Below are 72089 nucleotides of genomic sequence, written 5' to 3' on the forward strand. Positions count from 1 at the left end.
TCAGGGACTTGCAACCTCCCTTCTCCTACCCCCCTTTCTCTTCATAGGGGAGACCAAAAGCCAAACTGTGGGGGTTCGTGCTCACTCCAAGCTTAGAGCTTGTAGAGTCCTCCAAACTTAGAGTTTGTTGAGAAGAAAACGATCGACCACATACATCGTCGTTTCAATCTAATCCAAAACCCCTCTTGGAATCGGATTTTCTTGGAAGTGACTACGCTCAGAAAATCCCTAATTTCTTGGAAGCGACTACACTCAGAAATTATATAGTTTTCGTGGTAGCCTTCTTCGCTCCGAAACTAACCCTAATTTCTTGTTCTCTTTCAGGATGAGTAACCTGAACAAATTGGACTTCGCTCCATTGAGAACAATTGGCTCTGGATATCACAGGTGGGTTCGTGATATCCGCCAACATCTCAAGGCTGATGGAATCCTGGATATGATTCTAGAGCCTAGCCAGGACATGCTAACTGTTGAGCAAGCTCAAGCTTTGGAAGCAAATAGAGCAGCCTTAGAGGCAAATAAGGCAAAAGCCATCATCCTAATGACTCATCATATGGATGTGACGCGCTAAAAAGCAAGCGCGCAATTTAACCCTGAAATATCGTTAGTAGTATAAGCAAATAGGGATCGTTCTATTCCGGGGATTGAGGGTACACTTATAATTGTGAAACAAATAAAGAAAAGTATTATTTACAAAAATAAAATAAAGAATAGAAATATATACAAGTGAACAAAAATAAGGGGGGTTTAGGATTCTTAAAATTAAAATTAAAATAAATAAAATAAAGAAAACGTAAAAACATATATACAAGGGTGGAACGCAAGGAACAAAGATCAAAATCAATTCCATGTAATCAAATTCGATTCAAACCCTATAATTGTTCTTCCAAGTCATGAGAGAGGAGTTGATCATGTGAAACATTCGAAAGCAAATGATTTCCCATATTTTACTTTTCAATGCTAATTAACCTAAGCGAAAGCACCTAGATTAATTCTATCAAACATGCAATCAAGCCCTAGAAAGCTAGTCAATCATGACATGTTCAATGCATTAGACATAGAGAAAGGCTATCAACTCAAGTGTACAACTTAGTTATGGAAAAGTCCACCTAATTGCAATCCTCTTCAATTAAATTCGATTCTTGTCCAGAACCTTTACTACTTTTGATTCAAGTTACACAAAACGAAAAGTCGATTTCATGTTCTTAAACCTAGCACCAATTACATGCAAATCCTATAAGTGTCGACCCAAATAAGATAAACATATAAAAGTTTTCTGTAAAGCAAATTTAATCGAACAAACTCACATAAGCAACTTAGAATCACAATTATAGAATTCGAAAACTTTATTTAAACATAGAAATTGGGCTTAAACTTTTCCCTAAACATTATTGTTAACTAGAAACAAGTTCATATGAATTCAAACAAGGAAAACAAAAGATCATTACAAGGAAAAAGAATGAATTACACCGTGAGGGGAGATGGAGATGGAGAGCTAGATGGTTGGATCTTGAATCTTGGAAGCAAGCCTTCAAGGTGGATGATGGAGGATATGATCTTCACGACTCCTTCTTCTTCTTCCTCTCCTTGCTTGAAAACGCAGAACTTTGCAACTAGAGAATGGAGAAGGAAAATGGAAAGGAAATGGAGAGACAAAGAAGATGGAATGGATGAAGGAATTTGTGACTATGGAAAATGGAAAGGAAATGGAGAGACAAGGAGATGAAATGGATGAAGGAATTGGTGACTAAGGAAAATGGAGAGGAAATGGTGAGACAAAGAAGATGAGATGGATGAAGGAATTGGTGTTATGAAATGGTGAATTGGTCTCTATTTATAGGCTTCCAAGCAACACTATTTGGCCTTTAAACAAATCATAATGGGTTAGGTTTGAGCATTTAAACACTTGGTGGATTTGTTAGGTGAGAGCACTTAAACACTTGGTGGATTTGTTGGGTGAGAGCACTTTCTCTTCCTTTATTCCTTTAATTTTTATCTCCACTAAGAACTCAGTTTTAGCCTTTGACTTCTTCATATGAAATGTTCCACTATGAGTGTAGATCATTGTGGTAAAATTTCAGAATGTATTGCCATGTGGTTGGGCCGGAAATGCTACTGGACCTCTTACAGGTCCAGTTTTCCGGTTTTGCTTCTGTAGAAAATTGGGCTGATTGTTTGAAGGCCTTCCACTCATAGTTTGCTCTAGCACTCTTCATAAGAAATGTTCCTTTGGGTGTCTAGAATGGATCTGGAAGGTTTCAGCTCATTTGAAGTTCATTTAGTCAGGCGGCCGCTCCTACTTCTTTGCTTGGCTTGGTTTCTCCTAGCCGGAGTAGGAATATGTGTAAAATTGATCTTTTAGTACATTTCCATTTTTCTCCATCATTTCCAGGTAATTATGGACCTAACGCTCATTTCACCTTCATCTACTCCAATGTACCTAAAAATAGAAATTGAATTAAAAATCGATTCAGTTAAGGAATTAACTAAGCAAAATGTGAGAAATTAACTATTAAAATACCGCATTAAAATGCTCCTATCAAATTCCCCCACACTTAGCTTTTGCTAGTCCCTTAGCAAAACAAAACAAAAAAAATCCAAAACAGAACAAAGACTTGACAAAAAGCAAGAAAATGACTCTATTGCTCCTAACTGTTGTCTCAGAGACCCCAAACTCATGGCTTTCACGTTAAACACTTAATCAAAATCACAAAGATAATTCCATGGTTAGTAAATGTGTGACATTCATATGACTAAGCAAGATATGGAGAACTTAAGTTATACAGTGAATGATAGCATGTTTCGAACAAGTCCAATCCAAACTCACAGGGCATACTCTCGATTTTTCTCTCAGAAATGGCTATGCTTAAAAGCTTCACACTCAAGTATATGCAAGATAACAAATTGTAAGGCAACAAACAGCTTGCATATTTCATCAATAAACACATTTTGTGAAGAATTTTTAAAGACCTCATGAAATGACTAAGTGCACAAATGGACCTAAACCATAAGCTCGACTGCGTAACTGACTCCACTAACCAAAGACTGCCCATCTCAAGGATCAAGTCAGCACTTAAAACAGGTTGTAATGGGGCTAAGCTAGGGTTTTCGAAATGAAGATTAAGGATACAAAAAATCCTAAGGACCTAGCAGAGCATATAAGGACCACCTTATGTCATCATTTTTGTAGACCAAATATCATTGTTTTGGGCCAAAACTTCACTCTAACCAACATGGGAATGGACAAAGGCATAATTTTCAACTTTGAGCCTTCTACAAATTTGCAAGTCCAAAACCACACTTCAACATTTTCCCAAGAGTTTTCTTTTCAATTTTTTTTCTCTTTTGCCGCTTTTCTTTCTTTCTTTCTTTCTTTTTTTTTTTTCAAGGCAAAAATTTTTTTTTTTTTGGATTTTTCCCACCCCATACTTGTCTTTCATCGTCACCCCTACATACTATGTCATGCTCTACTAAGTCCTTAAGACAAGGGTAGAGATATCCTGTACTAAGCTCATGGTAGGGTAGTGAGGGTGATGAAACAAAGGTTTTCAACGTAGGCTCAAAGGGGTTCATTCTAAGGAGTCCCACGACGGGCACAATTGGGGACACATGCTTGTTTGGCTTTGGTGGTTACCCTAATGCCTTCTATCCTATCCAGGATCAGTGCATATTATGGCATACAAGTTTTGACAGTCACAACAGCCGAGTTCTAGTACTCTCTAGTCCATTAAAATCTATGGCACATGATCATTGGATTTTCAAAGAAAGATGAGGTTTTGCAAATACAGCCACGAAATTCTAGAATTATCAGTATGCACTCAAAAAGAAAGTATTTTAGCTCAACAGCTCACTTGGGTCAAATGAATCAGACTTAATCCTAGCATGCTTAATGAACCAAGTTACAATCCTATCTCAAATCTTCATACAAGCATCACAATGTCGATTAACCACAGAATTCAATTAAGTCCTATTTTGATTGTAAAAACCTTCAGCCATGAATTCGGAGACATGTTCATCCTAGACGGTAGGAGCATCCTAAGACTCAAACAAACAAAAACACTCTAAAACCAACAATTTTTTTTTTTTTTTTTTAAATTAATTTAATTTCAACACTTAGGTACGGGAACAGGGAGTCTCGATGTGCAATGGGACTGAAACAGCTACCCTTTTTCAAGACTATGTTTAATCCAATATACCTTAGTGTATCACAACATCAACTAAAAACACAATAAAAACACAATCCAACATCAACTATTTTTCAATTTTTTTTTTTTTATATACTAACTACTAAAAACACAATAAAGCAATAATCCTTCCCCCATACTTAATTCATGCATTGTCCTCAATGTATAAACAAATATAAATCATGCAAAGCATAAATCAAGCATAGAAGAGAAAGTTAACACAACGAAACTTAAAACAACTTAAAATTCATGAAAATAAAATAGAAGGAAGAGTTCAAGAAAGCAAATCTGCGTTTGAAGTCTCCTCCACAGATACGGTTGAAATGGGTTGCCTCCCATGCAGCGCTTAATGTTTAAAGTCTCTCAGCCTAGACTTGTACCTCCATTTACTCCTTTGGAGGAGCGGTATGCGGGCGAGTGGCAGCCCTCTTGCTGGTTTCAGCCTTCGGAGGCGGGTCCTCATGTTGTGATGCAGTAATGTCCTTGCGAGGAAACCCAGGAGGATAACTTTGCAAGTTATTGACTTCCTGAGCAAGCTTGTTTATTGCAGTGTGACAGCGGATCAAAGAGCAGTTCATCTCAGAGATGTAATCGATCATGCAATTGACTCTCCAATCTGTCACCATAATACCATCGCGGAGAGAGGAACGCAAATCATCAATCGAATCCGTCAAGCTTTCCAGGGTGGCCATAGGGCGAGGAGCACGAGCAGCTGGTGAGGAAGAAGACTCTCCGGGATGCAGTCTGGGAGAGCGACGAGGCAGAGGAGGGGGACTGCGGGTACGCTCACGGATAGGACGATGGTCCCATGGACGAGTAAGCCCAGCTCTAGTGGCCGCTTGACGACCTTCTTCTTCCAAAGAGAGAACATGGCGTTGATTGACGCCCCTGCGAGGGGTAACCTTGGTTCGAGCCATGAGGAAGTAGAAGGAATTTGAAACTGCACGCTTAGACAAACCTTAGTAAAATCTGGAGGAGACAAAAAAGGATGTATATGTAAAGCACAAAATAGGGTAGAAATCTCAACAGGCACACGGTTTTAACAAAGCTTCTCCGGGAAGGAGAAGAGTTATGACAGTTCACGGCCCAAGAAACACGTATGCACATGAAAAACTCCCCCACGCGTAAATATTCCTTTCTTTTCCTGGATTTATGGCAATTAGACCTGCTTTCGGCTGTAGCTTGTCTGTCACAGCTCCTCGAGATTCGTTTGGTTCCCCCACGTGTCCTTTCTTTTCCTGGATTTATGGCATGCTTTCGGCTATAGTTTGTCTGTCACAGCTCCTCGTGTCCTCCACGCGTCAACAGCTTTTCCGTGTTTTTGGGTGACTTTAATCCAACGCGTAGATTTAATTTCAGAGATCGTCCATCCAACGGTGGAGATATGCTTACTCGTTCTATAAATAGGTGCATTCTGAGGGACTGTTCACTCCAAAAGAAAATTCTTCCGAGTTCCAGTCTTTCTCTCTCAACCCTTCAGCCTTTCTTTCGAAACTCAAATCCTTTCTTCATCAACATGGAACCACAAACTCTGCAACTAATGGAGCAACAGACCCAGCAACAAATCGAGGATGGAGGAAACAACCAAGCAGCCGGGACTAATAACCGGTGGGCTCCCACACCACCTCAACTAAGAATCCTCAAGGGCCTTTACTATGATAAGGGTTTTAAGTACCCAACTGCAGAGCAGATTCAAGAGATCTGCCTCCATCTGAAACAGTATGGGCAGATCGAGGACAAAAACGTCTTCTTTTGGTTCCAGAACCTCAAGGCTCGTGAGAGGCAGAAGTTGAAGGAATTTCGGAACGTTCCGGTTGGTGGATCTCTCGATCTCAATTTTGGATCCACTAATTCTACTGATGATGGTAGATCCATTGATCTAAACTTTGGGTCACGTGTCGGCTATGGTGTTGACCCATATTCCTCCTCACCCTTCAACACTAATACCAGTACTGCCTCCTTTGGCACAACAGGAGGACAATCTTTCATGGAACAACGAGGAGGAGATCACCAGGAGATTGAAACCCTTCCACTATTCCCCATGCATGGTGAGGACATCTTTGGCAACATGAAGACTACTTCCGAGGGAGGTAGCGGCTATGGCGGTGACTCTCGCATTTCCCTTGAGCTCAGCCTCAACTCCTACGGAAATGCAGACATAGCTTAGTATAGTGTATAAAGTTTTTTTTTTTTTTTTTTTTAAATAACTGAATTTAATAAGACAGAATGAATGCAGTTTTTTTTTTTTTTAATTTATTTATTTATTTATTTTTTATATAAAGGACTCAAAAATAAAAGACAAATATAAATATATATTGGACTCAAAATGAAAAACAAAAATATAAATCTCTTCCCCCACACTTAAATATTGCATTATCTTCAATGTAATCAATTAAAAGCATGCAATGAAATAAGTAAGCATAGATAGAAGACATTTACGAAAACAAATCCTAAAATAAAAACAATAGAGAAAAAATGAAAAATAAAAAGAAATAGGGAAAGAGAAAGCAAATCTGATTATATTCTGAATTGGGTTGCCTCCCAAGTAGCGCTTGTATTTTACGTCTTGCAGCCAGACGGTACCTACATTAAATAAAGTTAGTAACTATAATTAACAAAGAAATACAAAATAAAAACAAGTATAACTATTAATTACAAACTACAAGTATAATTAACAAGTATATTGTACATAAGACACAAGTTAAGTATACTAGTGAATCTAAAACGTGAAAAGTATTTTTACAAGTTTAAAGTGTGAAACAACAAAATAATTTACACGTATAGAGTATTCACAAGTATTTCTTTTGTTATAAACATTATTGATATCGAATCAAATTCCAAGCGGTAAATCAAGTGGACGTGCGGCCCAAGTATAGTCGCCTAGACACAAACTCCCTTTCAAATCGTTTGGGCAACCTTAGTGAAATGGCCAGGTGGGGGAGGACGAACACGAGAGGAAAAATCCATTTTGGCATGAGCTACTCCCACATTGTGGTTTAGGCCCATTTGCAAGCACTTCTGGATTCAAAAACCCGTCATGAACGTTGTCCCCTTCCTAGACACCATTTCACATAGGCTTTCTTACTAAGATGAAAAAGTTCATAAGTGTGAAGACAGTTCAACAAGTGTTAATAAAGGCCGCCCTCAACCTGAAGGGACCTGAGCTAGGTACCAATAAGGGGTTTAGGCCAATATTAATAAAAGAGACTTCACCTATTCCTCTCAATTTACAACCTACAATTAAAATTCATGTTCAATAATATAAATAGCATCCTAGTTAATTTAAACTAAGTTTCAAACAATTTTTAAACAACAAATATATACAATAAATGACACAATTTAGCAAGTGATTTTTCAATCCCCGGCAACGGCGCCAAAAATTGACGCGCTCAAAGCGAGCGCATAATTTAACCCTGAAATATCGTTAGTAGTATAAGCAAATAGGGATCGTTCTATTCCGGGGATTGAGGGTACACCTGTAATTGTGAAACAAATAAAGAAAAGTATTATTTACAAAAATAAAATAAAGAATAGAAATATATACAAGTGAACAAAAATAAAGGGGGGGTTTAGGATTCTTAAAATTAAAATTAAAATAAATAAAATAAAGAAAACGTAAAAACATATATACAAGGGTGGAACGCAAGGAACAAAGATCAAAATCAATTCCATGTAATCAAATTCGATTCAAACCCTATAATTGTTCTTCCAAGTCATGAGAGAGGAGTTGATCATGTGAAACATTCGAAAGCAAATGATTTCCCATATTTTACTTTTCAATGCTAATTAACCTAAGCGAAAGCACCTAGATTAATTCTATCAAACATGCAATCAAGCCCTAGAAAGCTAGTCAATCATGACATGTTCAATGCATTAGACATAGAGAAAGGCTATCAACTCAAGTGTACAACTTAGTTATGGAAAAGTCCACCTAATTGCAATCCTCTTCAATTAAATTCGATTCTTGTCCAGAACCTTTACTACTTTTGATTCAAGTTACACAAAACGAAAAGTCGATTTCATGTTCTTAAACCTAGCACCAATTACATGCAAATCCTATAAGTGTCGACCCAAATAAGATAAACATATAAAAGTTTTCTGTAAAGCAAATTTAATCGAACAAACTCACATAAGCAACTTAGAATCACAATTATAGAATTCGAAAACTTTATTTAAACATAGAAATTGGGCTTAAACTTTTCCCTAAACATTATTGTTAACTAGAAACAAGTTCATATGAATTCAAACAAGGAAAACAAAAGATCATTACAAGGAAAAAGAATGAATTACACCGTGAGGGGAGATGGAGATGGAGAGCTAGATGGTTGGATCTTGAATCTTGGAAGCAAGCCTTCAAGGTGGATGATGGAGGATATGATCTTCACGACTCCTTCTTCTTCTTCCTCTCCTTGCTTGAAAACGCAGAACTTTGCAACTAGAGAATGGAGAAGGAAAATGGAAAGGAAATGGAGAGACAAAGAAGATGGAATGGATGAAGGAATTTGTGACTATGGAAAATGGAAAGGAAATGGAGAGACAAGGAGATGAAATGGATGAAGGAATTGGTGACTAAGGAAAAAGGAGAGGAAATGGTGAGACAAAGAAGATGAGATGGATGAAGGAATTGGTGTTATGAAATGGTGAATTGGTCTCTATTTATAGGCTTCCAAGCAACACTATTTGGCCTTTAAACAAATCATAATGGGTTAGGTTTGAGCATTTAAACACTTGGTGGATTTGTTAGGTGAGAGCACTTAAACACTTGGTGGATTTGTTAGGTGAGAGCACTTTCTCTTCCTTTATTCCTTTAATTTTTATCTCCACTAAGAACTCAGTTTTAGCCTTTGACTTCTTCATATGAAATGTTCCACTATGAGTGTAGATCATTGTGGTAAAATTTCAGAATGTATTGCCATGTGGTTGGGCCGGAAATGCTGCTGGACCTCTTACAGGTCCAGTTTTCCGGTTTTGCTTCTGTAGAAAATTGGGCTGATTGTTTGAAGGCCTTCCACTCATAGTTTGCTCTGGCACTCTTCATAAGAAATGTTCCTTTGGGTGTCTAGAATGGATCTGGAAGGTTTCAGCTCATTTGAAGTTCATTTAGTCAGGCGGCCGCTCCTACTTCTTTGCTTGGCTTGGTTTCTCCTAGCCGAAGTAGGAATATGTGTAAAATTGATCTTTTAGTACATTTCCATTTTTCTCCATCATTTCCAGGTAATTATGGACCTAACGCTCATTTCACCTTCATCTACTCCAATGTACCTAAAAATAGAAATTGAATTAAAAATCGATTCAGTTAAGGAATTAACTAAGCAAAATGTGAGGAATTAACTATTAAAATACCGCATTAAAATGCTCCTATCAGGATGATTCGGTCCAGTATGAGTATATGAATGAAGAAGACCCCAGAAGGCTGTGGGTCTCACTCGAAGAAAGATTTGACAACGTCCGTGACTCCTTGCTTCCTGACCTAGAAGTGAGATGGCATAGCCTCCGCTTCTGTGATTTCAAGTCAGTTCTTGACTATAACTCGGAAGCACTTCGCATTAAATCCTTAATGGAATTCTGTGGTAAAAAGATCACAGATGCGATGTTGATTGAGAAGACTCTCTCTACCTTCCCCGTCTCTGCATTGATGGTTGCTAAGAACTATCGAATCAATGTAAATGCAAGACGGATCACAAGGTTTCATGAGCTCATTGGAGCTATGACTGTCGCTGAAAAGCATGACAATATCCTTGTGAAGAACTATCATTCGAGATCCGTGGAAATAGAACATATTCCGGAATCCAATTATAGTCGCACCTCTAAGAGAGGGCCCCAAGAGAGAAACCCTAATCTTAGGTATACTTCTGGACATTTTGATCCATATAATCGCTCTACTTGGGAAGGTAACCGCTAAAATAGGCGAACACGGAACCGAAAAGGTAAACGTGGAAAGAGAGAGGGAGGCAACGCCTCTGGCCATGTTGGTGGCGCCACCAACACTAAGAGCCATCTAAATGACGCTTTCAAAGCACCTCAATCAATGGAGTTCGAGCAAAGAGATGTATGTTCTCGATGTGGAGTGTCTGATCATTGGGCACACATTTGTAGAGCTCGTGAAGAACTTGTCACCGCCTACAAAGCATATTGTGAAGCAAGAGAAGCTCACTATGTGGAACAAGAAGATCAAGAAGATGATCTAGAGTGCAGGGTTGAAGACTACAAATCTGGCTGGGATCAATATGTCGCCAATTCTGTTTAAGTCTTTATTTTCCAAGAGATGTAGGCGATTGCCATATTACTTTTTATTGGATTAGATTTTCTTTGATCATAGAAACAATGATGTATTCCGTTGGCTTATGAATAAAATTTTGAGTTCTTTTCATTATGACTCGATTTTGATTATGAGCATATGACTTTGTGACTACGATGGCTAGACCATCAGTATTAATTCAAGGACATGGAATAGCCCAAGTTCCACTTGCCAAATGGCACCTTGATTACAGTTGTCACAGAAACTCTCTACGCTCTTAGGGCAAATAGTACCCTATGAATAGCCAACGAATTCCATGCGAAAATGCATGTAGAGAACGGAAATGAGTTCCTTTGCATTACCTCTAATGATTGCGAACAAAGACGCATCTTAGAGAATTTTATGTGTCTCTAGTGGACTTTATGTCACTATTCGAGCTATTAAATCCAATAAAGTTATGAGAGAAGATCTCTTGGATTTAGACACATATTGGCTTTGTCACGCCAGGTTAGATCATCCTAGTCTTGATATGATGATCCGTCTACAAAAAGACTTCACACGGATATCTTTTCTCTCTAGCGAAATGAAGCATGAATCAAAAGTTGATTCTTAGACTAAGTGTGACCGACGCTGCTGCCTAGGGCACCGCCTCCATCCACCACCAGCCTAGGGCTGGCGTAGTCCCTATCCATGACTCCATGGATGGCGTCCATCATGGTGATGGCGCCCTAGGTGATGCTACAATCACCAACTTGCTTCAAAATAGCGTTTCAGACGCTCAGGCCTAACCAAAATTCTCATTGGTTGCTTCTAAAGCCTCTCGCTCGTTTTACTAAGCCCGTTCCTTAGGGAAATTAGGACTGAGACCGTCCTATGCAAAGGATGTGACAATACTCATTCTGTTCTTACAAAGAATCCGTAGGGATCTTGTGGATTGATTCAACCAACTTGCGGACGCTTAAATATCTCATGATGTTGGTTGACACGCAAACACACTGGTCACGTGTTATGCCATTGTCCACTTGTAATGCTGCTTACTCTACACTCCTAGCACATATCATATGACAACGGGCTCACTCCCCGAATCATCCTATTTAGTCAATTGGATTTGACTATGCTAGAGAGTTTACATCGAAAGACTTTCGATGGATATTGCAATGGGCTTGATGTTGGACATCACATTCCCATGTACACACCTAATTGGTCTCACAGAAATGACTACGATGGTAGTCCGAACATTGGTAATGCGCACCAATCTTCTTACATCCGCTTGGGGTGATGCAATATCTCATGCAGCTATGCTAATTCATCTACGACCTACCGCCACTCGATGTACCTATGCGTTACAGCTAGTGACTGGGTACACGTATTTTGTACTTACGCACATTTGAGTGAGCCATTTATGTGCCAATTGCGCCGCCACAGCGCCCTATGATAGGTCCTTACAGACGAATGAACAACTACGTTGGATTTGAGACTCCAACAATCGTCTGCCACTTAATGCCCTTGCAAGGCGATCTCTTTACCGCTAGATTTGTGGATTATCACTTTGATGAGACAGTCTTCCCGTCGTTCAGGGGAGATAAGAACACGAATGTTCAACAGGAACGACGGGAATTGTCGTAGTCTGTCCCCACTATGTCTCATCTTGATCCCTATTAAAGCGACGAGATCACACAAATATGCTGCAAACATGCCTGCAAGGAAGGACGTCCCTACGAGAGGACGTAAGAGCCACCACACACAGAGGTAGGCATGGCGCCAATGCCAAAGAGAGTGGCACTCTGGCGTTACAGGCCATGGCCCCAGCTAGGATGCGTGGGAGGCCCGTGGGTTCGAAGGATACATTAGCACAAACCAATCCCATCGACACTAAAAAATCCGTCTCATGAGTATCTTCCGGGTTAGGATTATCGTTGGGGGATGCCTCAACGTCAGAACCTATTCCTGAGAATATAGAGCTCTATGAAACTTACACTAGTATACATGAGACGTGGGATAGAAACTCCATCAGAATTGATGATGTAGTTGCGTATTTTGTTGTGCATGAGTCTTTGTGTTAGATGATATCGAACCACACTCCGTTGATGAATGAATGCCAACGTAGAGAGTTTTTGGCCTAAATGGAAAGATGCGATCCAGGTTAAGATGGATTCTCTAACGAAGAGGAAGGTTTTCGAGCTAGAGATGCCAACACCTCCTAACATAAAACCTATTGACCAATGGGTCTTCGTTAGAAAGCGTAATGAGAAAAAGATATGGTAATCTCGCCTTATGGCGCAAGGCTTCTCACAAAACGCCCTGGAATCGACTACTATGAGACATATTCTCTCGTAATGGATGTCATTGCACTCCACTACCCTGTCAGTTTGGTAGTTTCCGAATAATTGAACATGCAGCTTACAAATATGATCACTACGTATCTCTATAGGGATCTAGATACGGAATATACATGAAGGTTCATGGTGAACTTCATTAACCCAAGTCAAGTGGCTCTAGACCATGGAGCGCGTTTACAAAGAGGTTGAAACGCTCACTAAAGTGACTACTGGATTGGGAAGGGATATGCCCACCCGTTTCTATAACAAGTTTCGGATTCTATCACGGTTCATGTAGGACATGATCTTCATTAGAAGCCCTTAAAGAGTTAAGGGAAACCGCTGAACACTTGAAATTCGAGTTTGAGATGAAGGATTTTGGGAGAACACGATTATGTCTCGGTTTGGAAATTGAGCATCGTGTCGATAGATGCTTAGGCATTTTTGACAAGGTCAAGCCTTCAAGCACCCCCATGATTGTCCGTAGTCTTGATCCTGAAAAGGATCATCTTCGTCAAAAGGATGATGACGAAGATGTGCTAGAGGCTGAAGCGCCTTACTTAGTACAATAGGTGCATTATTGTACTAATCTAAATGCACAAGACCGGACATCTCATATGTTGTGAACTTGTTAGCTAGATATAGCTCTGCGCCAACGCAACGCCATTGGATTGGTGTAAAAGATATCTTTCGATACTTGTGATGTATGAATGATATGGGCTTGTTCTATCCCTACAAAGAGATGATGGATTCGGACCTATCACACACCAGGTACGCCGCCAACACTGGCCTGCGTCCATCATCCCCATCCCAAAACGACATGTGTTTTGGACGGTTTTGCTGATGTTGGGTATCTCTCTGACCCACACAATGGTCATTCCCAATCCGGTTAAGTGTTCACCATGGGAAAAGACCGTGACATCTTGGAGGTCTACATAATAGACTCTAGTCGCTATATCTTCGAACAATGCAGAGATCATTGCTCTTCACGAAGTGGTTCGTGAATGTATATGGATTGGATCCATAATTACGCATGTTCGAACAATTGTGGTTTGAAGTCTACCACAGATGAGCCTACGAGCATTTAGGATAATGCTACTTGTTTTGAACAAATGAGGTAAGGCTACATCAAAAGCGACAACACCAGGCATAATCAGCAACAACAGACACTCCTAGAGATCAAGGTGAACTAGTTTCGATCTGAGGACAGTGAGGCAGACTTGTTTACTAAGTCATTGCCCAATTCCACGTTCGAGAAACATGTGGCGAGAATTGGCTTGCCAAAATTAACTGAACTCCCATGATCGTAGTCATCAGGGGGAGGTGCAGATATCAGGGGGAGATGTCTACATGTTCGTCTCGAATCATGAAGGGTGTGTTGTGCTCTTTTTCCCCTTCGACCGAGGTTATTTTTGTCCCACTGGGTTTTTGTTACTCGGCAAGGTTTTTAATGAGGCAACGAGAGAAGCACCGCGTTTGGGCAACACAAGGGGGAGTGTTGAAGGAAAACCTAATTTATGTTTAGCCCAAACTCTAGGTTACTTGACCTAGTGGTAATAGGATTTAATTAGAAAGATCTAGAATCCTAATCAATGTAGAATTACTTTCCTTGTATGATTGAGATTCTATGCATTGTAATCCTCTATATAAAGAGGCCCATATTATCAATGAGAATACACAGCAAATTCCTCTCAAATTCAGTTTCTCTAAAACAATTTTATACTTAAATTCATTTTTTTTACCTGTGAGCCGTAGCCCTATGAACCGTAGTCGATCAAGTTCATATTATTTCAAACAAATCTTTATTTTCGAAAATGATTTATAATTATCAAACAATTCTGACAATTAAATAACTCGGTTCGTAAATTAACCACTTGAGATTTACTCACCTCAAATCCAACTGCTTCTTCTTAACAGCTCAAAATCACAATCACAACCGTCCGCCCAAAACAAATCGGTCAGTCACCTAATCAAATACAATCTTAACTTAGCGCACGATTCATAAAACATAATTATACGAAGATCCAGCGATCGAATCTTCACCTATGACCACACAAGGTCATCGGGACAGTCCTACGATCATTATATCAAAACTATAAGTCGATCAGACTAGCCCGATCCTCAAGGATCACAAACTGAACAATCGAAATCGTAAAATTCATAACTAAATCAAACGATCTCCAAAAATTAAGTATTGTATGTCGAAATGATCATATTGATATATAGAACATAAAAATGGGCAGAAACGGCCCTTGGCTTGGCCGGAAACCACCACCACAGACGGTGGCAAAGCCACCGTCAACCACCATGGATGACGGTGAAACCAGGCTGCAACTTTTCATCTCAACATGGTGAACAACTTTCATAACTAGCATGAACCATGAAAACGAAAGGAAGTGTTCGAAAAGTACCTTGGAAGCTTCGGGTTTGCAGGAATTTTCCCAGTTTCCGGCGAGTTTGAGTTTTCCAGTCAAAGCTTCACTTCAGGTCTGATCCTTCTTGGAGCTTGTTCACCGTCTTCAGGAGGTTCCAGAAGCCAAGTGACTCGAGCTATGGTGGCCGGAGATGGAAGATATCGACGTTGACTCAAATCGAGTTCTTGGATTGGGTCCGCCATGCACCGCTGCATAGAGATGTTACAACGAGGAGGTACAGGAGGAAGAGGCGACTCCAGCATCGGTGGTATCTCGTCCAGAGGTGGCCGGACGGTGGAGATATCACAGAAAAATGAAAATCGGACGGGGATAGAGAAAAGGGGTCTGACTTTCTAATTTTGGAAAGTTAGGGTTTTCTGAAAATTTTCCCAAATTTTTCTATTTAATCCAAAATGGAAACTTTTTCCGAATGCCATAGCTTCTTCATACGAACTTTGATTTTCGCGTTCCATATGTCCACGAACTCGTATCAACACATTCTACAACTTTCATGAAGGAAGTTTCCATAGAATCCTAACATATAAAAAGTCAACCCTCAAATTGAAGCATTTTCGAGCGAATAGTTGTTCGAAATAATTTCCGCTCCACCCTCGAACCATTAAGTCGCACAAACGAAAACTTTATTAATTCCAGAAAACCATTAGAAATTTGTAACGAATTTATGAGGTATGACATAAACTCCCCAGCATTATCAAGTCGAATTGACTTAATAAGATGGTCCGAGTAGTGAGCCCGTAGACTGATAAACTGGGATAGGAATTTAGCATAAACAGCATTCCGAGTGGACAACTGCGTGACATGTGACCAGCATGTCGATACAACAACCAATACCATAAAGTATTTAAAAGATCCGTAAGATGGTTGAATTGGTCCATAGATATCCCAATGAATTCTCTTTAAGAACGGAATGAGTATTTTGGGATCCTTTGGGTAGGACGGTCTCGGTCCTAATTTCCCTAAAGAACAGGCTTTGCAAAATGAGCGAGGGGCCTTAGAAGCAACAATGAGGATTTTGGTTGGGCCTAAGCGTCTGAAGTGCTATTGGAAGCAAAATTTGTGACTACATCACCCATCATGGCGTCGGAACCATGGGAAGTGGCATCCATGGCGCCATGGCAAGGGTGACGCCATCTATGGCATTGTCAAGGGGGACATTGAAGACCGTAGGCTGGTGGTGGATGGCAGCGGTGCTAGAGTTGGTCACACTAAGTTCGGGAATCAATTTTTGATTATTGCTTCTTTTGCTCGAAAGAATGGATGTCCATGTGAAGGTTGTAGTATATGGATCATCATATCACCACCAGGATGTCGTAGTTGGTCATGCCAAAGCCAAAATGTGTTAGAATCCAAGAGATCTTCTCTCATTATGTTATTGGATTCAATAGGTCAAATGGTAGTGACATAAAGTCCACTAGATTGACACATAAGCTTCTCTAAGATGCGTTTTCGTCCGCAATCATTAAAGGTAATGCAAAGGAACTCTTTTCCGTTCTCATTATGCGTTTATGCATGGAATCCATTGGCTCGGATATCTTTAAAGCTCAATAAGGTTCGATTTACCTTAAGAGCGTAGAGAGCTTCTGCGACATTAATCATGGTGCCATTTGGCAAGAGGAATTGGGCCATTCCATGTCCTTGAACTAATCCTGATGGCCCAACCATCGTAGTCACAGATGTAGGCAATATCTCCAAGAATAATTGCCTATGGCCGAGAATGGTGTGCGTAGTCACACTATCTGCAAGACATTGCAGTTCCCAGAATCCATTCCTAAAAGAAAAGGCTCGTAATTAAAAATGAGTCATAATGAAAAGAACTCAACTTTTATTAATAAGCCAACGGAATTACATCATTGTCTCTTTAACTAGAAAGAATCTAATCGAAAAACTAGCTAATGCAAAATAATGGTAGTCGTTTAACTTCTTTTGGTAACTCTAAAGCAAATGTGACCAGGTAAGTAGAGAGATGTTGGTGGAGCAAGGCTCGCTTAAGTATCATTTATCTCAAAACATTCCTTTACTTTTGGGTGAGCCTAGTTTGAAGAAAGATTAAACCATTTGCATTTACTACAAAAATAGTATGGCAATTGCCTACATCTCTTGAAAAATATAAAAGACTCGATCAAAATCGCCAGTCTTTGAATCTTGGCCTTTGAAGTCTTCCACCCTCAAATCTAGATCACCATCTTGATCTTCTTGTTCCATGTAATGTGCTTCTTTTGCTTCACGATACATTTTGTATGCGTTTGCAACATTCTGGGATGCTTTACACTCCTTGGCCCAATGTCCGGATGTTCCACACCTAAGACAAGTATCTTTATGGTCAAGCTTCCTTGATCTAGGATCTTTAGGAGCGCGTTGGGGATGGCTTCTTTCCTTGGTGGCGTCACCACCATAGTCGGAGGCTTGGCCACACTCTCTCTCTCTTCACGCGTTGACCCCCACGATTCCGGTACACCTATCTTGGTGGTTTCCTTCCTCTTTGAGGAAAGAATATGGACAAGACATCCAGAATTATCCCTTACCTTAGGGTTTCGCTCCTTGCTCCATCCCTTAGGGGCATAACTATAATTAGACTCCGGAATAGACTTGGTTCCCACGCGTCTAGAGTTATAGTTCATTACAAGTATGTTGTTGTGCTTTTCAACTACGTTCATAGCTCTACTAAGCTCATGAAATCTTGTGATGCGTTCGGCATTAACATCAATCCGATAGTTCTTGGCTATCATCAATGCAGAGAAGGGGAAGGTAGAGAGAGTCTTCTCGATCAACATTGTATCAATGATTTTCTGCCCATAGAATTCCATCAAAGACTTGATACGAAGTGCTTCTGAGTTGTAGTCAAGTATAGACTTGTAATCATAGAAGCGGAGGCTATACTATCTCACTTCTAAATGAGGAAACAGGGAGTCACGAACGTTGCCAAATCGCTGCTCAAGTTCTACCCATAGCTTTCTAGGGGAGGACTTCATTGAAGTATTCATTTTGGAGTGCGTCATTTATGTGCCTTGTCATGAGAATAATGGCCTTTGCTTCATTTGCCTCCACATTAGCTCTATTAGCTTCCAAAGAGGCCGCTTGTTGAGGAGTAAGCATGTTGTGACTTGGCTCAAGGATTGTACTCGGAATCCCTTCAGCCTTAAGATGCTGGCGCACATCACGGACCCATTTATGGTATCCTGCGCCTGTTGTCTCTAGTGGATCAAAGCTCAACTTGTTTAGATTACTCATCCTTGAAAGAGGTCGCCGGAAAAATTTTCCAGAATTTGATCGTCGGAGGTGGCCAGAGAAATCGCCGGAAAAAGTAAGGAAAAAGTCGCTAGAGGTCTCAGAAAAATGTTGCTAGAAAAGTGGCCAAAAAAATCGTCGGCGGTTAGAGCGAGGCTAACTTGAGCTATGGGTGCGTGGGGGCTGTCGCTGAAGAGGCTAACCTGCTTAGCAGGTGTGTGAGGGGGTCTCTAGGTGCTGCGCTGCAGGGGATGCTGAGGTCTTTCTAGGGGCTATGCTGCGAGGCTGCCAAGATCTGTCGAAGTGCTGCGCTACGTGGCTGCCGAGATCTATCGAAGACTGTCGACAGGGGTCGCAGGCAGGCGAGGCTAATATGTCAGTAGATGGGCACAGGGGCATGCAGAGGGGGAGCAAAGGCTGCGCGGAGGTTGTGCGCAAGGTTGGAGCGAGGCTAACCCGACCAGTTCAGAAACTTCTAGTGGCCGGTTCAGTTGGTTTCCGGCTGGTTCTGGACTCCTGGAATAGAGGGATTCGATATGTGTGGCGGTGGTTGCTAGGGTTTGAAGGCTTCGAAATTAGGGTTTTAAGGATAAGACTTCGTGCTGATAACGTGTTTTAAAGAATCGATATTTGAGAAAGAATTTGTTGTGTTTTCATTGTTAATATGAGCCTATTTATATAGAGGATTACAAGCACAGAGATAGAGTTGTACATTGATTGGAAGTAACACCCCACACCCGGAAATACTTTCCCTTAATTTATTTGCATTGCATTTAGATATTTCAATTCATCGTATCATTAAATTAATCTTCTTAATAGGAAATTATTTTTATGGAGTTTCAAAAATTATTTTTTAGAATGGAAAAATAGAGCATGACAATACGAGAGTGTAGGTGCAAACGGTTCGTTAAACGGAGTTATAACGAGAAAGTTATGAGCATTTTAGTGTGAGGGGTATTTTGGTCTCTTCGCCTTACCCTAGCTTAATTAGATCAGATCCTTTCCCTCCCCAACCCATTTTTCACGTGAGAACCAGATCAAGGAGAGAGTTTCACGTGAGAACCAGATCAAGGGGAGAGAGAACCAGATCAAGGAGAGAGTTTCACGTGAGAACCAGATCAAGGGGAGAGAGAGAGAGAGAGAGAGAGAGAGAGAGAGAGAGAGAGAGAGAGAGAGAGAGAGAGAGAGAGAGAGAGAGAGAGAGAGAGAGAGAGAGAGAGAGTGAGTGAAGGAACGAGCTCTGGCCACCACCGTTCACCTTTTCCGTAGCCGGCTCCTATTCCGGCCAAATCCGGCCAAAATTTTTACACCATCCTCTTCCTCTCCTCATGGGCTTTCTATCCATATAAGCTTCATAATTTAATTTCACTTATGTGAAACGAATCGAAGGAGAGAAGGTTTGATCATTCTCGGCTAATTTCCCGATTTTCGGCCAAACCGTCGACTTTTTGGAGAAACCCCAAGGTATAAAGTGGTTCAAAATCTCATGGGCTTTCTTTTGAGTATAATCTTGCATATATATTTGAAGATTTTGGAAGTTGGGATTCTAGCCACCATGAGCCACCGCGGCTCCGCCATCTCCGGCGGCCTTTCATGGCCATTTTGAGTGTTTTTTAGCATTATTATGTTTCCTAGGATGTGTTATTACTAGTCCAAGTATAAGTTGTTGAATTTTGGATGAGAAATTAGAATTTGGTGTTGGGAATAAATTGGGAAAAATGGTTTTTGGAGGTGTTGGAGTTGGAGAGAAGCTAGTGGAAGAGACTTAAGATGATTATTTGATGATAGGAAGACTTGGGTGACATTATGTCAAAGAGAGGATACGATTTGTTAGGATGCATTCACATTTCTTTACTTAGTTTATCGGAATTGAGCTTAATTTATTTATAAATTATTATTAGCTAGGATTAATTATTATTAGCTAGGTAATCCAGTTGAGCAAGCTTCCAAGGACATTCCCAAGACGGGACTCACCTAGTCACCTTTCATTGTGAGTTGGACCTTGTTTTAAAGAAATGGATGCAATTACTTCAATTCTTTATATTTGATTTCTTTAATTATCTATTTAATATTCAAGAAGTTTATTGTGATTTCTAGTAAATTAATTGTTGTGGTCATGAAGCAATTTTATAATTTATGTTTGAAGTAAATTGCTTATTTTTGGGAAAGAAAGAACCTTTTCAAATGGTGTTTTAGATATGAAGTTTTAAGTGTTGTTACGTATACAAAAAGAAAGAACCTTATATTTTGGCAAAGTGAATTGGATTTCAACTCACCTTACGAGTACCCAACCCCAGCAATAAACAGCGATACTTCATCAGTTTTTCGGTTACGTGCACATATACCCTCATGCTCTGCTTGTGTACTGGCGGACGCACAAGTGTATGACCAGCTCCCTCGCTCTACCTGATGCGCAAAGGTGTATGACCAGTTCTTCCCCCTCCCCCGCTCTGCTCATGTTGAGTTCGCTCAACATGAGTGCATGACCAGTTGTTTGCCATGCTCTGCCTATTTTGATTTAGATCATTGTAGGTGTATGACTAGTTTTTGGGTACAAGTTTGGTAATGCTTTACAGTTTTGGAAGTTATGCAAGATGCTCTGGACTAAGTTACCCTTGCAAGCAAGTATCGAGTTACTCCCCAGTTATTACCTTCAATTTTCTTGAGACCTTACTAAAGCAAAGTGTTTATCTTGTTACAAGTTTATCTTATAAATTGGTATTTGAAAGTATTCGTGACTTATAACTTTTGAACTTGTCTTTTTACTATAAGTGATTAATTGCATGCCAAAGGTTTACGAAAGAAAAATGGTTTTAAGGAAAATAAGATTTTTGGAAAGTATTTTTTTTTCTATTCAATTATTTTTGTCTTCTCGCTGAGCTTGTCTCACGTTTTCTATGATTTTCTCGGGGCTCTTTGGTTTTCTATTTTGCCCAGGTTAGCGTTGCAGAGGTCGGATCAATATCCACGTCAAAGGCATGCATCCACTTGATCTTCTGACATCAGTCGTATAGCTTACTTAGTAGTAGTTCTTATATTAATTAGAGGAGCTTTGAGATACCATAAGTAAATTGAGGTCTATTGAAATTGCATGTAAATATTAGACGAGACACTTTGTTTTATCTATTCATTGATGGTTAGTGACAATTGATATTGTGAGAGACAAGGGGTCATATTTGGGAGTTATTGGAGATTTATGATAGTAGAAGTGTATTGTTGATTTACAGGTTTTTGGATAGTCTATTTTTAGGGGAGGTTATGTCGAATTTTCGAATAAACCTTTCTCTAACTTGGTCTATATGGATCCACCTCGGATTCCACCTTGGAATTCGGGAGCGGGTCTGACATTGGATATATACTAAGATTCTTCGAGATTCTCTCTAATACAAACCTTACTACAATTAGAGCAAGTAACTTAGAGTTTGGTCCAAACACAATCTAGATTTACTTAAATAGTTTTTGGTTTTTTGTAATTTTCTTTTTGTTCTTCTTTATAAAAAGAGGTAAAAATGTATTAAAAAAAGTTACAAAAAATTGAGGTGTGCATTAAGTAATTTGGTATGTGTGAATAAAATTCTGAGGTCTCCGTAAAATCTTCACAATTAACGAGAACAAGTGCACAACCAACCTTGATCTTAAGCTTGAACTCAGGGTTCTCTACATCTCTTCTCCTCTCTTTCCCAAATTGCCCTCCTCCACCACTCCCAATCCCCCGTCAGCTTGATAACGACTTGAAGAAAAAAAAGATGACCGCTACTAGTCCGATTTGAACCCCCACTAAAGTGACTAAACTAAACAAGTGAATGAATGGTGGGCTTACCCGATTGAGGCTTCGGTCCAGCAAAGAAACCAATGGCCTCGTCGAAGTTTCTTCCGGGGAAATTGGGTCAAGGTCACTGTTGTTTTCTTGGGCCTTTTCAGTTCTGACCTAAAACAGAAAAAGGCTTCTATTTTTTTGCTGCCGTTGCTCTGCTTCACAGGTATACAATCCTTTATGATTTTTCAGTTAATTATGATATCAAGCTGATGTCTTTGTGCTTTTTGGGTTATTGTTATGATGAAATAGCTAGCTGTATTGCTATAATATCAAGCTAGCTATGATATAACAATATATAATATGCACTGGATGATGCAAAGAAAAATTTGGAATTTTGAATCCATTTCTTTTCTTCATTTTTTCTTCTAATTTTCAAATATTGACTTGTATAAATTGCATGTAGTAGTCTAACCAAAGCGTTTGTTATAGGCGGTAATGCTTCCTTTCTACCATCAGAACCGATTTTTTTGTTCTTCCTCTTTGGTAGGAAGAGGAGGATTAGCAAGCTTAGTCGATTAATATTGTCTTCTCTTTATGAGAGTGTGACTGTATTTAAGTTCTTATGTGCAGCTTTAAGTTGAGTAATAAGTTTCAGTTTTCACCAGTTAGTAAACTCAATCTTTATTTTGTTCATGTGTTCAATCTTTGAGGATATGCAGAGCTAACCAGAAATGAACAAGTTTGATAAAACATTAAGCTAAAAAATGTGCTTTTGCCAACTTTTGAAGTGGGTAGGTAATTGAGGTTGACCCTAGCGTTGGTGTAGCTGACTCATGCCATGAAAAAAAGGAAAAGAGAGAAGCAAGAGAAATTGGTGTGGTTGAATGTTGATGACTTGAGGACTGAGGCGTCTCTTAAACTTTGTGGCTGTAGGTGCATGTTTTTCAAAATTTCATCAATTTACTTGAAGATAACTGAAACTACTTGAGATAGGTGAGATTTTATGGAATTACTTCTGCTAATTGTTACAGTCTCTGTTCTTATGTTTATAAAAGAAAGGGAAAAAGATGTTTACTAGTTACTACAATGCTCAAGGGAAAAAGACAAACCAGCAGCATCGTGCAGGTGAGTTGCCTAGTTGAAATGATAACTGATATTACTTCTTCCAACCCCTAAATCATTCATCCGTTCACACTTGAAATACTTGAATCTCAGAGAGGAGTTTTATGTATGATTAGTAAAGACATTCAAGTCTGCAGTGGTCTAATATTGTTTCTTTCAAGTCTTTGGGGCTATGGACAAAATAAATTTGCTTGCATGAGATAGTTATGGAGATGATAATATTGGTTATGGAAATAGCAGAAAGGCTTGCAAGCACTCTTCTGTGGAGGAAATTGGGAGGTCAGGTCTTTTAAGTTATGATGATCGCAGTCCTCCGACAAGATGATTCCTGGCCCTCTGGTACTCTTTATGCTGTGCAGAATTTCTGGATACAAATTTCCACTACCCTTAGGTTGTGCGGTACAGGGTACAGACTGTCTTCATGTAATTCAGCTTATAGACTATATACAAGTTATTTAATTATGTATTCATTTGTACAGGAAAATTGCATCAGCTCCCACATTCACTGCTCAGATTTAAGCTAAAAGCAGCATCGACAATGTCATTGGAATTCAAGCTGATGGGTTGAAACATACTCTGGTAAGCTACACAGATCTAATAATAACTTGAAGTTTCTTGGTTTATAATTTTGATTATCACATGAATGAAGGAGTGTAAGTATAGTCTCTGAGTTAAATTTGAAATTGCAAGCAGCTTTTTTTTTTTTTTTGGAAGATTCATTGAAGTCTATTTCTTTTATCCATTATCTCTTTTACCATTATGGATAATGGCTTTTTCATATTCTGTTTGAACAGTGGGTTTATATTGTATTCAGATCATTAACTTTCACATACTTTATGCATAATCAGACGGTGAAGAAAAAAATACATATATTGAGATACACATTTCATATTTTGCAATTGCAAATATTGGTAGTTTGAACTGTGTTCTACCATTCTGTATGTTTTGATCAATATATGCCATCCTTGTCAAGGTGTTTTAAGTCATTGCATGTTGCCATCACAATCCAATTGATTTCAGGTGCGGTTATCAAAATATCATTCTACTCAAGTCCAGCTAGAGAAATTGAACCATCTGCAAAACAGCACTCTATGTCAGAGGTTATCAGGCAATGATAATGCACCATGCATCAAGAAAAATATAGCACCTGTTGATTACTCTTCACCTATCTCAAGTAGTTTCTCATCAGTGGTTCTTTGTTATCTTTTAGAGGGATGTGTTTATTCACTTGCTGGTTTGCCAAATTATAATTTTACTAGACGGAGGATATAAGATCCCTGCTGGCATGAACTACTTTAATTTTAATTACTAAATCTTTTCGAGGTATGACATAGAATTTAAGAGTGGATGCAATCCTGAATTCCATTCAATGCAGACACTCTGGGGATGATTCTAAATGGCTTGTAAACATCAATCAGGTAACTTTTGACATAAGGAAAACAATGAAGATTAGCAGTTAGTTGAATGCTCCATAGTAGATTGCTTTTAAGTTTTTGGTTTGTTGAATGTACTGAGGTAAAGCAGCCGAGGATCTCTTTGAGTGTCTGCACTTAAATTTATTTCAGGAAGCTATGGGAGGTTGTGACCATGAGCTGTCTGTGAGCTAGTTTTACAATAGAATTTTCTTTGTACCTAGGTTGTGCTTTTGTCGGTTCAACTTCTGTCTTCATTGTTTATATATATCACTGTTTGTTTGATCTCTTTTTATAGGAATGTTACTAATTACTATTCACTTGAAGTGATTAATTGGTTATGAAATTGATACTGGAATCATTCATCATGTGGATTGCGATATTGCTTGTGGCTTGTCCCCAGATAGTACTGCACTACTGCTATGCCATCTAGAAAGTAAGAATGAATCTTTTTGTGACCATGATTTACTTTAAACCTATCAGACTCCAACTTAATTATTCTAGTTAGAACATTACTTCCATTTCTTTTGGAAGTCAAAAGTACTTGATATTTAACATTAAGAATTTGTTGCATAGCTTCATGGTTGCACCTATTACAGTGTCACTGATGTTTTCGCTGTTTTACATGGACATAAAATTTGCAGTGCCTGCACTTGCCGTTGAACAAATTCAGTGCAAGTGCAGTGGTCTTCACAGACACTTGAAATCTTTTCTTTTTGTGGTTTATGTTTCTGTCTCTGCTGGATCCTCTTCCACTCTTCTACCCCCAAAGTTCACTTGAGTGCTCTTGGTGAGTCTTAACTGAACCTGTAGAACTTTTGGCTTGTTTTATTGGAGATATATATTTGCATGTCGAAAGGCAGCCATCATCTGTTTCACAGAAATCTTGCATTGCTGCAAAATACCTTGGATGGATGGAAATTGTAAAGGTATGCCAGTTAACATGGTCAAAGTTGTGTCGATCAGTTCAGTATGCAAGTTAACATCATATTTATTTGTGGTCATATTCTTTTCGCTCTCTTTTATTTTAGACTTCACTCTGTTGGTAAACGTCATGTTGGAGGAAAAGCCATGTGTAGCCTGGACAGCTCTAGTTGTAAAATCATATTTCTGACATGCATGGTAAGCTGAATTCGGCAACACTTATAAGAGTCTTATGTAAGTTTCGTATCTATAGAAGCTAGATTGGAATTAGCTTACTCGTCTATATAATTTGTTGGTGATTTTGAGATTTTATATTGTAGGATGTATATATCTGATACCATAAGTATGTATATACCTCTCTCTATGATCTAAGATTGTTCCATTTATGAGTTCAAAGTATGGGATGGTCATATTTAAGCGACTGATTGTTCATGTTATTTATCGTTATGTATATCTTTTATTCATATATTGTATTTAAGGGGAATCAGCTGATTTTACTTTCACTTGGACTAATTGCTACTCAGTAGGCATGAAATTTCCAAAGACCTTTATGCTTTTGTATATTTGAAAACTAATCATCTGCATTTCTTTAGTCCTTGGGCTTTTGTTATCTGAAAAAATTCTTCCGCTCTGAGTTGTTCTACTTAGAAATTAGTAATTAAGCTATCACTCTAACATGTCGTTCCCCATAGATTGCTTCTAATTTCTTTTTCTTACTTTAGTTGGTAGTGGCCAGCTAGGTTGAGGCTTAGTCGAGCAACCATGACTATGATCTGTATAAGTTTCTGGGCTTATTGTTACAAGAATTGTGAGGCTATGGAGGTTTTTGACCATATATAGAAAAGAGTGTATTGTACTTGGAGACTCTAATATTATCTTTTAGATTTCTTCATTAATTCTATCTTAGGAAGCTGTTTTGATTGGTTTGGCTAATGATGACAATTAAATGTCATTTTTCCAGAAACAGTTCAGGATGTTTTCTTCTCGTACAAGTTGTGCTTCTGTTGGATTCTGTTCATGGATGGAACGACATATGGGTTCAATATAATGAGCAGTTCTGGTTAGTTTATTATATTATGGATTTGTATATACTTGCATTTCTACATTCAACTACTGATTTTAGTTCTATCTTAAATATACCTACGGTAAGTTTGATGATCATGTTTTATTGGAGCAAATGAAAATGAGTTATCAAGAAAGGAAAAACAACTATAACTGTGTTACACAGGTATCCAATGATACTGCTAGTCAAAAAGAAAAAGAAAATAGATGGAGACTGTAAATTGTACAAAGGTGGATAGAGCTGGTCATAGTTCAAGGAATTGTTGCATTATCAACTACACCCTCTACAACCTTCTAACTTGTTTTAGTAAATTATTATCACTACATTCCTAATATTTAACCCACTTGAATTATAAAATCCCTTTTTGCATTTTATACCCATGGTAAACGATAGTTCCTGATAGCTAAACAGAGACAAAAAAAAAAAAAATTGTCCCTGTGATGGCTGATGAGACAGATGAGTATAAGGAAAGCTAAAAGAGAGGGAGTAATCAGGAGGATGTACTGTTGTGTTTTGTCAGAGCATTGTATATTCGAGTATTCGAGTTCTACTTGATTAAATCTCAAATAATAAAGAAATTCGCAATCTTTTTTAAGACAGTGATTCATGCTCTTTAGATAACATATACTATCTTCTTGGCCAAAAAAGAGAAAACAAAGAAACAACCAGAGGCAATTTCAATGTTCCAGGTTCACATTAAATTGGTTTAAACTTTTATTTAATCTCAGAATCTGAGTCAATCCTAATTTCCAAAATTACACAGCTTTTTCATATTATGATTAGTCGTGTAACAATTTTAGTACATACTGGCTATAGTATGTAAAGATATGCAAATTCATTGTTGATATGATGGGTTTCATTATTTCGTAGTTATTACTTTAATGTTATGCAGGTAAGTGGCAGCATTTTACAGTACCGATACCTTTTGGTATATTTTGTGTACTGCACATACCTCTGCTACAGTTCACTCGAAAGTGAGCCAAGGGAATAATATGCATGAGTGCAGTGGTCTCATGAAGCTGCAGTTTCCACTGGGATGCTTATCTTCTGTTTTCTTACCACTGTTCTATCTGTGGTTGGTTCTGCTGTCTGTGTTGGATCTTCCCCAACTCTTCTGTCCCCACCGAGTTCACCTCTTGTAGGTAATTCTTGACAGAACCTTTGAAACACTTGGTTTTAATGAAGATGATCTATTTTCCTATAATTCTCGGAGTAAGGTGTGCTTTAAAACTGACTTACAACTGGAGTTTTAGATTTTTGGACAACTGTCCTTGATTATTGTTTACTGACATTGAGACACTATATCAAGTTTTTTCTGTGCAAAACATTAGTTAACTTTTGTTGAATACCACTTGCATGGTGAAAATGCTGGGAAGCCAAGCCAGAAGAACATGAAGAAAATGAGAAAGACAAGTCTGTGTTGTATTCATATGCCTTCTTCCATATCATCTTCTCACTTGCAAGTATGTACTCGGCAATGCTTCTGACAGGGTGGTCAACCTCAGTTGGGGACTGGGGAGAGTGGGAAGTTGATTGACGTGGGTAGCCATCTGCCTGGGTGAGGGTCATGACTAGTTGGGCAACTGCAGGTCTCTACATCTGGTCCCTTTTGACTCCTATTCTGTTCCTTGCGAGGGAATTGTAAAATCCTGCCACCACCAAACTAGAGATAAGAAAAAAAAAATTTGCTCATGATCAATGTCCGAGCATGCTTATTGTGTGTAATGTATATGCCTCTACTATCCAAAAAAGAAAGAAAAAAAAGAAAGAAAACTGTTTGCTCTGTAAATAAAATGATTTGTCTTGACTCATGCTAAACAAAAGAGATTACAGACCAGAAAAAACAAAATGATTTGAATGCTTAACATGTACAAGTTTATTGAATTCAGACTAATTCTTCCTTTCCGATTTATTGATTTAGGCAAGTTATATTTGTTGGCATTGGTAGGTGAAACACTCCCCTATAATCTTCGGATCTTATATTTAGTTCTAACCATGCACAGAATAAACCAACATCGAAATTGAAACCCCCATGGGGAAGCTTAAGATGTAGTAAAGAATAGAAATATTATAAAGAAAAGTAAAGCATAATGACCAAGTGGGGGTTCCTGAGAAAGAAATTGCATGGTGTTTATCTAGCAATCTTCATATCTATTTGGTTGCTAACAAGTAAGGAATAAAGTGAAGAGAAAAATATTACAAACAAAGAATTATGTTCTCCCCAAGCATTCAAAAATTCTTTGCTTGTTAATGGTTAACCGCTTGTGTACGAAAAAATGGTGCTTAAATTGCCCACCAAGAGTTCTTCAAATCTCATTATATAAAGCTGGTTTTGGGGAGTAGCTATATTACCACCACCACATCATCTTGATTGCCTACTAGTTGTGTCATTTGCCCTTTTGTGTATACATCAGAAAACCTTCCTACTTGGAACAAGTTCATTTTCTCCTTTCCTATTTTCGTTATCCTCTGTCAATCCATTTCCAAACCCCATAATGTCTGAAGCACTTGTATCCTTCCTTGTAGAGCAGTTGGGTTCCATCATCTTCCAACAGGTGGAACAAAACGTGAGACTTGTTGTGAATGTCAAAACAGAAGTAGCAACTCTTACCCTCAACCTCAAAACTATTCAAGCTGTGCTTTCGGATGCAGAGAGGAGGCAAGTGAAGGAGGCCAACGTGAGACGCTGGCTCAACAATCTAAAAGAAGTGTCATACGAGATAGACGATGTGGTAGACGAGTGGAGCACTGAAATCCTGAAAAAACAAATCGAGAAACAAGGTGAAAATGCTGTTGTACCTAAGAAGAAGGTATGTTTGTTTATTCCCTTCCATTGTCTTTGTACTGGACAAGTCACTCAGATAATTTTTCGTCGTGACATTGCTGTGAGGATAAAAGAGTTGAATGAGAAGTTAGCTTTGATTCATGAACAGCGAAAATTTTATAAGTTTCTCGAAAATGAAATAGAATTTGAGCAACACGAACGATTGAAAAGTTTCTCAATTGTCGATGAATCTGAGATATTTGGTAGAGACTACGAAAGGAATAAGTTAGTAAGCCAGTTAGTGAGTGAGAATAGTGAAGAAAGGAAGAAGCCTCTTGTCATATCTATTGTAGGTATGGGGGGGATAGGCAAAACAACTCTTGCCCAACTAGCTTATAATGATGTAAAGGTAAAGAATTGTTTTCATACAAGAATATGGGTTTGTGTCTCCGACCCCTTTGTACAAATCGCTGTTGCCAAAGCCATCCTTGAAAGTCTTAAGGTAACTGTCCCAAATTCAAATGAGTTAGAAACTTATGTTCAACTTATATCTGACTCTATTAAGGGCAAAAAGTTCCTCCTTGTCCTAGACGATGTCTGGGACTCAAACCATAGAAAGTGGGAGCCCTTCCTGACCACATTACATGTTGGTGCCTTAGGGAGTAGAATTTTGGTTACAACGCGAATAGCGCAGGTTGCTAGTGCAATGGGAACAACTAGTGACCACACATTCTATATGAAGGAGTTAGGTGAAGAAACTTGTCGGTCATTGTTCTATCACATTGCATTTTTTGATGGTGAAAGAAAAGAGTCTAAAAAGTTTGAAGATATTGGTAATGAAATTGTAAAGAGGTGCAAAGGCTTGCCTCTTGCTGCTAAGACTTTGGGTAGTCTAATGCGGTGTAAGAAGACAGTGCAACAATGGGTAGATGTTTTGAATAGTAAGATATGGGAATTAGAAGTCGTTGAAAATGAAGTTTTTCAACCGTTGTTTCTAAGTTACCATGATTTAGAACCCCAGTCCAAACGTTGTCTTTTGTATTGTGCTACATTTCCTAAAGATTATAAGATTGTCAAGGATCAGTTGATTGAATTGTGGATGTCACAAGGTTATCTTGAAGTCAAAGGAAGAAACAAAGAAAGCACAACAGTAGGTCAGAGGTGTTTTGAGAACCTAGTAACACGGTCTTTCTTTCAAGATATTGAGGAATATCTTGAGGGGAATATTAAAAGTTGTAAAATGCACGACATCGTGCATGACTTTGTGCAATATTTAACCAAGGATGAATGCTTTAGTACGGTGGTTAGGGGTACTAATGAGAGAATGGAGTTACCGGGTGATGAGGTCAGTCATTTGTCGTTGATGTTTGCACCCAAGGGTCCATTTCCTGTTTTTTCTCTCAATTGTAAGAGTTTGCGCACTCTCACAGCTTTTGAATCGAAACTTACTAGCATTGGCGTTGAGTTGATTTCGCAATCAAAAAGCCTTAGGACTTTGAATTTGAGTGAAAACTCGATTCTAGAAGTTCCAAAGGAGATTGGTGGATTGATACATTTGAGATATCTGGACTTGTCTCAAAACCGTGAACTGAAGGAATTGCCCGACAGTTTAGGTGATTTATACAATCTGCAAACCTTGCGACTTGTTGAGTGCAGACAACTAGTCAAATTTCCCGATGAAGAGGCAACGAGAAAGCTAACCAAGTTAAAGCATCTTTATGTCGAGGGGTCTTGTCGTCTAAAATCAAAACGGATAGGGAGGTTAACCGGTCTGCAAAAGCTAGATGTGTTTCATCTAAATGGTTATAGGGGTGAGGACAAAGAAGGGACGTTGAAGTTGCAAGATTTGAAAAGCTTGAACCAACTTGAAGGGAGTCTTTCCATTGCACACTTGGAGTCTGTGGAAGATGCGAGTGAGGGTGTAAAGGCATGTTTGAGTGAGAAACATCTCCTTCATCTGGATCTAGATTTCTTATGTCGCAATGGATGTGAAAAGTACAGGAGAGAAGAAGGGAGGGGCCAAAATGATAGAGAAATACTGAATGGGCTGCAACCACATGGAGGTTTGGAATCATTGCGCATCCGGAACTGCCAGCTGGCTACTTCTCCGTGTCCCAATTGGATCTTGTCTTTACATAATCTAACAAGGCTTGTGCTTGTGTACTACCGTAATTGTGAGCTGCTTTCGGGTCCATTTGGGAGATTGCCGTCGCTTGAAACACTAGTATTTCAAGAGATGAAGAAAGTGAAAAAGGTGGGAGTGGAGTTGTTGGGAATTGAAGAAAGAGAATTACAATCATCCTCCTCCTCCTCCTCGTCTTCTCTCATTTTATTCCCCAAATTGAAAAGCCTCCTGTTCGGTGTGATGGATGAGTGGGAAGAATGGGAAGGAGTCCCTCCCCAGAATAATATTACCATAATGCCCTCCCTATGTCGCTTGGTATTTTTCCGCTGCTCCAAACTTGGTACGCTGCCCGACTTCCTGCGCAAGACACCACTACAGAGTGTGGAAGTCAAGTTTTGTCGAATTCTCAGTGGTATAGTCGGGGACAAAACAAGTGAGGAGTGGGCCAAGATTTCTCACGTCCCAGACATTCAATGTTAAGCTGCGGCGATTTCAGGCGGCGAGTTGTTGAGTGGTCTTGTCTTCTAAAAGTAAGATTTCAATTCAATGTTTCCATTAACTTTATATATATATATATATATATATATATATGAATCGGATCGTATGGTTTTTTCTCAAGGGATCCAATAATATAATCATAATCACCCTTTTTTTTATTTGATTTATGATTTTTTTATTTGTTTCATCAATCCAATATATTACGAATTAGTCGTCAACCCAGTCTTCTGAATGTGTTGGAAGAGTATTTGAATCGTGTTTGAGTAGAATTTTCTGCATTTTTGGCAATTTGGTTTTTGTGGAATAAAAAAGAATACAAGTTGGATTTGATTGGTGCATTTCAAAGTTTCAGAATAATCTGCCTGACTATTTGGACCGTATAATGACCAATTGATTCAGAGTCACTAAAGCGGGGGGTTAAATAAGGGGATTGTTTGTTTACTTGCATATACTAGTTGTTGCATTTTGGTATCCAATTTCTGATTCATTGAAATTGGAAAACATGAAATTGTTCTGTTGGAGTGAGAGGGTAGTAATTTTATTTAATTTGCGTAACGGAGTTGCACTAAATGTAATACTTGGAAAGCTTAATTATTTTCAATATATTACATGAACAATAGAGATGAATATTTCAAGAACCCAGCACATATAAGGGGAAAGCAATGTTTATAATGTAGTTGTTATGAAATTCATTGGTATGTTTTTCCCCCCTTTTACACCAAACACTCATTTGAAATCATCAAACCCAGTTGGCGACTCAGATTTATCTTGCATGCTTCTACTTGGACATACTTGCATTTTATGCTTAGTAAAAAAATTTCTCAAGGGCCAGTGCTAATGAGAAATGAGTTGGTATAATACATTAGCAAAAGAATTGTTGTTGTCTGCTAAAAGCTACTGAATTTTATGCATAACTTATATAAACATAACTGCAAATATATGTTTTCGTATTTTGGCCTTGATTCTCTTCTATTAATTCAGGCAGGCGACAAATCAAGCTGTAGGCTATGAGCTTTCCTTTCTTCCATACAAATAGTAGTTGTTATACTCTACAAACACTGCCGGACTTCCTGGGCGTTACACTTGACATGAGGTCACTTGAGCTTCTATCTCCTTTAGGGACATTGCCATTCCTTGAAGCATTGGAAATAAAGTCAATGATAATGACATTGCCATACCAACTGGCCCAAACATCCAAATTGATAATGGCCTCTGACTATTGAGTGAGGAGCCAGCTTCCACCAATCTCATCCACTCTTATATTCAGGTAATTAAGCTCTTATTCATTAATCCTATGTATATTGATCTAGTGTAGTGCAATGTTGCTCTTGTACTTTAACTTTCTATTGCTACTTGGTAGGCATCTATGGACTTACTAAAGACTTAATCATACATTAACTAGCAGTAATGGTCATCTGCAATTCTGTGATTCTTTTTTTTCAATTTACCTTGCTTTCATGTTTTGCATTGAGATTGAAAGCACACCGGCCTCTTTGCAGGGATTGGGAGGGTCAAGCCTCCAAGTTGTAATGGCTGGATTCCCTAAGACCGAATGCCCCCATCCTCAGGTACTCCTTAATGTAATGCCTCAAGGTTGTAATGGCTTTCAATTTTTTACTTCAGCTGGTGTAATTTTTCATTTACAATTATGTCAAACAGTTGGGCCTCTTTTTCCAAATCTCTTGGAACAAGCAGAGATTTTGCCAAGAGAATAGCCCTAGTGTATAGCTCATTGTTGTACAACTCTTATTGTAACATGATGAGCTTAATGCAGAGGAGCTTCTTATGTACTTTTCAAATTACAAAATATGGAACTATATTTGTCTAGCTGGTTAGTTACTAAATGTTAGGGACGCATATCTGCTTATGGAACTATATTTGTTTGGAACTGACCATCTTCAATTAGCTGACAATGTACCTATTGTACAGGAAATTGCTTTGGCTCCCACAGCAAGCTAAAAGCATTTACAATGGCATTGGAACTTCAAGCTGATGGTTGATATATCAAGTAGTTTGCAATCTGTTCTTTTTGTGGTTTATTTCTCTGTCCTTGCCGGATCCTCTTCCGCTCTTCTATCCCCCAAGTTCACTTGGTAAGTCTTGACCAAACTTGTAGAACTTTTGACTTGTTTAATTGGAGATGACAAATTTGCGCCTCTACATGCTGCCAGGGAATATGTGCTTTGAAATTAAACTCACCTACAAGAACTTTTGTTTTCCGTTTAATTCTAAACAGTTTTTCCTCAATGTTCTTTTGCTCAAAAATATAATTTTTACCAAGAAAAGAAAGTTCATGAGAAGACTGTTGGAAATGAGTCCCTTGTACATTAATTAAAAATGCAGAATAATGCATGATTCTGCTAACTCGGGCAACTGAAACACACCTGCCAGCCATATTCCATCGTAAAGGAACTTTATTGCGTGCATTACTTTTGATGACACAAGTTATCTGTTGGCCATTTTTTTTTTGGTCAACTATAATACTAAACAAATTAAAAAATTCTGAAGGCTATAAAATTCTGTATTAAACAAAAGTCTTTGCTCTTTTTGATTTTTTGTCCCAGAGAAATTGTTGGTAGTTGAATTTATATATCAAGCCAGATGTGCATTAAAAATAAATAAATAAATAAAATAAAATAAAATAATAAAACATAGGCCAAACACCCACTGGAAAGTCCTGTAATGATTAAGTCACTACAGTGGCTACAGCAATTACCATAGCACACCCCATTCTGCATTTCTTACTTCATTTAATATAGTTCTTCCTTTGTCTTTTTGCTCTCATTCTGTTTCAAACTTACTTGCATCAAGAACATGGCTGAAGCTCTAGTTGACTTTCTCCAACAGTGTTTGGCTTCCATCACCCTTGACAAGGTTGAAAAAGAGCTGAGAGCGGTCGTAGGTGTTGACAAAGAAGCTGCAAACATCAACCACAATGCAGTTAGGACAAAATAAAGGTCAGTGCAGAACTAATGCTATAGGCTATAGATGAAAATAGAGCTATAATGTGCCTCTATCAGCTTGTTAGACCTGGCTTTTTATTTTATTTTTTTGGGTGGTAAATCAATGAAAATATTAGATAAAATATCACCCCAAAAAAGTGGACTTTATTAATCAAATATTAACTAGCATTAGTAGGCTTCTGCTATTTTGTGATCATCTTTTCCACTTTAATGTGCTATTTTGAATTTATTATAAAATTTCGCAATGAGATTTTTCACCTCTTTGCAGGGATTGGGGAGGTCAACCCTCGAAGTTTTAACGACTGACTCGTTAAGACCAAATACCTTCAGCCTCAGCTACTCCTTAATGTAGTGCAGAATTTCCAGATATGAAAGTTCTAATAAAACTTTGGCTAGTGCGGAATCAATAATCTTCTTTTTATCCAGGATTCAAATTTACAACATGCTCCAGGTACAGCTCAAATTGAAGCCTAAAGCATTTTGAATGGCATTGGAATTTTCAAGCTAATGAGAAGCTACTCTGGTAAGCTACATATTCTGTAGTAATTGGTATATTGTTCCTTCCCTGAAAATCTTCTATGTACATTAAAACGTATTTTCTTTCAAATTTTACTTCATCGGGATGTGTAATATTTTATTTATAATTATTTCAATCATTCAGGCTTCCTCTTTCAATTCTTTTGGAACAAGGAGAAATATGCCAAGAGGATGGGCCTAGTGGACAGCTCATTGTAGTACAATTCATATTGTAACATGACGAGCTTAATGTATAAGATCTTCTTAAGTACTTTTGAAATTACAAAATATGGAACTTTATTTGTCGAGCTAATTAGTTACTTTCAGGTTATATATTCTAAGGATGCATATCTCCTATCATAAAACATGTTTTTTTTTTTTTTTTCCTTTCATGGCTTCAGGCTAAGTCCTTGATTTTTCCCCAATATCCAGCAGGGTCGAAGATCTAATGCTTCTTCTGATGCTGGAACCCAGCTCCCTATCCAGTGGAGATGTCTTTATTATGTTGGCTTTATTTCTTCAAGATTTGGGTAAGTACAGTGCAGTGTGATTATAAGAATAGAAAATTGAATGATATAGTTCCTTTTCCGACATTTAATCTATTCATCCATTAACTTGAAATACTTGAAGTTCAGAAAGGCGGTTCTATGAATAGTAAAATTATGTAGTATGTAGTGGTTAAGTTTCTCTTTTGTTTAAGGCTATTGACAAATTAAGTTGATTGCTTGAGATGTGATTGATAGTTAAATGCAAGAAAGTGATAATATTTGGTTATGGAAATGCAGAAAGACTTGCAAGCAAACTCTTATGTGGAGGGAGAATAGGGAGGTCAGGTCTCTTTACTTCTGATGATTGGAGTCCACTGACGAGATGATCCCCAACCGTCAGTACTCTTTGTGCTGTACTGAATAAAATTTCTAGTACCCCTTGGGTAGTTTGGAACTGACTGTCTTCATTTAATACAGCTTGTAGACTACAGAGGAATTCTTCACACAACCTCGTACCGTACTGCTCAGATTTAATCTAAAAGGATTTACAATGGCATTGAGACTTTCAAGCTGACGGGTGGATATATGCTTTGGTAAGCTGCACGTACAGATCTTATCATGACTTGAGTTTCTTGGTTAGTAATTATGGCATGCATTGGTGTGGAAGTACATTTTGTGAGTTACATTTGAAATTGCAAGCGACTTATTTTTCTGAAGATGCATTCAAGTCGATTTCTTAATAAATATTCCTCTATATAAACAGCTGCTTATTATATTGTATTAAGATGGTTAACTTTCAAATACTCTATGCATTGTTAGACAGTGAGGAAACAACAAATAGATATTTAGAGATACACATTTAAGATTTTGCAATTACAAACATTGGTAGTTTCAACTGTACATGTTTGATCAATTGCAAATATTAGTATATTCTTATCCAGGTCAAACTGAAGTCATTTGCATTTTTCTATTGCAATCCAATCAATTTCAGGTGATGTCATCATAAGATCATTCAACTGTAGTCCAGCTAGAGAAATTGAATCATCTGCAAAACAGCATTTTTATTTCAGACGTTTATCTAACAATGAGAAAAAAAAAAAAAATCCTGCCACCACCAAACTAGAGATAAGAAAAAAAAATTTGCTGATGATCAATGTCCGAGCATGCTTATTGTGTGTAATGTATATGCCTCTAGAAAGAAAAAAAAGGAAAGAAAACTGTTTGCTCTGTAAATAAAATGATTTGTGTTGACTCATGCTAAACAAGAGATTGCAGACCAGAAGAAACAAAATGATTTGAATGCTTAGCATGTACAACTTTATTGAATTCAGACTAATTCTTCCTTTCCGATTTATTGATTTAGGCAAGTTATACTTGTTGGCATTGGTAGGTGAAACACTCTCCTATAATCTTCGGATCTTATATTTAGTTCTAACCATGTACAGAATAAACCAACATTGAAATTGAAACCCCCATGGGGAAGCTTAAGATGCAGTAAAGAATAGAAATATTATAAAGAAAAGTAAAGCATAGAAATATTATAAAGAAAAGTAAAGCATAGTGACCAGGTGGGCGGTTCTTGAGAAAGAAATTGCATGGAGTTTATCTAGCAATCTTCATATCTATTTGGTTGCTAACAAGTAAGGAATAAAGTAGAGAAAAATGTTACAAACAAAGAATTATGTTCTCCCTTAGCATTCAAAAATTCTTTGCTTGTTAATGGTTAACCGCTTGTGGACAAAAAAAATGATGCAAGAATTATGTTCTCCCTTAGCATTCAATATTTTTTAGGAAACATTCAAAAATTTGTTTCATATTTCAATGAGTTTCAATTAACTTAATATGTATCTCATGGTTTTTTCTCAAGGGGTATCCAATAATATACATATGTCTCATGCACGGTCCACAAGCTAGGTCAACTACTGATTGATGACAACCTCTGCCACTTCTTCACTTCTCTTCCAGTAAGATTTCTCATCTCCCATATTCAAATATCCTATAAACTCAATTCCATCAATGTTTGCATCAGATGGATAATTGGAAATAGGCCTATAAACTTAATTTATCGGATGGTGCTTTTGTACTTTAACTTTCAATTGCTACTTGCTAGGCATATGTGGACTTACTAAAGACTTAATCATACATTAACTAGCATTAATGGTCATCTGCAATTCTGTGATTCTTTTTTTTATTTTAATTTTCTTTTATGTTTTTATTATAAAACTTTGCATTGAGATTGAAAGCAAACCTCATTGCAGGGATTGAAAGCAAACCTCATTGCAGGGATTGAAAGCACACCTCAAAGTTGTAATGGCTGGATTCCCCAAGACCGGATGCCCCCATCCTTAGGTACTCCTTAATGTAGTGCAGAATTTTCAGATACAATATTCACGATAAATCTTTCGGTAGTGTGGAATTAATATCTTCTTTTACTTCACATGCAAAACCACAACATGCTACGTGTACAGCTCAAATACTGAAGCTTAAAGCATTTCAAATGGAATTGAAATTTTCAAGTTGATGAGATTTACTCTGGTAAGCTACATACATCTGTAATAACTGAACTCTTGTTTATTATGTATTCTGTTGATTGATCTATTTATCTCATATTCATATCTTCTATGTAAGGGGAAACGGATTTTACTGTCACTACTAGCTAGGCGTGATATTACCAACGAAGCAATCCAAGTGGTGACCTGCAAGTTGCAAGGCAGTCAACCTACATTTTCTGAATTAATTATCCCCCTCGAAATCTTCTATGAAGATTAATGGGTATTTGCTTTTAATTTACTTCAGCTGGTGTAATTTTTCATTTACAATTATGTCAAACAGTTGGGCCTCTTTTTCCAAATCTCTTGGAACAAGGAGTGATTTTCCAAGAGAATAGCTCTACTGTACAGCTCATTGTTGTACAACGCTTATTGTAACATGATGAGCTTAATGCAGAAGAGCTTCTTATGTACTTTCCAAATTACAAAATATGGAACTATATTTGTCTAGCTAGTTAGTTACTAAATGTTAGGGATGCATATCTGCTCATAATTTAAAAGATGTGGTTTCTTTCATGGCTTCAGACTGAGTTCTGTTTTCACACAATTGACAGAATAATCCACGCAAAACACTGCAGAGGTAGAGATATCCTCTGGTGCTGAAACTGATGATGCTGAAACCCAACTTCCTGTCAAGTGTGGATGTCTTTACCCAGTTGGCTTGATTTCTTCAAGTTCAGGTTAGTATAGAGCAGTGTGATAATAAGAATTGAAAATTTAATTGTCAACTATAGTTTTTCTTACAAAGTCTAAAGCATTTATCCATTCAAACTTGAAATACTTGAAGCTCAGAAAGGAACTTCTATGATTAGTAAAGACATGCATGTCTGCAGTAGTCTAATGTTTCTTTCAACTCTTTGGAGCTATACATCAAGTTTCATGAATGAGAAGTCATGGAGATAATAATATTGGTTATGGAAATAGCAGAAAGGATTGCAAGTACTCTTCCATGAGTAAATGGCAAGGTCAGGTCTTTAAATTTCTGATGATTGGAGTCGATGGACAACTGGACCCTTAGGTACTCTTTTATGTTGAGCAAATTTCTAGATACAAAATTTTCCACTATCCTTAGGTTGTTTGGAACTGATCGTCTTCAATTAATTCATGACAATGCATGTATCTATTGTACAGGAAATTGCTTTGGCTCCCACAGCAAGCTAAAAGCATTTACAATGGCATAGGAACTTCAAGCTGATGGGTTGATATATCAAGTAGTTTATAATCAGGTTCTTACCAACACCAGGTACTTGCTCTTCACCTATATCAAGTAGTTTCTCGTCAGTTTTCCTTTGTAATCTTTTAGAAGCACTTGATTAGTTACTATATGGTTATATGATCCCTGTTGCCATGTGATACTCTTAACTTTAATCAATTAATATTTTTGAGGTATGAGAGAGAATTTAAGAATGGATGTGACACTGAATTCCATTCCATGGAAACACTCTGGGGATGACTCTAGATGGCTGGTAAACATCAAACAGGTAACGTTTGACAAAGGATAACATAGAAGATTAACAGTTCGTTGAATGCTCCATAATAACATAAAGCAGCCAAGGCATATGTTTGACTGTCTGCACTTGCAGTTATTTCAGGAAGGTTTGGGAGGTTTGTGACCATGAGCTCTCATGCAAGGAAGTTCAACATCAGATATTTTCTTCGGTTGTACCTAGGTTGTGCTTCTGTCTGTTCAACTTCTGTCTTCATTGTTTATATAGCTATATCACTCTGTTTTATCTCTCTTTGTAGGAATGTTATAATCTACTTAAGGCGACCAGTTGGTAGTGAAATTGATGGTAAAATCATTCATCATGTGGATATTGCTTCTGGCTTGTACCCTATACTGTTCTGTTATCCATTCTCGCTAGAAAGTATGAACGAATGGTCTCATTTTTGTAATAATGTCAAATCTGTCAGAGTCCATCCTAATAAATCCAGCTAGAACAATACTTCCATTTCTGAGATGTTGTGTTTATAAGAAATTATGTGTGTGGACATGAAATTGATGTGGTGTTGGTTATTGATGTAGGGATTAATCATGTTCATCAGACACCTGACAGGGAGTGGTTTAAAACTGAGGCCGTTCTTCGTTTTAGCTTGGGAAACTTTCTGTTCTTCACCATCCTGTCAGTTGTGATGATTGGTGTGATGAGTCAAAAGGATCCCCGTGATAGTATCCACTATCCACCATGGTGGATGGATGATGAAAGCTACTTACTGGTTCCTTTTGGTGATCTTCTCATTGTGTTTCATACCAAACGGGATTATTAGTTTCTATGGTAAGCACTGTCTATACCTTTTCTTTATCTTCATCTTTCAAGCATAATGAATTGCATTGTTTAGGACACTGGATTTGTACAATTTCCTGTAGGAACTTTTGGCTATTAGCAGTGTTTGGATGAGGGATAATATGGGGGGAGATGACATTTTGGTGGGACTAAAAATCTCACATGGAAAATCCCTCGTTTGGTAATTAAATAGGGAGGGACTTAAATTATGAGGGATTGTAGGAGAGGATAATCAGACAGGATTTGTCTTAATACATCTCCCACCTTCGAGTTCCGCTTCTAGACGTGTTATTCTGAAGTTCCACAGCGCGAAGAAGACGACTACGCATCGGCCTTGATTTCTGGCTCTCTCTTCTTCTTGCATCGCTGTTCTCCAGGTTTGATCTCCACCTTGGGTTTTCGTTTCTCCTTGTATTAAAGGGTTTGATGGTTGAGTTTTGGATATTGTCATCTCTAATTTGATCGATCCATTGTTAGGTGTTAGTATACTTGATAATTCTTCATCCGCGTTTATGATATTGTTATCTAGTTTGATTTCATTGGCTGCTGGCTCGTGTTTCTTCATTATGGTTTCTATGATTTCTACAACTGGGTAACCTGCAAATGCCTCATTTTGGGTTTGGGTTTTTGGACAACTGTTTCTGATTTCTGCACCATTCCTATGGCCACAGTTCTAATACAATTTAACAAACAGTAGAATCAGATTTGGAGAGAACAATGTGAAACTATAGATCATCATGTATAACTAGTCTAATCGTGTTAGTATGCACTTGTTCTCGTGAGAAGTGAATAACTTTTTGAGTTTTGTTACTATCTTAATATTGTTTTTCCAAGGCCCTGTTATTTTCTCAAATACTGTCATCATGGTTGGTTTGGTACAGAAGGCAGCTTCAGCTATTCCTTTTTCATTAATATACATAACAGTATTTCCGTTTGCCTTACATTGCAGGAAAGATGTGCATGTGCTGATACTCTCTCTCTTGTTGCTCGAATATTGCATAAATCCAAGGCTCATCTCCAGTCAATTCTTTTTCAAAAAAATGCTGTTGAAGATTTCTGTGAATTTGGTCGGTTCATTTGTTCTTGTCTGTAGGAGTTCCTGATAATCTGTCATGGTGGCTTGGTAATTGCAGAAAGATGATATGATTTTGTCTTGGTTTAACTTTCAGCAGTTGATGATTGAATGAGGATCTGACTAGGAATATGTTTGTGTGTGTAATTAAGAATGCATATTAAACACCGAATCTCATAAATCAGTATCTGTGATGGAGTTGTTTTTTAAGTGAAAGACTGTTGTTGCTTAAAAGACAAAAATTTATATACAAAAGCATATTGAACACTTCCTCATTGCTGCTATTGCATCATACATGATTGCATATTAATTGTATGCAATGTTAGTTTGAAAATCCAGTTTTGTTTATCCAATGTCAATTTAGTTTATCCCCTCAAAGGTTTCCCACTAAACCTGGTTAGGAATTCATTTTTCGCTTGATTGTGTTTTCATTTTTTTGCTTCTATCTCTTTCTCTTTCTTTTATATTTTGTTTTGTTCTTCCCCCCACCCCCCCCTTAAGTTTCTGTACCACATCATCTGAATTCATTGCGTCCCCATCAGGCAGGCTAGGTAAGATATATTGGGTCTTATACTATGAGCTGTTTATGTCTTTATCAACCTGCCTTACTTCAGAACTTTGCTTATTGATCTCAAGGTGTCATTTGAGTTGGTGCCAACAGGTTTCATGTTTCTTTGACAAACTTTTTTCTTGAAAGTTTTCCTGTCATTATATGGACTTACCGACAGATTGAAAATTTGTTTGTTGCAATATTGATTTGAAAGTTTTCCTCTTGTATGGAAAGTGATTATAATTTCCTTTAAACGACTGGGACTGTGACTATGCTTTTAACAAACTGCCATCTGGATTTAATGTCACGAAATTGTTTGTGACCATTTTTTGACTTTCTTGTTCAGGAGGAGAGAAGAAGCACAGGCACTTCTGAAGGAGTCCCTTGAATCGTTGGAGGACATCGGTGCATCTCTTATGTTGAAATAGTGAGTGCTCAGCCTCAAAACCAGAATAAGAAGGGAAAATAAGGTCTCTCTCACTCTCTGTAAATCATGCTTATTTACATGCTCTTTTTGTGTCTGTCACTGATGACTTTCTTATTTACATACTGATTTTTTGCTTTAGCTTGATTAATAGAACTTGGTTCTGTTACACATTTGATGGCATCTTATCATGGTTTCAGTTTTGTTGTTCTATAGTTAAATACCCTGTATGTACTTTCTGGATTGCTATTCTAGATTAGGACATTAATAGAGAGACAATCCTAATTATTTCTAGGTTGCTATTGTAACTCTAGATTTGTTCAGTGGATAATGATTTTATATTGCACTGAGTAACAATCGGTTGGGATGTAGTGAAATCCATACATTTCTGAAAAAAGATAGTACTGCTGTCTAGATTTTGGTTTAAATGCTTTTCAGTTTCTGAGTTCATTCTCGATGTCCTACAGGTTTACCCTACCCATAAGTGGAAAAGCAAGAATATATTTTGTGAAGCAGTGCTGAATGAGGAAGTCTGAAATGATGAGGTATGCATAATTCAATCAAACGTATAATCAAGAAAAAGAACTAGAAGTCATGTATAAACAGAGAATTCTCGAGTAGATAGCTGAAATGTGTCAATGAAACATTTCTATTAATATTCTTTAGATTACTTACTCAAACCTTTCATTCTGTATTTGTAGGTTGTGGAGCCCATAGTTCCAGTTATTTTTCAACACACAAAGGCAACTAGTTCCATATAGAGAAACAGGTTAGCAGCCTCTCAAATTTATATTTATACATGTCTTGCTTTCTTTAATTGTTACCTTGAAAATTCATGGTACTAAAACGGTAAATATTTTGTTATCTTGTGGGTTTATCTCATAGGAATTTAGGATGGATCTTTGTCGTAAGCGTGCTTGAGAAGAGGAGGAGGAGGTGGTGGAGGAAGAAGAAATCAATGAAGAGGAGATTAGCACTGTTGAAGCCACTAATGAGTGGACTGTATTTCGTGATCAATTGACGATGGATATGTTTGCTGACTATCAAAAATTCAAAGGCATCGAGCTCAACAAGAGCAGCAAGAACAAGGAGACCTTGCAAATGTTCCATGATTTCAAAGTTCTGTTGTGATATTTACTATTTAGGATGTTATCATAAATGTTTGACATTTTAAGTCTATGAATTCAAGCAAAACCAAAATCGAATTGTGACTGAAATTCAATTGTTGCATTTTTCAAATTTCTAACGGTTTTCATGATTTTTTCATTTTAATGGAAGGTTTGAAATTAATTGGTGAATCACAAATTTTTCTTGTTTTATATCTATTTGGTTAAAAAACAATTGCAATTAACTAGAAATAGCAAAATATAAAAAAAGATTAATCTTGTCAAAAAATAAAGAGTTTTTTTTTTTTTTTTTGAAGGGAAGGACGATCAAATTATATTGCTCAATCAAAGAGTACAATGAGAAGCCACAAAGCCTCTAATATCAGGAGGGACAAGCCCACTCCATGAAAGATTAAAAGAAGAATGTAAAGCTAATTTAGCTAAATTATGGGCAGCCATATTAGCTTCACGATACACATGTCTCAAGGAAGAACCAACTAAAATCCCAAGAGAAAAGTTGATATCCTCAATAATACGACCCAAGGATGAAGTCTCCTCCCCCTCAGCCTCAATAGTAGAAACTAAACTCTGACAATCTGTCTCAAACATAATAGGAGAAAGGTGAAACTGCACTGCTAGGGAACAAGCAGCCCTGCAAGCCATGGCCTCAACAATATCTGGAGAGGTAACAGAATTGACCGTAATACAAACTCCACCAACAATATCACCTATAGCATCTCGAATAACCACTCCTACTCCACCTAATTTGGAGGAGAAATCAAAGGCTCCATCACAGTTGGCCTTAAGCCAGCCGGAAGGAGGTGGTAACCAGACTGCCCTACCCCTCAATGCAGTACTACGAGGTGTAGTCAAGGTAGATTGAAACAACATGTCATATGATCGAATCTGAAACTGTAAGTGAGGCAAAGAAACAAACTTATTTGACCACACTCTCATATTGCGCTCTTTCCAAACAGACCATCCAACTATAAGCAATAGAGCCACATTCTTTTTAGATAGAATATCAAAACAGGAGGCCAACCAAGTAATGATTGACGTACCTTCATTACAATCAATCTGCAGCACCCCATGCAACTCCGGAAAAAGAGAGAGCAAGTCCTGAACAAAAAATAAAGAGTTAATTACATATAAGTGCATCTTTGAATGTTTTTGAGTTTTTCTATTGGAACCTCCAAATTTACTCACTTGACCTCTATGCTTTTTACACCTCCTATCAAATTTTCAAATACTAAATTTACTCATTAAACCTCACTAAATTTCCTCAAATAACCTCACTCATATAATTTACAAACAAACTAAGATCTTTATAATAAAAAAACTTAGGCATTTTAATGATTTAATTACTCTATAAATCTTAATTACATCTTCATTCCTTAATCAGATTACATCTTCATTCCTTAATCAGATAACATAAATCTCTTATCTAATAAAAAAAAAATCAAACACAAGGTATTGAGTTTTAAAAATTAATAAAAATAAAATAACTTGTACTATTATGTGATTTTTTTAAACTTATTTTTTCTTTTTTAGCTGTGCAACAAAAAAAAATTAATCATTTTTTCTTAATGTTTCTCTATTTTCTGTACCTCATGATTAATTATTTAAATATTTTTTTATTTAATTTTATTTGCTAGCTCTGTTTTTTTTTTCTTCTTTTTGCAAATATAATGGATAGATTTAGATTTATGTCATAATACAATTTCATTTGTTCTCCCTGTAAACACGAAAAATCCTGCAACAAATGAAAGAAGGACACGTGTACACAATAATAATTTTATTAATTTAAATGCGGGTTACAATCTCTGTAGATGCTCTTTCACAAGATTCTCCTCTGATTCGATCTCTGACGTTGATTTAATCCAAGGGTGGCGAGCACTTGATCTTGAATCGAACGGTTGTAGTGTGAGCTTCTTGCTATGCTGATGATTTGAGGAAGACAATTGACCAAGGGCTGTAGAAGCTTGATATTGATCAAATTTAAGGCCACGAGTGGTGTCACGTGGTGAGCATTCTTCGGCTTTGGTAGGGGATGAACCAGCACGTGTGTTTGGTGCTTGTTGATTCTCCACGAGCTTGATGAAGAACTTTGGCAGAAGTTTTGCTTTGTTGACGACGGATGATCAAGGGCCGTAGAGGCTTGAACTTGATCAGATTTGAACCACGAGCGGTGTCACGTGGCGAGTATGGCTTTTGATGGTGGATGAATCAGCACGTGTGTTTAGTGCTTGTTGATCCTCCGCGTGTTTGACGACTTCCGAGCTTGTAGGTGATTTCCCTTGCTTGTCTGAAGTCAGCAAGGTGAAGAGACCGGCTATTTGGCAGCTTGATGGTTCTTCACGAGCTTGGGAGACTTCTGAGCTTTGGAGAGGTTTCTTCCGTTTGCTTGCGTCCCTCTGTCTGTCGTCGTCCTCGATGGTGTACTTGGCTCAAGGGCGATTGACGCTTGATCTTGAGTCGTATGATGGCCACGAGGGTTGACACGTGACGAGTGCTTTGACTTGAGGTTGGTGATGAACCGGCTATTTGGCAGCTTGAAGGCTCTTCACGCGCTTGAAGACTTATGAACTTTGGGAGTGATTTTTCTCTCCGGCCGCCGTCCTTCTCTTGATTTGAGAGGGGGTATTTATAGTGTCAGCGTCTCTCTTAATTTGGAATGCCTTGATGACATGTAATTAATTGCATTTTTATTAATAGCATAATCAAATCAATCAGCTTTAATTGATCGATTTAATCACGACTATTAAGGAATTGAGCCAATCAATTTGATGGCTGATTTTAATTGTATTTCATTAATAGCATAATCAAATCAATTAGGTTTAATTAACTGATTTAATCACGACTATTAAAGAATTAGCCAATTAATTTGATGGCTGATTTTCGTCTTGATTGTCAATTTAAATAAATTAATATCTAATCAGCAGACGAGATTTAATACCTGATTTTATTCGGAATCAATTGATTTGATTGATCCGCTTTAATATCAATTGATTTAGCCGGAGCAAATTCATTTACTGCCGTCAGGCCTTTCATGTGTCGCCAAGTGTCATTTTCTGAGTCTGTGTGATTTTGCTGACTCACAAGCCACTTGGACATTTCGTGGGACCCACATGCCGACTAAATTTGTTAAGTCATAATTTTGAGTGTTGACCGAATTGTTTAATGAATTTATTTTCATTAAATTTTTGGTGTCTACACTCCCTAACCAATATGCTTTCAATATGCATATCATACATTTTTATCTTAATCATAGTTTTATTTCTTATTTTATATATATATATATATATATATATATATATATATATATATATATATATGAATGCTTTAATGAGTATGTAGTAAAATTGGAAAATGAAAATAGATAGGGAAAATAATAAAGAATGCAATCTAATATTATTGAATTGGAAAGTCTAGAGAAAATAAATATAATAATTTTTTTGGTATAATTATTGTCCTTAATAGGCATTTTATAGTAGGTTATATATGTCATTTAATAATTCATAATAGAGTGAGGTCAAGTGAGCAGATTTGGAGGTCTCAATAAAAACTCTCAATGTTTTTTTAGCCATAAGGCCACTAACTAATTTTTTTCCCTCATAAGGCCACTAGATTAAAAATAGTGTTATATTTTAGATATAAAAACCAACATATTTACAAAAATGTCACTAGAGTAAAAAGTCAACAACCATTCTCTCTCTCCTCTCTGGCAAGGTCTCCGGTCAACTCCGGCCAACTCCGGCAACCACAAAAGCTACTGTCACCAATAACAAAAGCTACTATCGCTAGCAAGAAAAGCTACTCTGATGAGATTTTCGGCAACCTCCGGTGATGCCACAAAAGCTACTGTCACAAACAATAAAAGCTACTTTGATGAAATTTCTGGGACCTTCTATGAGGTCACAAAAGTTATTGTCACCAACACTAAAAGCTACTCCCACCAACAAAAAATATAACTGTCACCAGCAACAAAATCTATTCTAATGAGTTCTCCGGCGAGGTACAAAAACAAGTGTCATCAGCAATAAAAGTTACTGTCACCAGCAACAAGAACTACTCTCAGCAACACTAAAATCTACTCCCACCAACAACAAAAACTACTGTCACCAACATCAGAAAGCTAATGTCACCAAAAACAAAAGCTACTGCCACCAGAAACGAAAAACTACTATCACCAGCAACAAAAACTATTGTCACCAGAAACAAAAACTACTGTCACTAACAACAAAAACTACTGTAACCAGAAACAAAAGCTACTGGACCAGTATTAAAAAGCTACTGACATAAATACTGATTATACATGTTGACAATGTAACACAAATTCCAAATAAGAAATGCTAGAGATACAAAAGCACAACAAGAAGAAAATTGAATTTCATTCAGTTTGAAAAGATATTAGCATAGACATAGATAGCTACTATCACTGTGTTAAAAAACCACTATAATAGTTATAAAGAGCTACTGACTTGAAATCAATCAAAATGAAAACAGTTTCTGACATCAACTTGAAAAAATACTAACATAAGCATAAAAAGCTACCATCACTGTATTGAACAGCCACTATAATAGTTATAGAGAGTTACTGACTCGAAATCAATCAAAATGAAAAACCTAACAATAACAATAACAATACCATGGCAACCACCAGCTTAAGAAACAATTTTACATCTCATATAGACTGTGAAAGTGCCTCATTCCATTGATAATTCCCATTTCGCACCGCTGCTTTGCTCGACTTAGCAATTGTCTTCCCAATTTCCACATACATAATGGACACAAACAGCTTGTCCCATTCTCTCAGCACCTATAATCACCATCACACTAACCAAACCAGAAAATCCTCCCCATAAATTCCTCATTAATTAATCACACAAAATTTCCACACTTATTATTGCATAAGCATCAAAACATACACGTCACAACTAAACTCTTAACAATTAGACTGTATTTATTTCTTAGCAAACCTTGCAGAAAGATACAAATGGTTGATCAATATGCTCTCTGATATTACAATATACATTATTTCAATTGAATATAATACACACGACATTATACAAGAAAGTATGAATCTGTTTTAAAATTACAGTACTCTAAAAAAATGGTGTAATACAGTCTTGCCATTTGAAATTATGAACAAAATTTGAACTCTGAAATTTGAAAACAAATACAGAAGAGTATGTATACCTTTGCTCAAATATATGAAACGTTGTAGCTTCTTCTGATACAGTTTAACCTCTCCTACATAAAAATTGTCACAAGAATGAATAAAAATGCATTCAACTTGTCCATATACAGAGATTGAAGCAAATTATGAAACAGTGCGCAATCATACATATATGCTCAGTGTTGAGAGTCAAAATCAATTCAGTTCAATTGAGACGAGCATAAGAGAGGGGCCTTAAACTGAGTAAACTTGAAATTGAATCTCTTACCGAACCTCATCGGCCTATTCCTATGTATCCTAAACATCTTCTTCTTCCTCCTCTCACCGATAATCGAACTCAATTCAGTTTGATTGAGACGAGCATGAGAGAGAGCTCCGGCCGATGGTGTAACATAGATCCCGTTGGAGGTGGATGCAATTGACTGGAGAATTGGTTGGCGGCGACGTCAGAAGGACATCAAAATGCTTCAATTCGACAACTGCCGCTGTCGTGCTTGGAATGCCGAGATCTCTCATCGTTTAGGTCGTAGCTAGGTTTGATGAAGGCCGTTTGTTCTGCTTTGATGAAGGCCGTAGTCGTCTTGGTCGCCGTTGCTAGAAGCCAGAGAAACAAAAGTGATGATCGGTTCATCGGAGGACGAAGAGGAAGAGAGAGGGCTTCCTTCGAGGAGTCGCAGAGAGAAAGGAGAGAGAGAAAATGATTAATCTGATATCAAGTTGGTTTTCTTATGTAGAAGAGCATAATCGTCAGGTATGGTAAAATTTGAGAATTCAAGTGGCCTTATCACACTAGTACAAAATCGGAAATAGACAACGTTACCTAGATAACGGTTTAATAAAAAACGTTGTGGTTTTTTTTTTTACAACGGTATAGTTGAAACCGTTATCTATAGATATTAAAAAAGTGTTGGTCCCTTGGTTAGCAGTTTTCTCATTTAAATTGTACAACGGTGTGGTCGAAACCGTTATCTATAGATACTAACAGAGTGTTGGTCACTTGGTTAGAAATTTTCTCATTTAACTTGCACAATGATGTGGTCGAAACCGTTATCTATAAATACTAACAAAGTGTTGGTCCCTTGGTTAGAATTTTGTAGATTTAACTTATACAACGGTACAATCAAAACCGTTATCGATCTATAAATATTAAAAGTGTTGGTCCTTGATTAGAAATTTATTTATTTAAATGATGGTTAAATTTTTAAACTCCCTATATTTCCCGTGACATTGATGAAACTAGAGGAGCGTTGCTAATGAGAAAAATACAAAAAACAAATGAGAAAAATATAAATATGGAATCATTGGATATGCGGCGGAAAAAAGAATAGAGAGAAAAAAACTGCCCACAATTAGCCTGATCTCCAGAGGAAAGAACAACTGCACGCACGATCAGAGGAGATTGAAGACGACGTGGGAGGTGATAACAGTAGATATGGCATCATCACTATTCAGCCCTCTCTCAATTTACAGTATTTTGTTGGAAACTCAACCAGATTCTTGGAAATCTGCATCGATGCCATGCTTCAGTTTGAATTACTTTTTTTTTTTTGTGAATTTTTTGCATTCCAGAATTCCAGATTATTGTTGTCCTAGATTATTGCGATTGCAGTGGTCTTTTGGCTTGAGATATTTGTACACCCAATTGAAAGATTTCACAATTGGATACTTGAATTCATTGGACAGTGTAAGTTTTTTCTTCTATTCGATGTTTGCTGTCTTCTCCTTTATTTCGTCCTCATTCATATTCATCAACATTCATCAAATCAAACCCCAATTTAAGAGTAACAGAGAATGTGAGTATGTATATGCATTAGTCTTTGTTTCTGTGTCTGTTTAATTTTCTTGATTCATGTCGATGGGTTAAATTCCACCCACCATTTGTCTTATTGCTGGGTCATGAAGAATGAACAAACTGAGGTGCCCAGTTTGTTATTAAGATTGTCTATAAATTGGCTATCAATGTAAAGTTGTCTCACACTTAGTTCATTTTGTTTGGCTTAGATACAATTTGGAGCTATAACGCATAGAAAAGGATAGGTCAGAGTTGTGGCAGAGCAATCATAGAGTTTGTATGTGTATATTGTTGCAATTGTTCTTTAGGAGAGTTTTAATATCAAAGTGTGTATATTGGCATGGATCGATAAAGCCTGACATTGGATTACATTTAATACTTGAAGGGTTAGTTCATTAGACAGTTTTACACCAGAATGAGTTCAGTAGATAGTACTCGATAATCACTGTCTTCCATACTCCTTCATAATTTGTTTCTTTATAATGCATCTTTTTGCTATTTTTGCAGAAAATTTTCAATTTGGGGAAATAAATAATAGGGTTTAGGTCATCTGCACAGAAATATATACTTCACACACCTTTAGATTTTGTATCTATTGCAGCCTGGGCTTTGTTTTTCTAATTGAGGGTGTTGTTATGATATGTCAGACTAAAAAATTGTCCGAGTTGGATCAACAAAATAAAGATCAAGAAGACAAGTTTCTCAACTATATCCAAGGTATGAGTTTCTCCACCATAGAACTTGTGTTTTGTATTAGATTTATCATTTATGCCATGAATGCCGCTAACTTTGTATTTTCTTCTTTCTTTTGGTTGTGCATATATACATGAAGGTATGAAATTTGTTCATAATTGGCTTGTTTACCACCCTTAATTTTCTAATCTGGACTTTGGGGGAAGTGAATGTAGTTGTTTTGGTAATATGTATGACTCGCTGGAATCAAATAGAGGAACCCCAAAATGGAATAAGATTCTCCCATTGTGCGCATTAGCATCAAAATTATGCTTTTACCTAAGGTATTGATTTATGACGCTTACAACTTTTAATGAGGTCATAACTTTTATTTTGTTTTTCTAGCTATATTTGTATATATGTATGTTCCATTGGAGGCTGGAACTTTTGATCCTTTAGGGCAATTAAAAAAAAAAAAATTTAACCTCAAATTTCAAATTTTACAATACTGAACTCTGTGTTTGGGTGTTGGCACTTATTGACTACTTCAGATATTTCCTAGGCTATGCATTATTGAAGCTAAGGAATGTAATCAGACTATTATTACTTCTTAAGTACTGGATCTAGCTAATAAGCCTGCAAAGACATGTCCCTTTTTTTTTTGCCAAATAATTTTTTTTTCCTGTCGTGTTTGAATCTTTTAGGAGTCTACTAAGAAGATTGTGATCCTTGCCAAATTGATTGTGAATGACAAGCATGTGTTGTTGAGAGTCTCAGACTGATGAGCTCATGTCCAACTTACTGTTTGACATCTTCTTGATTCAGATAGTACTTGTTTATGACTTAGATGCCATATGATGGGCCTCTATACCAGCTAGGCTAGGAAAGTAAGTCTGTGTGGCTGTGTGCTTCCATTAATTGACAATAATACCCTATATATGGTTTGATAGCCTTGTCTGTGTTCTTAATTAAGTTCAGTGTATAAAAAAACAATTGAAGCCCTACCTTTTGGTTTGACATCTTATTTGAAATGTATGAACTTTAAAAGGTCTAGTATCATTTTCTCTGAAATATTAGCTTCTGGAGATGCTTGCTTCATTTTTGTTGTAGCCTTGCTATTCAATATCAGGATTCTCTTATACCACAATCATTATTGGATGCCATGAAATGCATTCCACCCCTGAACGAGTTTGCAGCTCAGACTGTGTGTTACTTATAAAAAGCAATAATATCTAGATAAACAGCTTTCAGAAATAGGAAAGATACCCCAGGCTATCATATATTTCAACCGTATGTGTGCTGATAATTGGTAGTGCTTGCAGCGATACCTCTTAGCTTATAAGACCTCCCTTTGTTTTTAGTTTTTTTTTTTAAATAAGAAATTTTCATTATGGACATGCTTGTCTTTTTTATTCAAGTACTGCAAGAGGTAGTTTATATTGGCAAACATAGACGGGTAACCATAATGTTAAAAGCTTTTGTGTTATTTCATGTATAGCAAGGGTCTTCCTCATGTCATTGTCACTAGACATGCCATGAAGTGGAACATGTAATGCTTGGTTGTATGCCTCTGGCCAGTTTTTAAAGGTTTGTTTGGTATTGGGGATTCCTTATTGAAGTCTGCCTGTTTTGCACTACTCTTCTGCACCTTTTGCAGATATGGTAGCTTGTATTAGTACTACATATAATAATCTGCGAGGAGCTTTTATTATACTTCTGGTCAAATCTAGGAGTTTCATGGTTCACTCTGTAATCACTTATCTGCTGGCTAATTAAGAGAAAATCTACTGTTGATACCTTATGCAGATATTGATATGGCAGCTAGTCTTATTACTACAATAAATTTGCTAGGATTTACGGTTTTCTTTCAGATTAACTAGTCTCTTGACACGCACTAGGTATGTGCCATTATGGGAAAAACATAAATTTAGTTTAGCTTGTAAAGACAAGGTTTGGCACGAGCTACTGATAATAGCTTCAATTGGTTGCTTGGCCGGGATTGGTACTCCATCTTGCTGCATTATGTTTTTAAAAGAAATTTAGTTTAGCTTGTGAAGACAAGGTTTCCAGTTTGAGATTGTAACCTGTGGCATGACTGACTTTTTTTTTAGGTAACTATTGCATGATTAATGCATCTTGTGTGAGAATTTTGCATTATGTTTTATTCTGGACATAGCTTGTGTATTTTATACAAGTACTTCCGCGTATCATTGTCATTGCATCTGGTTTTATGCTCCAATGTTTATAATTTTTTTTTCTTTTTAATTTCTTTTTTTCTCAGTGGGAAGGAATTATGGAGACCACATACCTTCAAGAAGAAATCGATGAAGTCCGTGATGAGTGGGCAGAATTCGTTAGTGATAAGTAACTTTAGACTTGAGACTTTTGCAATGTGGAATTGTGGATCTTTAGTTCTATGCTTTAACTATGTACCTATAGTGAAGCTTCTTTAATTTGTAGCAAAACTACCTTTTCCATTATATGACAGCTAGTATATATTAGTTTCTTTTACTTTTGCAAAGTTCACTCAAGAAATTTCAATTGCGAAAGCATTGTAAATGTGATTATTTGAAGTAATTCTCTATTAATATATAGCAATTTCATTTCAATTTCCTGAATTGATGCACTAGTTCATATATGGTTGAAAAAAAATCGCCGTCTCTCTGGCTAGTAGACAATGGATTTATTCTAGGAATCGTTGTAGTTTACTATCTTCATCATCACCGACAACGTTATCGATTTAGAAACCGATGTAACAGTTTTTCAACGCCAACGTTTTTGATGAGAAACTGTTGTGTAATGAAGTTGGAAAATATTTTTCAACTAAAAACCGATGTATACAATCCTCGAAGCCAATATTTTTTTGGTAACAACAGTTGTGTATGAAAATTGTTGAAGGCCAAAAGTGATGTGTAAATTATATTACCACATCGGTATCTAAGCGAAAATCGTTATTGAATAATTACATACACAACGGTGTATTTAGTGCTAACGGTATGTGCTGAGTATATCTACAACGATTTCTGACTAAAAGCCGTTGTACTTTATTATGTTCAACATCGGTGAAGTACCGTTGTGGAGTGAAGCGTAAAAAGACAACACTCACCTAGACAACGAAAATATATTTTTTCAGACAACAGTGCGGAACCGTTATCTATTTTCGATTTTGTACTAGTGTCAAGACAAAAAATGTTAGGTGACCTTATTGCTAATTTAAGTTTTAAAATGACACTATAAGTAATTTTCTAAAAAATAAAGGGTTTTTGTCCATTTACTCCATTTTTAGAGGTTTTTTTTCTCACTTACCTCATTAAGTTTTTAAAATTTCCAAAACACTCTAGGAGGTATTTCTTAATACCCCATTAAGTCTTTTTTTTGTTGGTTTTTTTTTAAAACTATTTTACCCTCACCCATTAATTTGTTACATACAGAGAGAGAGAGAGAGAGAGAGAGAGAGAGAGAGAGAGAGAGAGAGAGAGAGAGAGAGAGAGTTCTTAATACCCCATTAAGTCTTTTTTTTGTTGGTTTTTTTTTAAAACTATTTTACCCTCACCCATTAATTTGTTACATAAATAGAGAGAGAGAGAGAGAGAGAGAGAGAGAGAGAGAGAGAGAGAGAGAGAGAGAGAGAGAGAGAGAGAGAGAGAGAGAGAGAGAGAGAGAGAGACCATTGTAGACTTGACAGGATTCCAGTCACCGGAGTTGGATTTCGGCAAACTTTCCCCGAAATCCCGTCACAGGCTGCTGGATTTCAGCCAACTTTCGCAGGATTCCGGTCACCGGCCGCCTCCTACCTGACGTTTCTAAAAACCTCTCTGGAGGTCCCCAAATAGGTCGTCGGAGATCTCATAAGTCGCCGAAAAGGTTTATTGCCCCCAAATAAACTTCTATTGCCCCTCCCCCCCCCAATAGACGTCTATTGGGAGTTTATTGCCCTCCAATAGAACTTTCAGTCGTCTGAATGAGGACTAATCTCCCTAAATTCAGACAAATAAACTTTGATTAAAGAAAAAAAAAACGAGGAGAGTACATCAATTCAAAATGTCTATTGGCCTCCAATAGACGTCTATTGGAGGACAATAGACTTCTATTGCCTCCCCTATATAACTTTCGATCACCGGAATTCTGCTCCCAACAGACGTCTCTCTCTATTTCTTTCTTCAATTTATGCCAAAAGTTTACCCAAAAAAAAAAAATTGATTTCGGCACCCAGATAAATGCTCTAGGCTCCCACGTCAGCAGCTGGACCAAATCACTAGATTCGGGTCTGGGTCCGGGTCCGGGTCCGGGTTCGGCAAATAGTCCGACAGAGGTGGAAGCTTGTCATGCCCCGATTTTTAACACAATTAAAAATCAATATATAATCTTATAATTATACATGTGTGATGGTTCAGCGATCAATACAAAATACCTGAAAAACTTTTTCCTTTTAAACCAAGTACATACTGATGCCATGAACCCACAATGCCAATATATACTCGCTCCGTAGAGTCATATATTGCACAAGTTTACAAATTAAATTGCCAAAACAAAATAATAAGTAAATGCTCCTCAGAGCTACTACAACGGAAGTCTTTTCAACGTTAAAGTCACAAAATTGGTTTCCTACGGTATACCTGTAAGCACGCGATCTCAGCTTCAGCCACGATTATCCTGACCTGGAGGATTAACCTATACACTATTAAATAGTGCACCGGGTTGCCACACAACAAACCCGATAAGCTTATGAAAGTTTGTGTGAGTAACTCAAACACACACGCACCACTCAACCCAACCGAGGAAAACCTATCAACTCTCGAAAAAGGAACACACACCCTGTTTTCCGAAAACAACACATTCTTTTCCCAAAAGAAAACAACACAAGCGGTGCCATGACAAAAATTATATTAATTGAAACTTTGACAATTATACATGCATTTCCCCAAAACTCACAACAAAAGTCACCCCGTGACAAAATCATATAAATTGAAACTCTGACAATTTAAATATGATACACAAGTCCACCCTGGATGTTTAAAAGAAAGAATCCCCGAAACTCCCTTTTAAAATACGTTCTCAAATCAACAAAAGTCACCCCATGACAAATCATATTAATTGAAACTCTGACAATTAAATATGACCACAAGTCCCACTTGGACATTCAAAAGAAAGAATCCCCGAAACTCCCTTTTAAAACACATACTCATGAGCATCAAGTAGCTCTCCGCTATTCCTCATGATGTACAATGACAACAGACTAGAGCTCTAACTGATCGTATCCACTCACCCGCCAAAGGGGTGAAGTCCCGATATATGTGCCTAAGGTCACTCCCAGCAACCCCAAATCCTCAGAACTCCCCGGTCGTCAGATCAAAACATTTCAAAGCAGTCACTCAGGACCAAAAGTTACTCAACTCTCAAAAGGAGATGTCACCCTGTGACCTCCAATCATCAGACCTCCCCGGTCGCCAGATCAAAACATTAAGCAAGTCGCTCTGGACCCAAAATGTTAAACCAAATCAAAAGGATATGTCACCTCGTGACCTCCGAATCTCCAGACCCCCGGTCATCAGATTCAAAACATTAAGCAAGTCACACTGGACCCAAAAATGTTAAATAAAATCAAATAGAGAAATCACCACCTGTGACTCTCAGATCTTCAGAACCCCGGTCGTTAGATCAAAACATTCAAATCTCATTAAAGTAACTCACACCAAATCTTGACACTTTTCAAACAATAGAAATTCTCAATTCTTAAAACAATGTTTCCCGAAAAGTCAAGCCTTAAAACAATATAATGAAACCCATCAATCCCTATTGCTTAAGTCACCGATCAACCCATAAGAATATACATATTTCACGTAAATTTATATATATATATATATATATATATATGCGTGGTCATTCACTAAGGAATGCCACTAATACCAACTATAGTTTGCAGTTAACTTAATAACTCTCAAAACAATAAAGGTAACTCCGTTCGTAAATGAACATTGTGACATTACTCACCTCCGAATCCTGCTACGTCTTCTATATAGAACAGAGAAATCACAACCTCAAAATATCCATCCAAGAATACTTCGTCAAGTACCTAATCACATACGACACTGTAACACCCCAAACCCGAATTGAAATTACCAGAATTTCAACAAGTTTACCCTTGATCAGGGGAATTCAACAGAGCCGTTGCTCTTGCATATTGCCTTCTAGTTGAAAAGGAGGGAGTGTGTACCTCAACGTTTCCTCATCAAACCATGGCTTAGCTGATGAGTTATTCACGAGAATCAAACATGGTGATGCCATTCTTGGCGTGATCTGTGTCAGCGACAAGAAAGAGCAAGTAAAGATGAAATTCGCGTGGTTTCGCAAAATTTACGTGAATCTTCGCTTCACAAAGCTGTGATCGGATTGATAATTAATATCGAATCCTATGCTTTGCTATGTTATTTACTGGTGATGTAGAGAAAGCAGAAAGCTTCCTACAAATTGCAAGAGAAGAGAGAGAGGAGAATTTCTCGAGAGTTCCCGAGAGACCCAGTCTTTCTCCGTCTTTTTTTTTTTTTCCTCCTTCCTCTACCCATGATAATAATCAGAGAGATTAGGAGTATTGGTTTTTGGGCGGCGTTGGTGAGTGGATAGAGATGAGACTGTGAGTGTGTTCACGAACCTCCCCCTTTCCTCAGCTGGTCTAAACTTATATATACTTAATTTCAATGGTCAAGATTAAGCGGTGACAGACAACGATCCAGATTCAACCATTAAATTCCATTTATTTCAAATAAATTTTAATAATAAATAGCTTGAGTATCCGAAAAATTTCACGTAAATTTCCACAGACTCATCTCGATAGGAACTTTAAGACCAACTTACCCAGTCCTCAAATTGGACATTATCACTCATGAAAATTTCAGAAAAAAATTTTGTCCTAGGCACCCTTAATAATTACCGAGATATAATAAAATTAATCTCAAAAATTTCATCTTAATTAATCATATAGTTTGTGTCACAAATTTGCAGGGTATTACAGACACAAATCACAAGCGATTAAAGTCCGAAACCCCCGTTTTAAACTAAAATCCCCATGAGTAATGCCAATTGAGGCGAAACCACATCCGAGACCACCCAAAGTCTCAGGAATACTTCTGCGATCGATATGTCAAAACCACAAGTCGATCGAACCCTCGAATCCTCACGGATCGAATAATCGAACGGTTCAAAACCGTAAAAATCATAACATATTCATACGATCTCCAAAAATTACGTATTATATATCAAAAGTCTCGACATTAAAACAATCTCCAAAGTCATTTCCTCCACTTAAATCACCTTGCAGAAAAATCTTATGAGAAATTACTTTCGGAAATTAACTAAAATTTTCAGGGGCTCACAAATATGATCATGTGATTAAATGGTGTCACAATGAGTATGCTATGTGTGAGGAGATGTACCATAACATTGGTGCATCAAAAAACACTTGAACAAGGAAATTCATGTATCCTGAAAGGGTACAATTATGTGGAACTGAAAGGGTACATGTGTGCTAATAATCATAGTGAAGAGGTATGTTGATTATTATAATGGGTTTTTGTCCATTTACACCATTTTTAGAGATTTTTTTCCCACTTACCCCACTAAGTTTTTTTAATTCCCTCTTACCCAAAACACTCTAAGGAGGTCTTCCCTAATACCCCATTAAGATTTTTTTTTTGTTTTTATTATTTTTTTAATACCATTTTACCCTCACCTTTGTTACTTAGAGAGAGAGAGAGAGAGAGAGAAAGAATGGAAGAGAGAGAAACCATAGGGGACTTCGCCGGAGTCCAATCACCGGCTGCCGGATTCCGGTCACCGGCCGCCGGATTCCGGCCAACTTTCTCTGAATCCGGTGAGCGGTAGCTGGACTCCGGCCAATTTTCGCCGTAATCCGGTCACCGGCTGCCGGATTCCGATCACCGGCTACCACCCACCGGAAAGTTTTTTTGCCCCCTAATAGACGTCTATTGCCCCCCAATAGACGTCTATCAGCCATGTATTGCCCCCCAATAGACAACTATCAGCCATGTATTGCCCCCCAATAGACGACTATTGCCCCCCAATAAAGGGGCAATAGACGTCTATCAACCATGTATTGCCCCCCAATAGACGTCTATTAACCATGTATTGCCCTCCCAATAGACGACTATCAGCCATGTATTGCCCCCCAATAGACGTTTAAATTACCGAAATGGTAATTAATCTTCCTAAAACTACACAAATAAAACTTTGATTAAAGAAAAAAACTAGCAGATTACATCAATTCAAAACGTCTATTGCCCCCCAATAGACGTCTATTGGCTCCTAATAGAACTTTCAATGCAGAACATCCACAGGTAGTGGGTCCAAATTTCAGAACACTTTTTAAGTTGTATCATTGACTCCTGAACATGTGAATGAATTCTTCTGATTCTTAGAACCGTGAATTTTCTTAATTCTTTTCAAGTCATAATCATGGGGGAGAAATTTGACAATGTACTTATAGATCCTCTTTATTGCAGCAAATTTTCAACAATATAATAAACAGACATATCCCCTGGCCTAAGGTACCTGAGGAGATGAGCAACGAAGCATATGACTTAATTGACCAGTAAGAATAATATGAAGAGATCTGTGCATTTTCTCGATGTAAATCTCTACCTCTCAATTCATAATCCATTTGTTTCCCGAGAAAATTTAAAATTATACTCACCGGTAGTGGAAATTATATCGAATTGTGATGATGATGAATGCGGAAGCGTCGTCGTCGTCGGCTTTGGCTTTGGAAATCCAAGCGGAGTCCGAGTTCTGGGGGTTTTAGCGGAGCCACCCACGACGACGAAGAAGACAACGGAGCCGGGGGAGGAAGCGAATCTGGCGTCAGCGATCTGCATCGAAAGTAAATCACAGCGAGAAAAACCGAGGCGAAGAAGAGGAGAGAGAGCAACGCCGGCAATCACAGCGAGCAAAAACACAGGCGGTGACGAGGAGAGAGAGTCCGGCGCCGGCGATTGCACCGAGGAGGGAGAGAGAGAGAGTCTGCGTGAGAGAGAGAGAGAGAGAGAGAGAGAGAGACAGAGAGAGAGAGGGCATGTGGTTGCAATTAATTAATTAGACAAAGGGTAAAATTGTTATTTCAATTGAAATTGGGTTAGTGGGAATAAAAATATGTTGCTGGGGTAAGTGAGATAACTTTGGCTCATTTTGGGGCTTTTGGTCAATAACCCTATTATAATTAAGTATGCTGATAATTATAAGAGAAAATTTTTCCATCAGTCCCTAAACTTTGATGCCAAGGGCAATTTGATACCCACGTTTACAACTCTGCCAATGTGATACATGAAGTCTTATTTTGATATTTACGTGATGTCTCCATCCAACTTTCATCAATTCTCCATTAAAAAACTGATGTGCCAAGCACGTGTCACTCATGTGATATTTTGATTAAGGGTAAAACTGTCTTTCTCTACTAACTAATTATAAAAAAAAAAAAAAAGATGAATTCTGGGTTGGTTTAAGATGAACAATTGCCAAAATTTGAACCCAAAAAATATGAACTCTCCGTCCCTATCTCTTCAGCTCTGGAACATTGCTCACACACCACCTCCTCCACCGTCACCGTTGCCTCTCTGGCAGCCCAAACCGAGAAGCCCTCGCAAGGCCCATGTTCATCAAATATCTCTCCTTTTTAATCTGCAACTCCCTTTCCTGTTTCTCCCACTAGACCTGACCCGCGAACGGCACACCGACCTGCTATGGCTTTTCCACAGAACTTTTGAGCTAAAGATGGAAGCTTTGTGACACAGGTGGAGCAATCAGCTGTGAAGGGGTCTCCTCCGCACTCGTAGAAACCCATAATTACATATGTGGAGGCACAGGTTGATTCGGCTTTGTTGTTGTACAGAAAGATGCGCGAGTTGGGTGTTTCACATGATTGTTTTATATTTCCGACTGTTAACAAGGCGGTCTTGTTGATTGGGAGTGATGTTAGATATGCAGGAATGGTTCATTCTATTGCAATTCAAATGGGTTTTGGACTGACGTGTATTTTGGCAATACTATGATTGAGGTATATGTGAAATGCGGCAATCTCAGTTACGCCCGTAAGTTGTTTGATGAAATACTTAACAGAGATTTAGTTTCTTGGGCTTCGATGATTTCCGGGTATGTTTATGAAGGAAATGTTACTTCTGGCTTTTGTTTGCTCAATGAAATGAGGATGGGATTGGACCCGAATTCGGTGACAATGTTGGTCATGTTGCAAGGGTGTTGTGGTTTTGAAACGTCAATATATGGGAGGCAAGTTGATGGATATGTGATTAAGAATGGTTGACTAAGTAATGGATGGAGCTGTTCAGAACTCCAGCTTGAGAATGTATAATAAATTGGGTATCATTGAAGAAATAAATTTCTGTTTTCCATAAATCTGGAACAGATTTTATGCTTTGATTTTGCATACATATATCAACTAGTGGTGGGTAATGAACATAACGATCAATCAGGTTATGGACAGGGGTTTTAGGAATGTGAATAACTGGATGGAAATGGAGTCGTGGCAGTTGCATCGGCGGGCAAGGCGAAGAAATCTGGGATGTGGAAATGAAGAAGAGAAATAAAAAACTGAATTAACAAAAAATGGCAAATTGGTCATTTATCCTTTTTTTGTCTTCACGTGCTTGACGCATCATCATTTTAATCGAGCCTTGACGGAAGTTGGACGGAGGCATCACTTAAAGATCAAAATAAGATTTCAAGTTTCACATTAGTAGAGTTGTGAGTGTGGATATCAAATTGGTTTTGGCACTAAAGTTTAGAGAGACTGATGATGAATTTTTCTCTTAATTATAGTGAAGAGGTATAAGTATAACTAACAACAAAGTTCTAAAAATCGCTTGACGTTAGTTGGGCGGTGGCTAGAGAACTAGCGCCCAAACGCTTAGGCGGTTTTCAACTTTTTAATTTTTTAATTTATTTTTATAAAATTAAATTATATAATTAAAAATATAAAGACTCTTTTTTGTTACAAAATATATATACAAAGACTTTAAAAATAATTCTTAAGAATATATAACATTTGACATACCACCCATTGATGTGGAGTCGTCATCGTCTACGAACGAAAAGTGAAGGTCCGGTACCGTTCCCCTTCTTCTCTTTCCTTGGTTTTTTTTTTTTTGAAAGGGGCTCCTTCCTTGGTTTTAGTTGGAAATTTTGTCCATCACTATGTGGCACTATTGTAAACCATTAGCTGTTGTGTTTTACACGTGTCATTCCACAGTTGAAAGGTTAGGAAGCTTAGGAGATTTATTGCTTAGGAGATCGAGGATCCTCTTCTAGGTAATTGGAAGCAGGGAGAGACAAAGAAATTGAGAAAGAGAGTGTAAATAAGTGAAGTAGTTTACCCATGAGAATACTGGAAAGTCTGAGAGCCATTGGAGCTCTTGGTTAAGAATCTCTTGGCTGCCAAATCTGGTTTGCATCAAGACCAAATATGTACGGCAAAATTGATGCATCAACACCAAATTTGATGGGTTCAATTTTTGGGGCTGGGTGTTCCCCGTAAAATTTCATTAATACTTGAATTATGGGTTCACCATCAACCTGCTTTTCTCTCTTCAAGCATTGCGGAAATCAACCACACCCATTAATTTGGTTTCTTTCTTTCATTTTCAGAAAATCAAATTTGTTCCATGTCAAATTTCATTAAAACCCACTTGATTAGTTGTTATATGCATTGGTGTTGAGTGAAATAAAAGAACAAAGAGAAAGAGAGAGTCCATGAATGATAGCTATTTTCATCTCGTATATTGAAACTCATTAGTAGTTTAGTACCCCAGTAATCTCCAAATACCCAACATCCAAATACCCAACATATCAAGCTATTTTTCTCTTCTTCTTAAGTCTTAGACAGACTAGTGAAAGAGAACAGAGGGGTGCGAGAGAGATAGAGGTGTGGAAGGAAGGAGGGGGGGGGGGGGGGGGGTAGACAGAGGCGTGAAGGAAGAGAAGAAAAATAGAAAAAGACATGCTAAAGACAAGCTAAAGCTTGTTGTAAGCCATTGGATTCATTATTTCCACGTGTCATCATCTAGTCAAAAGCTAAAATTTAGGTAGTTAAAGCAATTTTATTGCTTAGGAGAGGATCCTCTCCCTTATCTCTGATTCTACATACCCACCTTTTCCCTTTCTTCTCACAGCTTTCCTCTTCCTCTCCGCAACCCAAAGATGGGAATTTCTTTCAGTTGAAGACACAACAACTACTCCTAAAACCCACCACCGCCTCCAATCGTCACTACCACCCCCTCCAACCCCACCTCTCTCTCTGCCCCTATTGTCTTCTGAACTGAATGCCAGCAACGGGACCCAGATAGACAACCTCGGCGAAGACCCAGATCGAATCGTCCCCAGGAAATAACCAGACGCAACCGCCAAGACTAACGTAAATTTGATCCATAATTGAAAAAAAAAAAAGTCCAAATTCCCCACTTAGGATATTCCGTCTAGCTGCTCAAATGCCTAAGCGAAGCTGCCCAAAATCTAACGGCCGAACACAACCAATTAACCATTAATCGAGTCGGAGACTCACTGTCTTGCTCCTAGGCGGCCGAGTCTTAGAACACTGACTAATAGTAAAAGGGTATAATTAATCCATAATTACATCTATTCACTCAAGAGGCACAAGGTTGAGGTCTATTTTAACTGAGATTTTGACAGAGGATATAACAATATGACTAAAGTGATTGACAGAGTAATAGTTGAGTGAATAAAGTGATAGTCACTGTCTTGCTCCTAGGCGGCCGAGTCTTAGAACACTGACTAATAGTAAAAGGGTTTAATTGATCCATAATTACATCTATTCACTCAAGAGGCACAAGTTTGAGGTCTGAGATTTTGACAGAGGATATAACAATATGACTAAAGTGATTAACAGAGTAATAGTTGAGTGAATAAAGTGATATATTTGAAAAGTGAGTGACCAAATTGTCGAATGAGCCATAGTTGAGTGACCATTTGTGATATTATCTTTATTTTTCTTTAACAAAATCTTTCATTAAATTAATGGGAGGAACCCTAGGCCCTCTCTCTCTCTCTCTCTCTCGTGAGGTCGCTGCTAAATGCCTATGACATCGACCTGCAATATTTTCGATTCAATCTAGATCATTTCTTGGAAGCCAGCATTGGTTGTCTCTAGCATTGTTCGTATAGGCTCGTCGCGATTAGGGTTTCTAGGCTTGCATCGCTTAGGATGTAGGTTAAGAGGTTCAACAGTACAGGTGTGCCTCATCTGCCTTGCCGGGTAGGAGAAGCAGGGTTAGTCCAGGGTGGGCGGCTGTTTTCATTCTCATCAAGGCTTAATTTTAGATTTCTACAAACAGAGCGGTAGAGTGGTATGGGATCCGAGGTGGATTTGCTTTACTCTCTCGCTAGTCACTACTTTGAGTAACTACGACCGCAGTGGCGTTTGCGACAGTGGTGGGCCATGCTGTGACTTAGCGCCAATGCTGACAATGGTCTCACGATTAAGGTCGTTTTCCAACGTCATTGGTGGTGTGCAGTGGCGCCAACCCAAGCAGGGTGCAATTCAGTTATTCATTTTAATTTTATTTTAGAGGTAATTCCCGCATACCCAAAAATCCTTGGTATTTTTCCCAACTGCCCAACACTTTGGTATTTCACTATTGATGAAAGATAAAGACTAACATGGATAGTTTTAACAAACAAATGCCCTTTGTATCCTATGTTGACCTTAGATTCCTCTACCGTTCTATTCAACAAAAAGGAGCAGTAAAAAAAACTTCAAAACAAAAACAAGACTAGCCTTCAACATGCCACATTTCGCCTAACGACTTCCTGTCTAAACGGCTACTCACAGGGCGGAATCACTGCTGCTTGTCCTAATTTTTTCTGTTTTTAAAACTGATTCTTTTGGCTAAACAGTAAGGCTTTAGAACTTTAGCTTTCCATGAGATGCATGCATTCGGATGTTAAACTTTGACATAGTAAACCATGCATGATAAAGATGAATACGAAATGTAAAGATAATGTCGTAAACACATAAACATTTTATAATTTAAAGAAGTGGGTGAACATCCATCTGAATTTATTTATTCAAATATACATATGAACCTTTAAACAATCAGAGCCTCATTCTCAGGTAAACAGCAAAGGCTGTTTAGCTATCCATAAGAATGAGAACAGTTACTTACTTGTACTGAAAGCACACTACTTCACACCTAAACAGGAAAGGAAGCACACTGCTATTCTATTTTTATTTTCAGAGGAGTTTTTCTGATCTCAACTTCGAATGCCTTCTAAGAGAAGCTAAAGCTCCTTATATAGGGAGCGGAACTCAAACTAGAATTCAAAACACAAAATGTACAGGACAACTCCGTGACTCTTGCTTTTCGTAGTGCTCCTGCTGGTGGAGGTCGGTCAGGGAAAAGCAAAAGGAAAAAGTGAAATGTTTTTCACTTAACCTTTTCTTTTTGAAAAGGAAAAAGCAAAAGTAGCTTTAGAAAAGTCTAAAGTTCTACAGTTGCTAATTTGGTGCTGATTCTTCACCTGTAGCTTCACATGTTCTCGTCAGTTTCAGAATGGTGGCCAAAGACAAAGGAGTTGTTGTCTGTCTGGGCCATGCGAGTTGTTGTTGCATTATCCTCGACGTCTGTATCAACATACATCTTGTAATGGTTGTCATTTTCAAGCTTCTCCACCCAACGCATGCATGCCATTGTCGAGTCTATCTCTTTTCTGGTTAGAGATAGGAATATATCGCTGCTGACTACGTCAGGATGATCGTAAGCAGTGATAATTGTCTTTTCTCCTGCTGCCAGGAATATGTTGTTGCTGTCTTCAGAGATGATCTTTTTGATGTAGTCAAGAGCCATGGCCTTCATCCAGGGGATGCTAGAATTTGGTTGGCCGTTGTATGCTACACAGGCTGGTTGAAGATATCTTCTTTGAATAATTCTCACATAATGATATGGAGGAATATATTCAACTTCACCATCTGTCTTCTGGATCCATTCTGGAGGAGTGGATCTGAACTTCAAACGAAGCATACAGTTGTCTTTTCTGATGTTCTTGACTGTGTTGACAATAATAGGCGGCAAGCCTCTTAGATCATCATTAGTTTTAGTCCACAAATTATGGACAAAACCATTTTCAACAAGCCACAGCTTGTGTTCTTGAGGATGTTCACTCTGAACATTTACCAGGTATCTTCCAACATATGGTCCTGAGACAATAAAGAGGGTTGGAGGAACTAGGTTTTCAGGATTGTCAGATTATGGAATTCATACCAGTCTGATTCATTGAGTGCCATGATAGGGACCCTAGCACTTTCTAGACTTTCAAGGAAGGATAGCTTTTCTTTCCTTACAGCACTCTGCTGTGTATGAAGCTCTTCACCTTGTGGTCTACCATTCTCGTAGAGTTCTTCAGCTAATGCAAACAGAGCTGGGAACATTAATCCACTGCTTCTTTCTTGAAAGGCAAATAAGAGATTGTCCAGGATTGCCTTCTGGTGATAAGCTAGTCTCCTGCCAGTTCTGAACACAGGAGTATCAAAAGTTCTTAATTCATAATTAAAAACATTTATAACTCCACTCGGAGTTGGTCTGCTTTTTGGCAAAGCAGCAGCCATCAACGGTCTTGATGTGCCTTTACCGTCTGCCGTTTGAGACGGGCTAGCCAATCCTTTACCCTGGGATTGATCAGTTGAAGCCAAGCCTTTTGGACTTAGCAGAAACCTTTTAAGGATTTTCTCCTTGGTTTCTTTTGGATCCTCTTCAGGTTCCTGTTCTTTCCCAGTCCTTCTGCTTCTGGGATTACGACCTTCGTCGTCTTCTCTTTGGCTGAACATTGCCAGTTCTCTGGTCAATGCATCTGGAAGATAGTTCTTGTTTCCTGCAATTAATTCAACAGTATAATCATATTGGTTAAGAAACAATTGCCAGTTGGCTAATCTTCCTCTATCAGCAGCTTTGTCAAGTTTAAAATTTTTAAAATTCTTTACTCTAACACAATCGGTGCGGACAGTAAAGGTTTTCCCAGATAAGCTGGAGAATTTAAAATCGTTTTCTTGACAGCTAAAATTTCTTTTTCCCCTGTGGGATAATTCAGTTCTGCAGGGCTGAACTTGCCGCTACAAAATTTGCAGATCTTTTCAATGCTAGTTCCAGGCGCTCTCGCCAGAACAACACCGGACCAGTAATTATCACTCGCATATGTCTGGAGGATAATTTCATCATTCTCTTCTGGTTGTTGAAGAGGAGGGAGGTTCTTGCAGAGGTTTTTTATCTGCTTCACGATCTTTTCATCATCTTCTGTGAAGTTCCATTTTCTTTTGGAACTTGTCTTGGGAGATAACATTGCTGTTAACCCTGAGAACTCCGCTACATGCTTGAAGATGTTGTCCATCTTTCTTTGAAAGATTGAGGGAGCTTGCTTGAGACCAAAAGGCATTACTAGCCACTCATAATGACCTTGTGGTGTTCCAAATGCAGTGAGAGGTACACTCTCAGGATGCATCTTGACCTGCCAGAAACCCGACTTTGCATCGAATTTCGAAAAGACTTTAGCTCCTCTGAGCTGGTTGATCAGGACTCTGACTTGAGCAATCTGATATCCGTCTTTGACAGTCTTCTTATTGACATCTCTGTAGTCAATAACCATTCTAGCTTTGCCTCGTAGATTTTCTGCATGATTTCTCACGTAGAATGCTGGAGCATGATGAGTTATTAATAATGGACCAGTTGTACGAATAATTGTTATTATGCTTTATTCGTAGGTTGTATGTGGAGTGGAATGATTTTCGTACGTATAAATATTTGAATTTCACAGTTAGGGGGTCGTGTGAAGTTTGACTTTTTATATGTTGGGATTCTCGGAAAATTTCCTTCACGAAAGTTGTGGAGCGCGTCGATACGAGTTCGTGGACATGCGGAACGCGTAAATCGGAGTTCGTATGAGGAAGTTATGGCTATGGAAAGAAGTTTCCATTTTGGTATTTAAAGGAAAAATCAGAAAAATATTTCATTTTCCTCATTTCCTTTTCCGGAAGCCACTCCCTCTCTCTCTCTTCTCTCTCGTCCGCTCCCTCAGTATCAAAGTTTTCCGCCTGACCCGACCCGAACCCGGCCGATCCGACCCGACTTTTCCGGCCGACTGCGGCGGTCTCCGGCCGTGAAACTTGGCCAGACAGGATCGCCTCCGCCGTCTGGTCGTCCCTCTGGTGTTCTCTTACGGCGATTCTCCGTCTCGGTGGCAGTTCAAGACGGTGCAGACCGGAGAAATCGGACCCGACCGGAAAACACAGTTCCGACGTCGGCGCGGCTTCGATTTTCTTGGGTTGAGTTCAGAACAAGCTCCCTGGTCGATCCTTGGTGTTTGTTTCGACCGGTTTACGTGAAAATTTGATCAACACCGATTGGATTACTATTCACGGCTTGTGAGGTAGTTTTCGATCCCTTAAGCTTGTTTTCTGACTTCGATCCAGTTATGAAAGTTCACAAGCATGCTTAGATGAAGCTTTTTGATGTTGGGAGTTTTGTGAGATTTTGAGTTTTGGCCGGCGGCGGTGCACCACCGTCTGTGGTGGCGTTCCGGCGGCGTTCCGGCCACTTAAGGAACTGTTTCTGGTATTATATGTCTTCTACTCGTCGATACGAGCGTTTCGATATATAATATGAAAATTTTGGAGTTCGTATGGATTTGTTATGATTTTTGTCGTTTCATATCGGTGAATTTATTCGATCCGTGAAGATATGAGCGTCCGATCGACTTGTGCTTTGGTCACATCGATCGTGGACGTATTCCGAAGACTTTGGGAGGTCTCGGATGTGGTTTTGCCTCGATTGGCACCACTTTGGGGTTTTTAGTTCAAAAACAGGGGTTTCGAACTTAAAACAAATGTGAATCATTACTAAGTTGGAACCATATGTGATTAGGTACTTGACGAAGTATTCAGACGAGTGGTTGGTGATAGTTTTGGTTCGGTTCTGTATTGAAGACGCAGCAGGAATTCGAGGTGAGTAAATCTCACAAGGACCTTTATGAACAGAAGTACCATTATTGTTTTGGCGTTAATCATTTAACTGCAAACTATAGTTGGTATTAGTAGGCATTCCTGAGCGAATGACTACATATATATATTTAGATGAAATATATATATCCTTGTGAATGATTGTGATGAATAATAATATGCATGATGGTGTTCATATTATTGTTAAATGCGACTTTTCAGGAAACGATATTATAGAAAAGATGTTTCTATTGTTTGAAAAGTATTAAGCATTAATGTTATATTTTGAGTCAAGCGTGACTCATTTTAGATGTATTGGTCTTTGTACCAAGGGTCACAGATGGTGAGCAAGGATTAGGAAAGCCGAAGCTAGGTGCTTGTAACGTTTTTAGGTCAGATGCGACTTACTTAACGTTGACCTTAAGAACAGATAGGGTCTAAGAAGATCTTACGTCACAGATGGTGATAGATCATAGATAGTAACAGGTTGCAGATGGTAACCTTGATGTTTGACTTCATGACCAGATGGGGTCTGAAGATCATGAGTCACAGATGGTGATCAATGGTTGAGCTGAGACCAGATGGGGTCTAATGATTATAGGTCACAGATGGTGACAGGTTGCAGATGGCGACCTTGATGTTGATTTCCTGACTAGACGGAGTCTGAAATCATATGTCTCAGATGGTGACAGATCACAGATGGTGATAGATCACAGATGGTGATCAAGGCAGGAAATAGGTAATCACGTTCTGGTTAGGACGAGTGATTACAATTTCAATAGGGTTCTAGTTTATATGCCATGATAGCTTATGGGAGTAACAGTCGAGGTTGCTTGAGACTCATAGGTTCGCGGCTTAAAGGAGAGTTCAGATGGCATTCTTCTTTAATTGTCTAGATGAGACTTGAATTGCTACTTGATGGTTAAGTTAGCAAATAAAGCATGGTCATAGTGGTGACTCATGTTGTCCTTTCTATGGAAAGGATATGAAACGTTAGAAGGATTCATGGCTGCATGTTTCCTTAAGTAGATTGATGTGAGTTGTTGATTGATGTTCATGAGTTACTCATACGAGCTTGAAGAAGCTTACCGGGTTTGTTGTTTGGCAACCCCGGTGCACCATTGTAAATGGTGTAGGGGCTAATCCTGCAGGTCAGGAAAATCGTGGCTGAAGCTGAAAGAGCTTGTTGGCAGCAGAACGGGTAGGAAGCAATTTTTGTTGGCTTTGCCAATATATGACTTCCGCTATGCAGTAAGCTCTGAGGAGCATTTACGTTTTATTGTGATGTCAATTAAATTCGTAAATTTGTATAATATATAACTCTGTGGAGCGAGTGTATGTTATCTTGGATGATTCAGTGTATCAGTAAGTACTTGTTTTAAGGGAAAGATGTTCCAGGTATTTGTATTGATGACTGAATATTCACGCATGTATAATTATGGGATTATATATATCGATTTTTATTGTTGGAAAAATCAGGGGCGTGACATCTTCAATATCACTTCTGAATTATTTTTTATCTTCCTCTTTGTATAGAGGAATAGCTTTGACATGGCAGATAGCGTTCATGTCATGCAATCTCAATTCACAGACCACTGGGTCTTTTTCCCAAAACTTCTGAGGATTTGTATCCACATTCTGCTCGAGTAGTTTCTTGATTTTGTCAAGAGTGGGAGTTTGTTGAGACTCAAGCTTGTTCTGAAAGTGCTTGAGGTTGTGCTCGTGGATGAAACCAGCTTCTTCATCTTTACTAGCTTCTTCTTCTTCTTCTGAAGATTCTTCAACAAGCAGTTCTTCTTGTTGTTTGATTTGGAGTATGGGCTGAAATTTGGGTTTGTAGGGGGTAAGATCACCACTATTCTGTTGCGATCTCTGATAGTGAGTAGTAAAACCGGGACCTACCACACTGAATGCATGTGTGAGTCGGTCTGCCCAGAACACCCGTTCTCCTTTTCTGAAGCCTATCGCTTCTTCATCCTGAATGAATCGTTGTTGGAGAATAAAGTCATTGCCCAACAAGAAATCAGATCCTTGGCCTTCAGATTGCCAAACATTCTGGATGATAAATGTTCCTCCACCAATGGTGATATGAACATTTTTTGCTACCTTCATCATGGTGAGATGGCTTCCATCAAATGTAACACCAGTAGCTGACTTTTTCTTGTCTTCGTTCCAGAGTTCATCTGGAATTGCAAATCTCTTTGCAACAGTAAATCCTGATCCATTATCTACAAAAGCATGTAGATGATATTTCCTGTGATCAGGGAACTTGAGTCCAATCTCTATGTAGTTGCTGTATCTACTTGTAGAGACGACTTTCGATTGGTGAAGCTCATTTTCTTGAGCTTGTTCCTGAGGAATGAATGGTTTACATTCTTCTGGAACATTTTCCTGAGTGGGTGATTCAGC

At 38.0% G+C, this 72089-nt stretch overlaps 1 protein-coding gene and 2 long non-coding RNA genes across 32 annotated transcripts; all 3 read left to right on the top strand.

The window, feature by feature from the left end:
* Positions 1-19552: 19552 nt before the first annotated feature.
* On the top strand, positions 19553-23967 carry LOC112186085. Of its 2 annotated transcripts, none has more exons than XR_005806906.1 (3): positions 19553-20390; positions 21338-23685; positions 23759-23967. It is a non-coding gene; the product is annotated as an uncharacterized LOC112186085 (long non-coding RNA). The 2 variants fall into 2 exon arrangements; XR_002930633.2 differs by having other exon boundaries at positions 21338-23670.
* Positions 23968-28875: 4908 nt separating this feature from the next.
* Positions 28876-44210, top strand: LOC112186401 (putative disease resistance protein RGA3). 28 transcript variants are annotated; one of them, XM_040515060.1, is made up of 28 exons: positions 28876-32097; positions 33047-33332; positions 33565-33633; positions 33995-34158; positions 34913-35022; positions 35297-35376; positions 35455-35551; positions 35690-35795; positions 35977-36074; positions 36330-36427; positions 36510-36625; positions 37900-37996; positions 38291-38381; positions 38501-38567; positions 38661-38804; positions 39136-39261; positions 39509-39599; positions 39713-39824; positions 39968-40062; positions 40165-40251; positions 40328-40449; positions 40608-40857; positions 40950-41243; positions 41816-41933; positions 42835-42958; positions 43380-43457; positions 43614-43681; positions 43798-44210. In XM_040515060.1, exon 1 carries the CDS (start codon positions 29174-29176, stop codon positions 32045-32047), a length of 2874 nt encoding a protein of 957 aa, XP_040370994.1. In that variant the 5' UTR covers positions 28876-29173; the 3' UTR covers positions 32048-32097; positions 33047-33332; positions 33565-33633; positions 33995-34158; positions 34913-35022; positions 35297-35376; positions 35455-35551; positions 35690-35795; positions 35977-36074; positions 36330-36427; positions 36510-36625; positions 37900-37996; positions 38291-38381; positions 38501-38567; positions 38661-38804; positions 39136-39261; positions 39509-39599; positions 39713-39824; positions 39968-40062; positions 40165-40251; positions 40328-40449; positions 40608-40857; positions 40950-41243; positions 41816-41933; positions 42835-42958; positions 43380-43457; positions 43614-43681; positions 43798-44210. The 28 variants fall into 28 exon arrangements, with proteins under 28 accessions (XP_040370994.1, XP_040370998.1, XP_040371001.1 ...); XM_040515064.1 differs by having other exon boundaries at positions 35480-35551; XM_040515067.1 differs by having other exon boundaries at positions 33565-33658; positions 35297-35551.
* Positions 44211-50445: 6235 nt separating this feature from the next.
* LOC112188816 lies at positions 50446-54270 on the top strand. 2 transcript variants are annotated; one of them, XR_005805761.1, is made up of 4 exons: positions 50446-50614; positions 50767-50881; positions 51637-51706; positions 53943-54270. It is a non-coding gene; the product is annotated as an uncharacterized LOC112188816 (long non-coding RNA). The 2 variants fall into 2 exon arrangements; XR_002931573.2 differs by having other exon boundaries at positions 50448-50881.
* Positions 54271-72089: the final 17819 nt, after the last annotated feature.

The sequence above is a fragment of the Rosa chinensis genome, chromosome 2, assembly GCF_002994745.2.
Source record: "Rosa chinensis cultivar Old Blush chromosome 2, RchiOBHm-V2, whole genome shotgun sequence".
Taxonomy (NCBI): domain Eukaryota; kingdom Viridiplantae; phylum Streptophyta; class Magnoliopsida; order Rosales; family Rosaceae; genus Rosa; species Rosa chinensis.

Bases quoted from the DNA above. Each gene is read 5' to 3' on its own strand.
- LOC112186401 (XM_040515067.1), top strand. From the start codon at position 29,174: ATGTCTGAAGCACTTGTATCCTTCCTTGTAGAGCAGTTGGGTTCCATC.